This window comes from Solanum dulcamara, chromosome 5 (genome assembly GCF_947179165.1).
Source record: "Solanum dulcamara chromosome 5, daSolDulc1.2, whole genome shotgun sequence".
In the NCBI taxonomy this organism is placed as follows: Eukaryota; Viridiplantae; Streptophyta; class Magnoliopsida; order Solanales; family Solanaceae; genus Solanum; species Solanum dulcamara.
This window is the reverse complement of record NC_077241.1, coordinates 4,135,180-4,196,127: the sequence shown is the minus strand read 5'-3', so window position 1 is coordinate 4,196,127 and position 60,948 is coordinate 4,135,180. Positions and strand designations below refer to the sequence as shown.

General features: G+C 34.3%; 2 protein-coding genes across 3 annotated transcripts; one reads left to right on the top strand and one right to left on the bottom strand.

The window, feature by feature from the left end:
- Positions 1-19,848: 19,848 nt before the first annotated feature.
- On the bottom strand, positions 19,849-21,246 carry LOC129890343 (premnaspirodiene oxygenase-like). Its single transcript, XM_055965907.1, has 2 exons — positions 20,763-21,246; positions 19,849-20,597 (listed from the first exon to the last, which is right to left on the bottom strand). The coding sequence occupies exons 1-2, from the start codon at positions 21,210-21,212 to the stop codon at positions 20,034-20,036; spliced, it is 1,014 nt and encodes a 337-aa protein (XP_055821882.1). The 5' UTR covers positions 21,213-21,246; the 3' UTR covers positions 19,849-20,033.
- Positions 21,247-31,431: 10,185 nt separating this feature from the next.
- LOC129890341 (nerylneryl diphosphate synthase CPT2, chloroplastic-like) lies at positions 31,432-34,437 on the top strand. Of its 2 annotated transcripts, none has more exons than XM_055965905.1 (4): positions 31,432-31,601; positions 31,705-32,057; positions 32,675-32,730; positions 33,841-34,437. In XM_055965905.1, exons 1-4 carry the CDS (start codon positions 31,472-31,474, stop codon positions 34,286-34,288), a joined length of 987 nt encoding a protein of 328 aa, XP_055821880.1. In that variant the 5' UTR covers positions 31,432-31,471; the 3' UTR covers positions 34,289-34,437. The 2 variants fall into 2 exon arrangements, with proteins under 2 accessions (XP_055821880.1, XP_055821881.1); XM_055965906.1 differs by having other exon boundaries at positions 31,433-31,601; positions 31,747-32,057; positions 33,841-34,436.
- Positions 34,438-60,948: the final 26,511 nt, after the last annotated feature.

The window sequence follows — 60,948 nt, the reverse complement described above, 5'->3', positions numbered from 1 at the left end:
AAGATATCTGCAATTTGATGAGATGAGGGAATATATCGAGTTGTCAAGCTCCAATAGCCACCTTCTCACGAACAAAGTGGTAGTCGATCTCTATATGCTTTGTGCGGGCATGAAATACTGGATTTGTGGTCATGTAGAGTGCACTTTTGTTGTCACAAAAGAGTTGTGGTGGTTCATGTAATTTAATTCCAACATCTCGCAGTAAGAAGGTAATCCATACTAGTTCTGCAGTTGTACTTGCCATTGACCTATATTCTGCTTCAGAACTTGATCTTGAAACTGTTGGTTGCTTCTTTGATGGACAGGAAATGCAATTAGCTCCTAGATATATACAATAACCAATAGTGCTTCTTCTAGTGTCTGGACAACCTGCCCATAGTGCATTGTTCCTTTGAGATAGCGGAGTATTCTCTTTACTGCTTTCATGTCTCCTTCTGTTGGCTCATTCAGTTTTTGACATACTTTATTGACTGCATGGACAATTTCAGGACGTGTATACATTAGTTATTGAAGTGCACCCACGAGACTTCAATATTCCTTTGCCTCAACTAACTTTGAGTCTTCTGTTATTGGTTGTGATTTCAATGCCATTGGTGTATTGAAGTGAGAAATTTCTATAAGGTTAGCTCGATTGAGAAGATCTTTCATGTATTTTCCTTGTGATAGAGTAATGCTTCCCAGAAAATATTGTACTTCGAGTCCAAGAAAGTAATGTAATTTTCCCAAGTCCTTCAATGCAAATTCCGAGCTGAGTTGAATTATTAATGTCTGTATAAACTCTTCATTGTTTCCTGTAAGCACAATATCATCGACATAAATTAGCATGAGCACAATAATACCATTTTTTCTTAAAATAAATAAGGAAGAGTCTGCCCTGCTACAACAAAACCAATGTAAATTAAAAAATCAGACAGTCTATTGAACCAAGAACGTGCTTATTTGAGTCCATAGAGTGTGTGTTTAGTTTGCACACGTAATCAGGGAGTTTTGGATACTTAAATTCCGGCGGCTGTTCCATGTACACAGTTTCTTTTAAAATACATGGAGGAAGGCATTTTTGACATCCAATTGGCTTAATTTCCAACTTGACGAGACTGCAATAGCTATCACAAATCTTATGGTAGTAGTTCTTACAACTGGACTGTAGGTTTCTTCATAGTCTATGCCTTCCACTGGTGTGTACCCTTGTGCAACCAAACGGAATTTGTATCGTTCTATAGATCCATCTTCCTTGCATTTGACTCGATAAATCCATTTTGAACCAACTACATTAGTGTTTGTTGGTCTGGGCAGAAGGGTCCAAGTGTGATTTTCATGCAGTGCTTCTATCTCCCTTTCATTGCTTCCTGCCAGTAGGAGTGAGCAAGAGCATCTCTGTATGATTTTGGGGTTGTAACGCTGCTAGTTGCAATGAAGGTGGGGTGATGCAATTTTCCTCGACGTTCATATTTCTTGTCTCGAATCTGTTGAGTTTCATTTGCAAGATTAGGATCTAATTCTGGATCCTTCCTCAGCTTCATTCGAGTAATCATATGAGTGTCTTTTGAGGCTTGCATTGAATCTGCACAGAAATCATTAGAGGTAGAAGTTAGTTTTTCATTCAGATTTGGTAACTCGTGAAGAGATAGATGTTCAGTTGTTCTAGAATCATTGTAGTCAGAGGTTGTATGTCCACTGCTCAAAGATTCTCATTCTTCATTGTCGACTTCAAGTAGCTCATTTTCTGTTGCATTTCCCAAGTCAGTAGTGAGCTCCAGCATTGTGGTATTTTCTGAATCTGAATTGTATAGCTGAGGTGACTTGTCATTTTCGTTTTGAGATTTGGTGACATAGTCTTCGTCACATAGAGTACATGATGCCCCTTTTTGAATCTGTGCATCAACTTCTTTAGTGGATCTCAATTGTTGTGCACTTTTTGAATTGTGAAGTCAATCTCTTTCTTTTTCCACGAGTCAGAGTCTGAAAATGTTGTGAAATTCTAGATTTTTTTGCATAGACATTCCTTTAGAAGGAGAGTATGGAAAACAGCATGTACCTTGCTGCTAGTGCCTAATTATCCTCTGATTTTGCATAGACATTCCCGAGTCTACATACAGATTTGGATCTTTTTCAGCTTTCAAACTCATCGCAGCTAGTGCCTAATTATCCTCTGATTGGAATGAATGATCGAATCGACTCCAGCATTCAAGGGGAGTGTGATTAAACTTTCCATGTATTTGTCATTTCACAATGTACCTTGCTGCTGGATTGAATCTTCTGCCTCTGGAACAGAATCTGCCTCCGCCTCAACCCCGTCCTCGTTCTCTTTGGCTGACAAAGGCTTGGTCATGGCGTGTCATGCTTTCTCTTTCTTCATTGCGCTATTAAGCATTTTTTATATGCTTGCAAGGATAAAACAAATTGATGATAAGTGGAATAAGGTGGTTTGGTTAGCATAGCAGTCCGGAAGTCCTAGTATCTCGGTCCAAGACCTCTAGCCAACTGAAACACCTTTTTTGTTTCATTTACGAGTTTCTTGACTGCTGTAAGACTATCACAAACACCCTTGAACTTCTTAAGATATTCATCTAGTGAGAAACTTCCCTTTTTTAAAGTCATCAAGGTATTATCAAGCATCATTTCTTTTTCTACATTATGAGGAAAAATTTGTTCTTCAATGGATTTCCATACCTTGTGAGCCGAGGTTATATCTTCAAGGGAAATCAGTACCTCTGTTTCAATGTTCCTTAGCAGCCATGCCTTTAATAGACCATCATTCTTTACCCAGAGATAATAATTTGGATTTGGCTCAACTTTTCTATCATCTTTGGTGATCTCCTTTGCTGGTTTGCTGCCTTCGATCAAATGTTGTGCCATATCTAAACTTTGAATCAATGGCTCCGTTTGAGATCGTCATAGCAGGAAATTGAAGCTGTCAAGTTTCAGAGAAATAAGATTGGAACACTGATGAAGAACTTGTAAAGTAAGTTCAGGTTCAGTGGTGATGACACGAGCGGAAGAGGCCTTGTGGTTAATCTCTCGTGTGGCTCTGATACGAAGAAGAACTTTAACAGAATTGCAATTCAAATGTTGAAATGCTTTTCCAGTGTGCTTATACTTACAATGGGAATCTATATATACAAAAGTCCACGAGAGATAAAAAAAAGGCAATAAAAGATTAATTCATCATGCAGATTTGATTCTAACAATTAGGAGAGATTGAGGAACTATTATGGAATGAATCTTGATTGACGCAATCCCTATGATATGGCAGCATATTGAATGAGATTTGATGCCAAGTGATTGGCTCTTTCCTTGTGTGAGTCATGAACCATAGTTGTAGCTCTTTCCTTAGTTGTAGGTTGAATATCATTCTTTTCAACTTCTCCATCGGGAACTTACGAAAGGTTCAATAAAGGTTTAGAAAAAAAATTCACCGAAATTCATATCACAAAAAAATTCATGGGTTAACACACACCAAAAAAATGAAAAAAAAATCCTAATTTCGCTTTAGTGGCCCCTAAATGCTATAAATATGTTGTGGATCGTGTTGAGGCTACATGTACTACTCCACCGGGTACTTACGAAGGGTCCCATACAGGTTTCGCAAAAAAATTGACCGATCAAAAAATTCATGGGCTAACAAAGATGAAAAAAATAAGAAAATTGCTTAATTCCGCTTGAGTGACCCTAAATACTACAATTATATTATGGATCGTGTCGCGGTTACACATTATTCTCCCGGGTATTTATGGAGGGTCCCATAAAGTTTTCGCAATAAAATTGACCAAAATTCTTATCACCAAAAAATTCATGGGCTACAATACGCACGAAAAAATGAGAAAATAGCTTAATTCCGCTTTAGTGGACCCTAAATTCTTTAAATATTTCGTGTGTCGTGCCGAAACTACATGTATTGTGTCACGCCCTAGAAGAGTACCCTAGGCGTGACCGGCACTTGGAGACTATTGATGGCCCCAAGTGAACCACTTGGACCATTCACTCATTCAACTAATCAGCGGAAGACTCGACTTAATTGGAAAATCAACTCAAATGCCAGTTAAACTCAATAATGAAAATATGTTTCAAGAAACACAGATTCCGAAAGGACCATCTAACTCGACTCATACTTTTTCCATGAAACCTCTAACGTTTAATAGAAAGGTGCCAAGACAAGTCCAAGACTACCTCAAATGACCATCAACAAAATAACCAATGAAAGAAATAAAATAAAGTCCTCCGGATGCAAGGAGGTCCCACAAAAATCTAGACGGGATTAAGTCTTCAACGATGCACATGTTGAGGACCTTTATTATCTACATCATAAAACGATGTAGGCCAATTGGTGTTAGTACATGGAATGTATGAGTATGTAAAATGGTTGGAAGAAATATAATCAACAATATTCAACCTTATGCAACTCAACTCAAGGGATTTACTCTGAAATGAATCAATTCGATATAACATGAAGTAAAAAAAACAATACTTTAAATAATACACAATAAGAGACGTAACTCAATATATACATAAAGATGTAATAGTTCACTCTTTGGGAGGTTCTCTAACCGACAACCATCACTTATGAGCTAGTGATGATATAACGCTTAAGAGGTGCCATTGCCGCAGCCGTCTAATACCTTGCTAGGGAAAAGGATGCCCAACTCAGTGGATCCAAAATCAACCAAAGTCCATCGTTTTGGGACTTGAAAGGCATGGCCTCTATCCTATGCTGGTTATACAATTTACGGGATTTGAGTTGTCTCTACTCTTATACAAATAAGTGCTAAATACTACTCCTAAAAAAAATTATTATGCTCATATAAAAAATAAAATACTCAATTAACTCATCTAATCGCATTTAGAACTTAGCTCAAGACTCAACTCATCTCAAATCAGGAATGCATTTAAAACATAGTTTAACTCTTCAACTCAAACTCGTAATAAATAATGTTACGTAATAATGTTTAACTCGATTATTCTCATGCTCCAATTAAAGATCAAGAGACTTCTCAACTCAACTTATACTCAACTCTTTCTAACACAAAGATGATAAATAACCATTCTTTAAAAGTCAAATAAGACAAACATGATTAGTACTCCACATATAAGTCAAATAGGACAAACATGATTAGTACTCCACATTCACAAATCATTTCTTAAAAACTCCATTAATGCATAAAATACGAATGAAAATCTCAATTATGATTCATGGGAATGCAAACATGAATCCACACTTTCAGCAATACATAATTCAAGAAAAACCCATCAAGGCATATTCAAATATATACAAAAATATAATGGAATTCATAAATATTTTAAGAACTCAATTAATGGAACCTCGAAACTCAACTAAACTCAATGAACTGAAGATATGGGCACTTGGATGAACTCAACCCACATTATGAATAGCCTTACATACTTGGAAATCAAAGGAACTATCAAGACTTTGAAAGAATGACTTGAAAACCTTGAATTCTAGCTTTCTTTCTTCTCTCCAGTTCTCTTCTCTCGACGTTCTAAGTTTTTAATGAGAGAAAATACCATTAGGGTATTGATAAGAGATGAATTCTAGTCCCAAAATGGCTTGGGTTAAGTTTGCAAAAGGTGGAAAAAGTCTGGAATGCCCTTTATTAAGAAAACTTTAAAAAACGGGATCGGGCGCACTATTGGCGCGCCGCCCCAGGCCCCAATCTACTGAGGCATGTTTTGGGCACACTGAGGGCACACCTCTCCAAGCCCCAAACTGATGTAGTCAGTTTCGGGCGCACTGCTGGTGCGCTGTGCAGGCCATAAACTACTACAGCACTAGTCTCCATTAAAACGATCATAATTTTTTAATCCAAACTCGGAATGAGGGAAACTTGGTGGCATTGGAAAGAGGACTCAAATACCTTTAATTTTATAGGTCACCTAAATCTTAATATTCTGAAAGTTATGATCATTTGAAGTTGACCCTTATATAATCTTATACGTAAACTCAATTGATAAAGGATTTTTGAACTCGGCTTTGTAATAAAGGTTCCTCATTACCATAATTCACTTATAATACACTTCAAATACTTATTAAGTGATCCAAAAATATATATACAATTACAAATCATGGGGCTCGGGCCTATACGCATAAGAAGAATGGCTCGGGGTCTTAGCTCAAAATTTTTGGGGTATAACATATTTCTCCCTCGGGTACTTACTGAGGGTCCCATAAAGTTTTCACTAAAAAATGACCAAAATTCACCAAAAATTCATTGCTAACACACGCGGGGATAAAATGAGAAAATCATCTAATTTCCGTGAGGCCCCCCTAAATACTATAAATATGTCGTGGATCATATCGAGGCTACATGACCTGCACCTATGGGTGCTTACGGAGGGTCCCATAAATATTTCTCAAAATAATTAACCAAAATCAATATTACCAAAATATTCATAAGCTAACAGACACAAAACAAATGAAAATATTGTCTAATTCTGCTTGAGTGGCCCCTATATTATATAAATATATCGTGGATCATGTCGAGGCTACATGTACTTCTCCTTGATAACTTACGTAGAGTCTCATAGAGGTTTCACAAAAAAAGACCAAAAGTCATATGACTAATACATTCATTTGCTAACACACATGAAAATAATGAGAAAATTGTCTAATTCCGCTTGAGTGGCCCCAAAATGATATAAATATGTTGTGGATCAAGCCGAAACTACACATACTGCTCTTCTGAATACTCAGAAGAGTCCCATAAAAGTTTTGCAAAAACATTGATCAAAAGTCATATCACAAAAATATCATAGGTTGACATACTCTAAAAAATGATAACAAAATATCTAATTCTGCTTGAATGACGTCCAAATGCTATAAACATATCTTGTCTCATGCTGAAACTTCATGTACTAATCCCACGGGTACTTATAAAGGGTTTCATTAAGTTTTTGATAAAATATTAACTGAAATCCATATCACCAAAAAATTCAGAGTATAACACACACGAAAAAGTGAGAAAATCGCTTAATTCCACTTGAATGGCCCCTAAATGCTATGAATCTGTCGTGGATTATGCAGAGGCTACACGTAATGGTCCCCTGGTACATAAGGAGGGTTCTATAAAGGTTTCGCAAAACCTTTAATCGAAAGACATATCACCAAGAAAATAATGGGCTAACTCACACGAATTGTTTTTTTAGAAAATTGTTTAATTTAGCTTGTGTGGACCATTAATGCTATAACTCTATCGTGGATCATGTCAAAGCTACACATACTTCTCCCTTGGGTATTTACGAAGGGTTCCATAAAGATTTCACAGAAAATTGACCAAAAATAATTTCACCAAAAAATTAATGGTGTAATACACACGAAAAAAATCAGAAAATCATTTAGTTTTAATTGACTAGCCTCTAAATGCTATAAATATGTTGCTTATCATGCTAAAACTACACATACTGCTCCATCAGGTACTTACAGAGGATCTCATAAAGGTATTACAAAAAATTCATGGGCTAACACACACGAAATATATGAGAAAACCACATAATTTCATTTGGGTGGCCCCTAAATAGTTTAACTATGCCGTGAATCATGCTGAGGCTACACATAATATCTCCTGGGTACTTACCGAAGGTCCCATAAAGGCTTCAAAAAGATTGACCAAAAGGCATATCACCAAAAAATCTAGGGGCTAACACACGAGAAAATCGCCTAGTTCTGCTTGAGTAACCCTTAAATACTATAAATATATCGTGGATCGTGCCGATACTACACGTACTACTCCTTTTGATACATATGGAGGGTCCTATAAAGGTGTCACGATCTGAGTCTACACCCTAGCCGAGATATGATACTCAAAACCATGAGTGGCCCTGAGCTAACCCTTGGTATAACATATCAAATCATATTGAATGAAACTAATGCGGAAGCTAAAACATATCCTTAATAGTCTTAATCAGAAGTCAATAAATCCATGATAAATGAACAACTAATGTCTGAAATAAGCCTCTAATATTCAAACTGAAGAAAATATATTTACTGAGACATGGCCCCTAATTACCTAAAACCAATAACAAATAAGCTTCTAAAATCTGACTAACAACTAAACTAGGAAGCCCCCAAATGAGGAGGACTTACCAACTACTGGCTGGAACTGCTGCAATCACTTAGCTACGAGTCTGGGAATGGGCACTCGAATCTACATCATAAAAGGATGCAGCATAAAGAATATATGTGTTAGTACTTGAAATGTACTGAGTATGAAAGGAGCACCAACATACTAGTGTAACATAACGTGAAAGGGATAGTGTAACAAGGTTTTCAAAAATCATATACATAGTAAGAGTACTTGAAGATAAAACAATTGGATTTCATGTCCAAATACCATTCAAAATCTTTTTTTCAAAGCATATATATAGATGAGTCTATCTCATTAATATTGCATAAACATATATCATACTTAAAATGACCACAATAAGTGAAGATCATACCCCGATCAAACTAGAAGTTACCAAGGCACCTTCATTCTTACAAAAAATGGTGGATGTACAAATCCACCGCAAAATGTCGTTCCTGCCAAGATTTTATGATGATCCATTAATCCAACTAGTAGAGGATTTAAATTATGGCCAATACCGGGTATATAAGCAGTGATTCTAACAAGCAATAGCTCTTCCTGAAAAGGAGGTGATCCAGTCGCACCGACACAATTGGTATTTTTAAAAAAAATTGAATTAGTCACTTCAATAGCCTTCGATGGTTATATAGCTTTAAAAACCTTTTGGGGCTTTGGATTGATCCTGTCACGACCCAACCCCATGGGCTGTGACTAGTACCCGAACTGAACACTCGTACATACACTTGTCATCTATAATTAATCAACAACTAAACTTGATAGGGGACTTATACGGGCAGAACATCGCCTCAAAATTGTCATATATATATATATATCTATATATGAAAACCACCTGTCTCTTGGAAAGTCACAATCATCAAATGATAATATAGTACATAAGCTGACAAGGCTACCACTGCATATCACATTCCAAAATATACATGTATATATGTAAGTCGATAAGGCTACCACTATGAATAGGAACGTTCCAAAATATAAGCCATACTAGTACAACTGAAAAACATCTATATACCACTCATATATATGTCTACAGACCTTTAAAAATATCAACAGTAACATATAACAGGATAGAACCCCGCCATACCCATGGATAAATAAATATATACATCAAAATATCTGTTGACATCCAATTTTGACCATCCACAATGCAAATTAGCTATCGAGTTTCTTTGAATTCGAACATTTTGAAATAATTAGCTTTTATAAAAAATAAAAATATTTTCATGTTATTCTTAACTATCTTTTACCTTTTTAAAAAAAAATTAGTATAATATACATATTTCTATATTACTATATCTTTGATTAATATTTATTTGGTTGTTCGAAAATCACCTCAAAAGATTTCATATTTTACTAAATACAATGTTGGTTAGGTTAGTTTAATTATAGTTTGCATTTTTGAAAATTTTAGTTTTTTCTAAAAAAAACAAACAAAAAACTCAAATTCCCACATCGAAAATTGTATGAAAATTTGAAGTGTTTGGAGCCTATATAAAGGCTCATATTCTTATAAAGAAGGAGGGAGAAGTGGGAGGTTTTGTTGCCACCCAAAGTTAGAAATTTTCTTAACTTGGTTAGGATTTTTGGACTCTTGTCCCCAGCCTAAAAGTTGTAAAATTTTCTAGCTTTCAATCTATATTTTTCTTCAAGGAAAATAGGAGATTGAAGTCAAAATTTAGGTTAAGAACAGTGTTCTTATAACGTCGAACCCACGAAGGTTCGAGTCTAAATTTTTAATCTTTTATTTTATCTTTTTTTTGTAGATGGGAGTTCCATCAAGCTCTTGGATGGTGGTGAATGTCTTCCGCTCATCGTCTTCCATCTCATGGCCCGGAAAAAGGTAAAATATTTTTTTAGCTTTATTTTATTTAATTATTTCATGTTTTATAGTTAGTTGATTTGTAGTTTTATTTTTCTTAGTTAGCATGTATTAAGAATAGCTAGGTTAGTGATATAAATTCCTTATAGTTAGCATGTGTTAGGATTAATTAGCTAGCATGTGTTAGGATTATCTAATGAAAACACTTAGTTTTATTCATTATTTTTTTCAAGTAGTTTTCCATGACAATATAGGTTTTCATATTTTCAAAATCTTCTTTTAACATAATGTAGTAATAAAATATGCTTAAGTTATATTTAGTTAGAACCTTCATGCGTAATTGATTTGATTCTTTTTTTAAAATTGAGCTAGTTAGCATGTTGTTAGTCACTTCTAGGGTGTCCATCAATTTAATAACTCAAAATACCATGATATATTCCTTGATTTAGTTTAAAATGAGTAAATGCTTCTGTAATTTTATTTTAGTGCATGTGATATCAATTCAAGTCAATCTTTGGACTTCATCCTTGCATATTATTGAGTTTTGAGTCTCCTATCATCTTGATCAAATGACTGAAAATTGATACATGGAAAAAAGGTAATATCTATAATTTGAATATTGATATTGGGTTGTATACACGGAATACAAGCGGAAAACAGTGTCGTATACACTGATATACAGTATGTATACAATTTGATGTAAAGAAATAATATTATATACACTTTATATACACTGTATACAATGTATATACAATTATATACAGTAGATACATGGGGTAAAACACTGTATACAGTGTTATATATATTGTATATACACTATATACAGTATATATGCAGTTATATACAGTAGATACTGGGGGGAAACACTATATATAGTGTATATACAGTAATATGCAGCAGCTACAAGGAATAAAAACTGTATACAATGTATATACAGTCTGATACACAGTGATATAAAATGATATACAGTAATATACAGCATCTACAGGAAACAAATACGTGGTATATGGTGTATATACGATTCAATACAGTATATATACTACTGCAATATATAATGGAATTGGGCTTAAGGCCCAAAATGCAGATGACCCAATAACTTAGTCCAGACGTACAGAAACTAAGTGTTGGACCAAATTTTCATACTTTATTCATTTATATTTAATTCGGGTTGTAATAATTTATTTATTTACGTTTGTTTATACTAACATAGAAGTTGTTAAGTTTTATTAGTTTTTTTTCTAAAAGTAATTTCAAAGTCTTCGTTTCCTTTTAAATTAATCTTTCCCAAAGTTAGTCAAATAATTTTCAAATCGTTGGATAACCGCATGTTAGCGGCTATTTTAAGTGCTAAAACCTTCTTTAAATAGTAATATGAATCTCATACCCTTTTTTCTCTAAATTTTTAAGACTTAAATCTGTTAGACTCTTTTAAATTAAGTTTTTTTAATTTCTTAAAAAAATTAAGTAGCGACTCATCTTTTACTAAAATTGATTTTTTCTTATAAAGATGAAATTAATTTTACACTTTGTCCATTTTTTGACATAACAGTTGGGGAAGGTACATAATTAGAAGACCTCTTCTGAAAGAAGGAGTTGTTACCCTTCCATTGCTTCTGCTCGTTCTCATGCCCAACAGACTTAGCCTTCTTGCTTAGGTGTTCCTCTCGGTCCTTTTTCTTGTCATCCTCAACCTGCTGAGCATACACCATCAATCTAGAAAAATCTATGTCAGAAGTCATTAACATTGCCTTACATTCTTTCTTTACATGTTTGCCTAGGCCAGAGACAAACTTCCTCATCTTAGACCTCATATGAGGAATCATTTCTGGGGCATATTTGGACAACTGAATAAACTTCAAACTATACTCTTTCATAGTCATACTCTCCTGCTTGAGGTTCACAAACTCCTCAATCTTTGCTTCACGTAGCTCTTGGGCAAAGAAGTTATCAAGCAATGCTCTTTCAAACACATCCCAAAGAGCAGGCTCTGCACCCTCACCTCTACTTTCTTCCCACTGGTTATACCAAACATTTGCCACATCCTTGAGCCGATAAGACACCAACTCAACCCCCTCGATCTCTATAGCATGCATCGCTTTTAGTATCTTCCACATCTCATCAATGAAATTTTGGGGGTATTCATCAACCTTGGAACCCGTGAAGACTGGATGATTCATTTTAAGAAAATCTCTAATTCTCGTGGCAGCAGATGACTCTTGATAACTAGAGCTAGGAGTTGGTAAACTATGACTACTATTTCGAGAAGCCACCAACTAGGTGAGCATAGCAATCGCTCCTCAAAAATCTTCCTCAGAAGTAGGAGTGGTCTGAATAGTAGGTACTTGGGTACCTCAGTAGACCTTGCAGGTCGGCCCCTAGTTCTCCGTGGAGGCATCACTGACTATGGAACCTCAGCGCTGGCAGTGTTCCTTTGACTAGCGAAATAGGCCGATTTGGTCATCCTATCCACAATCACCCTGTAACATCCCCTAAAACATTGTATGTCGGTATTTTAATTATCGATGAAAATGATAATGTCTCTATATTTTAGGCATAACTTTTCATAGAATAGTCCAAATTAGGTGATTCAAATTTCTGAGTAACCAAAACTTCATTACCTACAACTTTCATGAAGAACACATCTTAAGATTCGGAGTTTACATAGATCAAATAAATTAATCTTTGCAAGATATAGTGCTGTGACGGAATGGAGTATTTGTAGAATAAAATTCATATATCGATGTAGAATGCTCCAAATTGGATGATTCTTGAACTAACTGAAACTAGACTTCTAGATCTACAATTCTTATGAAGACACCAAATCCTAATAAGGAATTTATCTTATTCAAACGCAGCTTTGAAAATGGATTTTACGTTGAAAGAGATCTCATCTCACCTACCATAGAAAGATCTAGAACCATTTGACATCATCCATGATATCAAAATTTTCCATTGAATTTTCAAGATCATCCTTTATAATTATGTTTATTTATTGTTAGGTCCCTCCTCCGCACCTATAAATACTCACCTTATTTCCTCATTTTATTCATCAAGCTTTCTTAAACAACTCTTCTCTCTATATACTTCTTTACTTTTTCTCAAATATAGTCTTAGTTTTAGTAGTATAAAAATACTACTCCGATAATTCTTATACTTTGGGTAGTACACAAAACGCTCAGGCGAGAAGAAAAGGTTAGGGGTCCAAGAGTGTTCCAAATCGGAGTAAAGCTTCAAATTTAAGGTATGTAAGGCTTTCATAGCATCGGATTGAGTTCGCCCATGCGCCCAATATTTAAATTTATTATAATTGAGTTATAGTTGAGTTTTATCCAAATCTTGAATTCTAAATGAATTAATTCTTCTTCTATTGAGTTAGATATATTTATGCATTATTATTATTATTGTTATCTCTCATATTATTAGAATTATTGTTCATGGCTACTTTCTCATTAATCCTAATTGATTTGATGTTCATGAATATTTTTACATATATTTTGAGTAAAGATGTTGGCTTTTTAATATTTTTATTGATAAAAAGAGTGATATGAGTTAATACTATATATGTATTTTATTGAGTTTTGAAAAAACAAAAGAGTTGAGTTTAAATGAATTTGAGTAAATGATGTTTTGAGAAAGATGTTTTGATGAGATGTAAATGATGTTTTTGAAGTATAATGATTGATGAAGAGGTAATGAGATGGATGTGTCAATGACATCGCTTTGTTGTATCATTGCTAGCTCATAAGTGATGGTTGTCGGTTAGAGAAACTCCCAACAGAGTAAGCATTGCTTATTACTATTATTTTTATTATTATTATTATTATTTTTAAACTTGCATTACATATTGATGTTGAGATAATATTGAGTTCTGAGCTGAGTTTTCTTGAGAGAAGTTTCTTGATATTTGTCTTTACCTTCCTGCCATTTTACATACTCTACATTCCACGCACTGACGTCATTCGACCTGCATCGTTTTATGATGCAGATACAGGTGTTAGAGATCCTCAACAGGTGCATCGTTGAAGATCATTATTTTTTCAGCTATTTGGTAAGTCCTTCTTATATTCGGAGGAACTCTTTATCCTTTAATTATTGTTGAGTATTACATTTCTTTTAAGGTAGCGATGAACATGTCATTGGCACCATCTAAGGGTATTAGAGGCTTCATAGACAGAGTTTAATGATGTAATTGGAGTAGTTCTCCTTTGAAACTACTTTTTCTAAAAAAAACTTCTTCTTTCATTAGATGTTGTTACTGGAGAGCCCATATAAGTATACTTATTAAGTCTTCTGCTGATGAAAAAATGAGTAATGAGACCAAGTGGTTCTCTCGGAAGCCAGAGATGGTTTCTGAGTGCCGGCCACGCCTAGGGTACCCTCTCGGGGCGTGACAGTAATGAACTTGGACTTTAAGATTTTTGAACTTAGAATATTTTTTTGGTTTGTATAAATTGTGAAGTTTAGACTTTAGAACTAATTAGAACTTAGATACTTGAATTTTAGGATACTTGAATATAATGTAGAACTTGACCTTAGAACTTGAATTTTGAACTTGAACTTGAAATTTTATTTACTTTAGAAATCTTGTTGAATTGTAGTACTTATGAAAATATTAAGCTAATTAGAGTTGGACCATATTCAAAGTTATGAACTTAAACTTTAGGAATTTTGGAAGTGGAACTTTGAAATTTTTTGGTTTGTATATATTTGAACTCTTTAAACTTTAGAAGTAACTAGAACTTAGAAGTTCATGTGGTTATTAACTTGAACTTTAGATACTTGAATTTTAGAAATTCGGAACTTTATAATTTATTTTAGTTTGGATAAATTTTGAACTTTTAGACTTTAAAACTAATTAATTAGAACTTTATGCTGTCATGAACTTGAACTTTAATTAGATACTTGAATACTCCTATTTTAGAACTTTAAATTGTATATACTTGAAACTTGTAATTTTGTTCTTATTTAACTTAGAACACCTGACTTGAATTAATTAGACTAAAATTATTTATAATTTGAACTTAATTATAAGTTGAATTAGTTATAATTTGAACTTAATTATTATATGAATTAATTAATTACAACAACAACCCAGTGAAATCCCACAACATGGGGTCTGGGGAGAGTAGAATGTACGCAGACCTTACTCCTACCAAGGTAGGACAGCTGTTTCCCGGAGACTCTCGGCTCAGTAAAAGCATAAATGCATAAAAAAATGTTAGATAAGAAATTATAAGTTGTGTTGACACCCAATTTTGACCCTCCACAAACATATATTGGTTATCGAGCTTCTTCAATTTCAAATAATTTTAAAATAATTTGCTTGCAAAATCCAAAATATTTTAAACCTATTTTGACAATTTTATATTTTTTGAACAAAATATATATAATTACTACCTTTACGATTATTCGAAAATTATCTTAAAAAATATTTCTTTTAAACTAAAAATTATGTTAGTTATGTTAGTTTAATTAATAGATTTATATTTTATCAATTAATTTAAATTTAGGTTAATTATTTTACTTTATCGAAATTAAGAAGTTTGTTAATTAATTGATATTAATTCGTCTTATTAAAGTTTTAGCCGAATTCACCAATTAAATCAATTTGGGTATCTCCTAAACTTAAATAGGTGAAATCTGCAATCTGTTTGGCCCAAGTTTTGAGTCCAAATTTTCAACATAAGTTGGCTCAAATCTAATTAATTGGCCCAAATATCGTTGGCCCAATTCTTACTTCTATTTCCTATACACATAACTCAACTCATTATATGATATTCATCTCATACGTACATCTATACGAAAATACGTATACACAAACAACCTTTCAATTCCCAACATACACATGACAACACCAACTTACTACAATACATATATTATACTTATACAATACCAACCCTACCCCCTTTTCTCTTTTTCCTTTTCCACCGCCCAATCCCACCTAAACCACCTTTTCTTTAAATTCTCAAACATCATTATTCTTCTATCTTCATCTTTTTCCTTTTCTTTTTATCTTTTTCCTTTTTCACCCCACCAAATCCATCATTATTCAAAAACAACATTATTACTCTTACCAACCTCACTTTTTTTTGAAATCCCTTCATCTTCTTTATAAAAAAGAAAAGAGATGAACAAAAAAAGGATTTTTCATCAAAAACACACACACAAAAAAAGAAAACATTCATCTACTAACAATCAACATTCAAGAAGAGAAAGGGAGAAAAGATTTTTCACCAAAAAAAAGAGAACTAATCTACATTCATCAATATTCAAAAAAATATATATACAAGAAGAACAAAAAAAAAGGGAGCAAGAACATAATACTACAAAAAAAATGAATTCACAAAAAAAATTAGTCTCGGATTTTGATTCTTCTTTGTTTTAGTTCTTTCTCTCATTTTTCGGTGGGTTCAAGGAATTTATCGCCCTCAAATTCGTCGTCTCAATCACTGTCTGAAAATAGGTAAAAAATCATTTTTCGGGTTTATTTTATTTGATGCATAATAATTACTTCGCGTCTTGTATTTAGTTTATTTACTATCTTATTTTTTTAATTAGCATGTGTTAGAGTTAATTGGATTAATGATAGAAATTTCTTGTCTTGTTTATAGTTTGGTGATATTTTTATCAAATATGTGAAAACTCTTAGTTTGGTTCATTATTTTTTTCAAGTAGTTTTTTTTGATGATATAGATTTTTACGTTTTCAATTTTTTTCCTTTATCATCATCTAGATAATAAATATATGCTTAAGTTACTTGTTAGTTAGAACTTTCATGGCTTAATTGATTTAAATCTTGTTTTAAAAATTGGTTTAGTGTAATATATAGGTTAATTCCATGTTCTTTTGTTATTTGAATATATTTCTATATATTGTTTTTGTTTTCTACATGTATGCATGTTGTTAGCCATTATGTTATCTTATTATGCTTATATGTGACCCTTTTAAGTGTTATGTATATGTACATATGTGTGTTTTTATATTTTATTCTTATGCCTCAAGTATCCACCATATCAAGATGAATTTAGTAGTAATTGGATCATGAGTTGTGTTGTCTCTATTTTATTTACTGTGAAATTATAATGTATGTATGTTTTTTGTTAATATACAATAGTTCATATTCGTATTATTAAATGTTATGCATGAATGAGTCTTACTATAACACATGATTAATTAGAATTAATGAGATTTTTTGTCCTTAGATGCAAGTTTCATAATGGTTTTCTTTAGATCCTAGTGATTGCATTTAAAATGAGATGTTTAAGTATTTTTTATTCAATTAATAAGAATCATATCACAATTGCTTTCTCTCTATTCATTTACTAATTTTATCCTCTTTGTTTATTGTATGAACCATCATCCGAGTCCAATATGGACTTCCTCTATTATTTGCATTTCGACGTTGAGCCACGGAGGCCCAAATACCCTCTTTTTCGAGTCATCCTCTTCAAAACAAAAAATAGAAAGGAATATTGATTTATAGGTTGCTAGAGCTGAAAATAGGCTGTACACTGTGTATATACAGTCCGATAGACATGAAAATAGTGTTGTATACACTGATATACAATATATATACATCCGTGATATACAGTAAAATTAGGCCTAAAGCCCAAAACGCAGGTGACCCAATAACTTAGCCCAGACGTACAGAAACTAAGTGTTGGGCCAAATTTTTATTCTTTATTCATTTATATTTAATTTGGGTTGTAATAATTTATTTATTTACGTTTATTCATATTTGCATAGAAGTTGATTTAGTTTGGTTTAACTTAATCGAACTCCCCTAAAGAAAAACCATTTTTGTGTTAATTTACTCCAAAAATGACTTTGTCCAAATATTTTCCTTTTAGTTAGACATTTCAACAAAAAAGTGAGATTTTCTTCCAAATTATCTTAAAGTTTTTTTTGTAGTTGATGTTCTTTCAAATCAATTGAGTTTAAAGTGTCTTTTCTCTAAATTAATATTTTACTAAATAGCTCAAGTGATTTTTCTCATTTAATCAAAGTCGTAATCGCCTTTAATTTAGTTAAAATATATTAGATCTACCACTTCTCTTTAAACATATTTAAAATTTATTTACTTAGTCATTTAATATAGTATATTTTCTTGATAAATTATCTCAAATATTTTAAGTTGATTTACTGCTCAAATAAATATATTTATCTTTACTCCTTATAAGTAATTTTGCCAAAGTTAGTCAAATACTTTTCAAATCGTCGGATAACCGCACGTTAGCGGCCATTTTGAGTGCTAACACCTTCTCAAAGTGGAAATTTGAACCCTTACCAATTTTCTCTAATTTTTAAGGCTAAAATCTGTTAAGGTCTTTTAAATTAAGTTTTCTTAATTTCTTTAAAAAATTAAGTGACGACTCTTCTTTTTCTAAAATTAATATTTCTCTATAAAGTTGAAATTAATTTTAAACTTCGTCTATTTTTCGACATAACAGAAATGGCGACTCTGCTGGGGAGTAATTAGGTTCTAACCATTAGATTTGACTAACCTATTTGACTAACTATTCGGGAATGTAATAATTAGTAATTCATTTTCTTTATTTGCGCCTTAAATGTTTAAATTATAATTTTCTTTCTTTATTTGCGCCTTATATGTTTAAAATTACAATTATTGAATTGTCATCACATGCATTAATTCCGCCAAATGGCAAATAGTTTGCATTAGGATTAAGGACGGTTACGTAGTCACCTGCGGCTGTTCCTTCAGAAAATAATCATTACTTCTTGAATTAATAAACGGGTAGTTGGTTCGTGGTCATCCAACACCATTTATTATATTCAACCCGCAGTTTGTCCGACTCGGGTATCCGGTCTCTTTTCAAAGCCCACTCTAGTCCATCTAGCATAGAGCGAAACCAAATCCTAATTTAGTGCATTTGCCTAAGATGACCCAATATCCAAGAAGTATTGGACCCATTAGAAATACCACCTTGAGTCCAAAACGCCCCCGGCCTAAATGGACGATCATACCTATGTGTTTAAATTTGAAGGTTGTATACGCCATTTGACAAACATTGTCCCTCGGGGTTGGAAGTTTGTTTTATTAGCTTCTTAAAAAAAACACTTCATAAAAAAATGAATGTTTTTATAAAAAAAATACAATGAATAATATTTCATTATTAAGAAATAATGAACATTACATTGATTTATTAATTACAATGAATAAATGATGGATATTATAATGAATTAATATAAAATAATATTTTAATAAATCATACATTGTACTTTATGTATATGAATTTATTTATTATATTAATTCAATAAATATAATGCATAAATTAGTAAGATACAATAATTTTAATGTAATCAAAATTAACTTTCATTAAATCCCAAAAATACTCTTTAAATTAATAAATATTAATTTATTAATTAAATAATATTTATATAAATAATAATATTTAATAGTCCCAACAATATTAATTTAGAGAGGTTTACCGTTAACTGTTGGTCATATTGTTGATAAGGATGGACTTTTTATTCTCATATGAACAAAGGTTAGGGTAAATCCCTCTCTTCACAATTAAAAAAATAAGAAATTGATGAAGAACAAAACTTTGTATCTAAATAGCAAAAATTTTATGTTATTCCCATTTAGCAACGGATTAAAGAAAGATTATAAGAAAATTTAATTAGCTAAAAGCTTTTTAGCGTTGAATTAGCTAGGTATTATCGATATATTTGATAGTTAATTCCATATTTTCTTGTAGTTCTCGTAACACCAATTTTTTGCTAATATATGCAAGAATAAAGATCGCACCCACATCCAGGATAATCGTTCTTTTGGCCAAAATAAAATAATTTAAAATTTTGACTCTCAAAAATGACATAGATTGAAAAAGAGAAAATAATAACTATAGACAACAAATTAAACGCAAGTTACATAAAACAAAGAAATTACATGCATACACGATCCTTACTGTAGGATAAAACTATGTACAACTTATTACATATTATCAATTAAAACAATACCTGATAAAAATAATTTGACTCTCAAAATTCGAAAGATGTCACATAGATTGATGGCATTAGGAAATTTGTTAGGGTGTAGCAACCAAGTACAAGGTGTTTTTCCTAGTAGCAGCAGCACCAAAACTTTCAGTCATATCTCAATCTTCTGGATTCATACCATTAGGAAGTTTCCAATCAAAATGGTAGAGAAATCTAGCCAATGTAAGCTCACTACTTGCTGTAGCAAATAACATTCCTGGACAAACTCTTTTTCCAAATCCAAATCCCAAGAACTCCATAGGAACACTTGATGATCCTTTGATCATTTTCACATCATCAACGTCCTTATCGACATAATTGTTGAATCGATCAGGCATGAATTTGTCTGGATCGCGCCAATATTCAGGGTCTCTTCCCATTGCGTACAAATTCATTAAGACTATTGTTTTATTAGGAATAATGTACCCGTTTATCGCGATTTCCTCGGTTGATTCTCTCGGTACGGCTAAGGGACCAGGAGGATGAAGTCTTAGAGTTTCTTTAACAACCAATTTCAAGTATTTCAAATTTTGTACATCATTATGATCAACACTTTTTTTCCCTTTTAAAGTCTCTCTGACTTCAAATTGGGCTTTTTTCATCATTATTGGATTCTTTATTAATTCGGCCATGGCCCATTCCACTAAAAGTGATGTCGTATCCGTTCCACCGATAAACATATCCTGATAAATTTCATAAATGGTCATATAACTATCAGTCGATGATCTTTTTAAAAGAGAATTATTTTAAAAAAAACTTTGTTTTCATTGTAGAAATTCAAACAAAGTCACATAAGTTGAGATGGATGGAGTAACAAATAGGAAGAAAATATGCATATGTATACTTACCAAGACTGTAGCTTTGATGTTATCTCTTGTTATAGGGATTTGAAAATTGTGACTCTCCTTCTCTCTGAGCCTTAGAAGAAGGTGCAAAAGATCTTCCCCATCAACATTATTTTTTCGTATGCTTTCTTCGTGTTCGTGGACAATATCTTCTAGAAGGCAATCAATGAATTCATGATGCATTTTTAGTAACTTTTGATTTGATCCAATAAAGAATTTATCGAGAAACTTGAGGGAAGGGAACAAATCCGACATATTAAAAAGTCCCACGAGCGGTGTTATTTTTCTTAGCGTGGACATCAATGAATCCGAATCGTTACAAGTCGTTCCAACGGTAGCCTTACAAATAATAGCACAAGTGAGGGAGTTAAGACACTCGTACACATTAATTAAGGTACCTTCAATCGATGACTCCTTAATAGATTTCATTAAAAGCAAAATCTCCTCCTCCATAAGGGGATAATTTGAGTGAATTATTTTCGTGCTAAGGAGCTCTGACAAGCAAATTTTACACATTTGTTTCCAATAATCACCGTAGGGAGCAAAAGCAATGTCTCCACCATTGTATGCCACGGTCTTCGAGACAAGGAGCTCCGGCCTATGAGAAAGCGCGGCGTCACTTGTTTTCATCAATTCTTGAAGTATTTTATATGAAGATATGACAATGGTTGAATGTTCACCGAGTTTTAGGTGCATCAACGGTCCATACGGAATTTTAAAAACTAAATAATTTTTTTTTAATATTTAAGTTATATATGTACATATAAAACTTGTAATAGTAATATTATTAAATTAGCTAGTGTTGGTGTATATATTACACCAACAGCTAATATTTATAATACTAAAGTCATAAAATTAATTTTTGTAATAATAACTAAATTATGTATTCATTGCTTAGAAAAATATAAACATATGTTCAATATTCACGAATATTTATAATTTATTTAGTAAATTCAATTAGAATTTTCATAAAACAGTACAATTTATGGTCTAATTACCATTCATAGCAATTGTTCAAAATTTGTTGCTAGTTTGTATTACATGTATTTATTCAGTCTAATATTGTATCAACACATACTATACAGTGTAATAAAATGATCATATATTTACTATAGAAAAGCAAAAATCCAACTAGATTTTAGAGTATTTTGAGATGGCATTTTATTGCCCACTATTTCAAAAATAGATTTTTATTTTTAACTTATCAAGAAAAGAAAATAATTTTTTCCCATATTTTGTCCTTAGCATTAATTAGTTGTTCCCCAAGTTACTTTTCAGGACCTAAATACTAAATATCAATTAATATAGATATTATTATAAATTCTTTTACTAACATTATTTCTTGAAGAGAGTGTAAAGTCTAAAGTAGACCAGTAAAAGCGAACTAATAGAATATTTCTTACATGCAATTTTTCTAGTTCCCCTACAGATTATATCTAATTCACAAAGCATTAGGTGCTTTGAAAGAAAGAAAAGAAAAAAAAATGGTCATTTCAAATTATTTGATATTTTTAACCTTTGGAATAGAGATTTTTGGAGTGGTGTATGACTTATGTGAACAATTATTGAGTAATAAATTGGGCAATAATTGAAAGGTAATAATATAGTGATTATTGGATCACTGGGATTATGTGATGATGATTTGAAGGCTTGACCAATTAATGATAATTATTGGTGATGTTTGCTATTTTTTTCATGTTGATTGATTCTCCTAATGGGTAATGAGATTGTTGGGTGTTTGTCACAGCTACACATTAAGAAATAGCAAAAATTTTAGGCAGTGGATGTTATGTCCATTTTTTCCTTCCACTTTTTTCTTCTACTTTTTCCTTTCACTCATCTTTGTCTCTCAACTTTATTTTTCAATTTGTTTTAACGATTTTCTTCTTTGTACCGACTATAAATAGCCATCAGTATTGTACTATTGAATGGACACTAAAATTCTCTTAGCTCTCTCTCTTTCTCTCACTATTACTATTTCTCTTAATTTGCTAAGTTTAGTTTATTTTATAACGCGTTATCAACACGAGTCTCCATCACTTTGATTTATTTTAAAAAGGTAACAAAAAAATAAGAATTTTATTTTCTTAAAATGTCGAATATCTCTAAACTTGAATTTTTTACTCTTTATATATCTGAAAAAGGCTAGTCATCATGGGCACTAGATGCCGAAATACACCTAGAATCGATGAGTCTGACAGACACCATCAAAGATGACACTATGACATCTAGTCAAGACCCTGTCAAAGCCATGATATTTCTCTGCCATCACCTTGAAGAGGGGTTAAAATTACAGTACCTCACATTAAAAGACCCCATTAAACTGTGAAAGAATCTAAAAGAAAGATATGACCAACTGAAGTTGGTCATCCTTCCACAGGCACGTCGTGATTGGCTCAATCTGAGATTAATGAATTTAAAAAATATAACTGAATATAATTCTTCCTTGTGTAGAATTATAACACAGTTAAATTTATGCGGAGAAGAAATCATTGAGCAAGACAAACCTGAAAAAACATACTCCACATTTTCACCCGCGAATATGCTCCTGCAGCAACAATATCACGAAAAGGGTTTTAAAGAATATTCTGAATTACTTTCTCACCTTCTTATTGATGAACGTCATAACAAACTGTTGATGAAAAATCATGATAGTCGGTCTGGTGGTTCTTTGCCACTCCATGAATTGAATCTGAAAAACTATAACCAACGAGAAAGAGGTCATGGCCCCAGTCGTGGTCGTGGTCGAACAAGAAATTATAATAATGATGCTCGGCTGACACCAAGAAATGATCAACAATATAAAAAGAATAGTGAAAAACAAGAATTTATACTGAAGAAAAATTCAGAAAGTATATGTTATAGATGTGGAGGTATGGGACACTAGTCACGGATCTGCCGGTCATCAAAAGCTCTAGTTTAGCTATATCAGGCATCCTTGAAGAGGGCAAAAAATAATCTAGAGATAAAATTTATCTCTGAAGATAATATTAAGTATATGCATCTTGATGTAGCTGATTTCTTCAATTTGCCAAAAGAAAATATGAATATTGTAACCCTAATAATATTTAGGTAATTTTCTTTTCATTTATATGTAATAAATCGTATGTTTATATTTTCTATTTCATGTAAATAAATAAAATTTGTACAATGAGCCATGTTTTAATTATAATATTTACTTTATTTTTTTTGAAGAAAAATATGGATATGCCTCATATTTTGTTTGGATCAATGATCAATCACGAGGATATTTGTGTAATTAATAGTGGAACGACTCATGCTATTTTTAAAGACAAGAGATATTTTTTCTACTTAATTAGAAGAAAAACAAATGTTAGTACAATTTCTAGTAATTCAAAAATGATTGAAGGCTCCGAAAGAGCTACCATATTTCTTTCGAAGGGGACAAAGATTGTTATAGAAGATGCATTGTTCTCTTCTAAATCCCCAAGAAACTTGTTAAGTTTTAAAATCCGCATAAATGGATATCATGTTGAGACACTAAATGAAGTGAATATTGAATACTTTGGTATAACCAAGAGTGTCTCAGGCCAAAAATATATTTTAAAAAAATTATCAACTTTGTCGTCTAACCTATATTATGCAAAAATTAGTACAATTGAAGCACATTTGATCGTAAACCAGAAGTTTACTGATCTAAATACATTTGTGTTATGGTATGATCAAATAGGTCATCATGTATCAATAATGATGAGACAAATTTTTGAAAATTTAACTGGACATCTATTAAAAAACCTGAAGATTCTTACGAATGATGAATTTTCATGTGCTGCTTATTATCAAAGCAAATTAATTGTCAGACCATCAACCCTGAAGGTTGACATTAAATCTTCTAACTTTTTAGAGTGTATACATGGGGATATATGTGGATCTATTCATCTACCTAATGGATTGTTTAGATATTTTATGGTCCTAATAGATGCATCATCTAGATGGTCTCATGTGTGACTCTTATCATCTCGCAACCTGGCTTTTGCGAAGTTTTTAGCACAAATAATAAGATTAAGGGCGCAATTCCCAGATTATCCAATTAAAGCTATTCGCCTTGGTAATGCTGCAGAATTTACATTCCACGCTTTTGATGATTATTGCTTATCAATTGGGATAAAAATTGAATATTTTGTTGCTCATGTTCATACTCAAAATGGTCTTGCAGAGTAATTTATTAAACGCCTACAATTGATAGCAAAACATCTACTAATGAAAACAAAATTATCAATTACTGTTTGAGGTCATACTATCTTACATACAGTAGCACTTGTACTTCTCAGACTGACAAATTATAATAAATACTTTCCGTCATAATTAGTATTTGTTTATGAGCCAAATATAGCTCATCTACAAATTTTTGGTTGTGCAGTATACGTGCCATTAGCACCACCACAACGTACACAGATTGGCTCTTAACGAAGTTGAGCATATATGTTGGGTTTGACTTACCCTCCATAATTCACTATCTTAAACCATTGATAAGAGATTTATTTACTACTCGATTTACAGATTGTCAGTTTGATGAAACAACTTTTCTGTAATTAGGGAGAGAGAAAAAGGTACCCCAAAGAGAAATTGTGTGAAAAGTTTCATCATTATCTCATTTTGATCTACATACCCGCACATGTAAGCAAGAGGTCCAGAAGATCATCCACTTATAGAAAATAGCAAATCAAATGTCAGATGCATTTATTGATTTGAAACAAATAACTAAGTCACATATACCTGCAGTGAATATGCCTATCCGGATTGATGTCCTAAAAGGACCATCTACTAGTATCATAGCTTCTGAATCCCAAACACGCCTGAAGAAGGTCAAGATTTGAGTAATCCTGATATTCCTGAAGAAATCAGTGAACCTGAGACTCAAGTGAATGAAGAACTTTCAATAAGTTATACTGGTGATGAGATAAATTCAGATCGATCAAAAATTATGATGGATAATGTTTTTGCATATAATGTTGCACTTAACTTCATGCAAGATAGTGAGAGTATTGAGCCTAAATTCATCGAAGAATATCGACGTAAATGTGATTGGCTAGAATGGCAAAAGGCAATTCAATCAGAATTAGACTCACTTGCTAAACGTGAGATTTTTAGACCTGTATTCAAAACCCCTAAAGGTGTAAAACCAATTAGCTATAAATGGATTTTTGTGCGAAAACGAAATGAGAGCAATGTAATTGTAAGATACAAAGCACGCCTTGTTGCACAAAGATTCTCTAAAAGACCCAGAGTCAACTATGAAGAAATATATTCACATGTTATGGATGGAATAACCTTTCGATATCTCATCAGTTTAGTTGTACATAAAAATCTTGAAATACATCTAATGGATGTAGTTACAGCTTACCTTTATGGTTCACTTAATAATGAAATTTACTTGAAAATCCCAAAATGATTAAAATTACCTGAAGCATGTACTAAGTCTTGGGAGATGTACTCAATCAATTCCAAAGATCATTATATGGTCTGAAACAATCAAGGCGTATGTGGTATAATCGTCTTAGTGAGTATTTGATAAATGAAGGTTATATAAATGATGTCATTTTTATGTGATTTTATTAAGAAAATGAAATTAGAGTTTGTTATACTCGTCATTTATATTGATGACATAAATCTTATTGGAACCCCTGAAGAGGTCCAAAAGGCGATTGAATAGCTAAAGAAAGAATTTGAGATGAAAGACCTTGAAAAGACAACTTTGTCTGAGTCTGCAAATTGAACATTTAGCAGATGAGTTTTTTGTCCACCAATCTGCTAAACTGAGAAAATCTTAAAACGATTTTACACGGACAAAGCACATCCATTAAGTACTCCAATGGTTATTCGATCACTTGAAGTGGACAAAAATCGATTTCGACCTCTAGAAGAGAATGAAGAATTTTTTGGTCCTAAAGTACCATATCTCAGTGCTATTGGTGCATTTATGTATCTTGCTAACATAACCAGGCATGATATAACATTTTTTGTTAATTTGTTGGCAAGGTATAGTTCATCCCCAATGCGAACACATTGGAACAATATCAATCATATTTTGCGATACTTAAAGGGTACCATTAATATGAGTTTGTTTTATACTAATAAAGGTTGTGCAGACCTTATTGATTATGCAGATACATGTTATTTATCAGACCCACATAAAGTTCTATCTCAAACAGGCTATGTATTTACACACGGAGGAACTACTATATCATGACGATCTACAAAATAGTCTATTGTTGCTACTTCTTCAAATCATGCTGAAATAATAGCAATTCATGAAGCAAGTAGAGAATGTGTGTGGTTGAGATCGATAATGCAATTCATCAAAGAAAGATACGGCCTGAAAAATGATGTGAAAGTATGCACAGTTATATTCGAAAATAATGCAGCGTGCATAGCTCAATTAAAATGTGGCTTCATAAAAGGAGACAGAACGAAACATATTTCACCAAAATTATTCTTCACATATGATCTCCAGAAGAATGGTGATATTAATGTATAAAGTTCGTTCGAGTGATAATTTTGCAGATTTATTCACAAAGGCATTACCAACATCAACTTTTGAGAAACTAAGGTATACGATTGGAATGCGTCGTCTCCAAAATATCAAATAATTTTTTCATCAAGGGGAGTAACATACACGTTTTACTCTTAATGAGACAACACTCAAGGTGTATTACTAAATGTATGTACTTTTTTTCCTTCACTAGGCTTTTTCTCACTGTTTTTTTTCTAGTAAGGTTTTAACGAGGCACAACATATATGGGTGTTCAGGATAACTATGCATATTGTTTCTTGTAAAGTTTTTAATGAAGCACATTACACTTGGACATCCAAGAGGGAGTGTTGCACAAGTGGATGTCATGTCCACTTTTTTCTTCTACTTTTTCCTTCCACTCATCTTTGTTCCCCAACTTTATTCCCCAATTTTGTTTACGTTTTTCTCCTTTGTACTGGCTATAAATAGCCATAAGTGTTGTGCTATTGAATGCACACTAAAATTCTCTCAACTCTCTCTCTTTCTCTAACTATTGCTATTTCTCTAAATTTGTTAAATTTAGTTTATTTTATAACAATATGTATTATTACCTGAAAGTTATCTAATATTGGCTATTAGTGCAAATAATATATACAGTAGATATCAACTAAATGAGGCAACCAAAATAAGGCATCCCGTGAAATTTTTAGAACAAAAATAATTAGCCAAAAATTATAAACTATAAGCTCGTCTAAACATACTTTAAAACAGACGAGAGTTAAAAAATCGAAACTATTGATTTTGCGGTGTGGAGGGTGTTGGGGTGTTTTGGGGGGGGGGGGGGTGGAGGAGGAAAAGAATCCTTAAGTTTCAAGTATTATAGCTTGTTTTATAGCACAATTTATTTTAAAAAAATTCTTTTCAATGATCACTCAGATATCTATCACATAAATTACTGATAATGTTTTTGGCTGCTTGTAATATGTCATATTGTCCTCCATAGTTTAATAGAATCAAAAAGTGAAATCCTTTGTGGTCTCCTTTAACTTTTAAACATTTTTAATTTGATCATATTTATCATTTTATCCTTAATATATTTTCTAATTCCCAAAATACTTTGTGCAAACCAAATTTTTTTTAACTTCCTCTCAACTTCATATCCGTTATTCATCTTTTTTTCTCACAAAGATACTTTAAAAGTTACAATTTTTTATTTAAAAAAGAATATTTTTGTCATTTCACAAAAAAAATTGTTTATCAACTCTAGTTTATCAAACACATAAACTCCTTACTAATAATTTCGAACTTTTATTCAAAAAATACACAATTGTTTAATTATAAAGCTAATTTCACTACTTAAAAATGCTTATCACTTGTTACGACCCAACCCACCGGGCCGTGCGGACATCCACTATACATCCAAAGTAGAAGAACACTTAACCATTATAGGAAAATATTGCAAAAGTTAAATCAAGGACTTGAACAACCAAACCAAAATTTCTAAAGAAAACTATATTAAATCTAGCTTAAACAAGGTTATACAAAAAAACCCAAGGAGACTGATCTAGACCGGTACAAGAGCTGCTAAGAGTAGAAATAAAATAAAGATCAATTATCCAACTTCCACCAAGAGAAAGGAAAAATAGAAGTTGTTGGAGGATCGCCTTTGTCTTCATCTGGAGACATAATTGACCCTGCAACTAGACTATGTCAAGTGACATAGCAAGAGTAGTATCAGTACAAACAACATATACTGGTAGGCATCATCGTTCAATGTGATACCCACTGCATAATATATAAATAGAAAAGTAAGAGATATAATAATAATTAAACTTTATCATTGTATCCATCCTAACCCAACAAGTACACTCTTTACTCGCACTTTAAGGTGTTTCCCACTCTCAATTTCAGAGTTCCACTAAACTCAAGACTTGGGGGTTATGAACCCACCTTACTTCTGTTCATTCACTATAACAGTCCCCCATCTAACAACCTTATCCACTCAATGTTTTCACCCAACCATCACAACCACACTCAGAAACCTCAACTTCTAAGTATATAAATATAGAATACGATTATACTACATAGATCACATCCAGGCCTAACAAAGCCCATTCTTTTATCCACCAATAGGTTGTTTCAAGATCATCATTCCTTATAACTAACACCCATCAATTCAAGAGTTCACTTATAGGTCTTTAGCCCATGGCTCGCGTGCAACTACTTTATTTGTGCATGAAAATACAAATATCATCAAGCTTAACCCTATTCACCAATATCACACATGTTATAACCTCACATAAGAGTCCTCTCAAAGGACCTACAAAAAATCAATTTTGTGTCAGAACGTGACACCCGATCCACACATACTACAATCACAAATACGCTCAGTATTTACAACATTATATCATCAAGAACAGGCTCATCACAAATAAGCTAGCAAGTAATCAGATTAATTACCAGTAGTTCCATGCCATCCAGCATCTTGCACGAGACGTAGATCGGAAAATATGCTGTTTTATAAGAACTTGGTCCACTGGAAGCTCGTAGCACGCCCTCCCTCTGCAAAAAAGGAAATTTCTTTGGGCAAAAAACCTGAGGTAACATTTCACAATTTAATGAATCTTCCACTTATTTGATGGGCTGGTTAAGGGTAACCTGTTTTCCCTTATCAATTCACATTTAGGCATATCATAAATAACGCAATTACACCCTTGAGACAATTTCGGAAACCTAACCAACACCCACACCACCAAATCCTTAAGATTTATTATCAATCTCTACTTAGTTTTATATTTCTGTACACAATACTATGCCCATTATGATATGAATCAACGGTCTCTTCGTCAAAAAAACATAAAAAGTTGGAGGACAAACAAAAGCAAACTATTTTTTTATTTTTTACTTTTGTTTTGAAAAGAGCATTGGATACGATATGAATCAACGGTCTCTTCGTCAAATTAGACAATATATATATATATATATATATATATATATATATATATATATATTTAGAATTTATTTAATATTATCATTTCAAAAAACGAAGTTAAACGATGTATTTGATTAAATATTAATTAAACAATTCCCACATAATACTTTACTTTTTCACTTTTTAATTTGTGGTAACTCTATATTTTAGAATTTTAAATCCGCCTACTCATGAAGGAAGACTTTACGTATTAACTCTATTTTAAAAGATGTAGTAAACTCAAATAATAATTTTCTTATAGTTTAGCTACCATTCATCCTGTGAAATACTTATGCTTCTTATTTGGTACCTTCTTTCATTACTTTAAACAAAGGTTTTTTCATCAAGAATCAGTGAAAACTTATGCTATAAAATATGATTTTTCACTGAACTAGCTCACTAAAAGAATGTATGGTAGGAAATAGATTCTCGCTGAAATTTTACATAATTTTTTCGTATAAAAATATTACTATGTTTTCTTTTCGCATTGACCAATCAAAATACATCTGTGAAATAGCCACTAAATATTTTTAATAGAAAATTTCAATAGAAAATTTAAATAGTGATTTTTTAGTAATGTTTTAGTTGAATTTGATATTTTGATTTAAGTGAACCTTTCAATGGCCGATCAGCCCACATCTATGTTCAATTAAAATGGCTTTCCATTATTATTTCAATGCCAATTTTAATAATAAAGCAAAAAAAAAAGTTTTAAAAAATAATTAGCCCGATTAAATTTCTTAACGGGTAAGGGGTTGGGCTGAATCCCCTATTTTAACCCCAAACGGGCGTTGTAAGGGCAGCCAGCACAGAGCCGGTATCACTCTTAGGAGGTCCGTTGGAATTGACAGGTTTAGTTTTCAAATTTCAAATTTCAAATTATATTTATGTGCAATATTATTTTGGAGGTGCATTTGATAAGTTGACATTTTGTTCAACTTGTGCTAGATTATAATGATAAATCCAAGCCTCATTTTTATGATTAATGGACTACCATCATGATTGCTTTGAAAAATTGGACATGAAGTGTTTCGATCTCTTTTTGATATCATTTAAAGAGTTACCTAGACTATCTCGTCTAAAAATTTAAACATATAGATAGAATATACTTTTATTTGCTTAATTAAGTCCTTATCAATATTACAAGTTATTCATATTAATCTAGACTCGAACTTGAAACCTTTGATCAAGAGTCATACCATACCACTATTTAAACACTACCTCCCTTGTTTCACTTCACCATAAACTAAAGCTAAGAAGTAAATCATGAGCTCTTCATTAGTTTCCCAGCTCCTCATCCCATCGAAGATTTCTTTGGGTCTTCAATGCTGGAAATCATCATCACCATCTCTGATTTTACGGCTAAATACATCAATGTCCATGGGTGAATTCAAAGGTTAATATACTTACGAGAATTAATCTAGTAATTTTTGTTCATATCTTGTATACATACATACAAAAAATTTCAGTAATTGTCAATTAATTTACTACTACGGTAGGAACTCATGATAAAGTTCAAATCCTGAATCCGTCTCTAACAGTGTTTGCTCGTGAACTCAACAAGATTTCAAGCTCACTCAGCTTACAAACTGAAAAGCTTAGTTATGATGATGATAATGATATTGATATTGATAATGATGATCGCGAACTTCATGAAGAGCTTATACCTAAACACATTGCTTTGATAATGGATGGTAATAGAAGATGGGCAAAGGATAAGGGCTTAGAAGTATATGAAGGTCACAAACTTATTATTCCAAAATTAAAGGAGATTTGTAGCGTTTCTTCTAAATTGGGAATACAAGTTATCACTGCTTTTGCTTTCTCTACTGAAAATTGGAAACGATCCAAGGTACTTCGATTTTACGCTCTTCGTTTAATTTATGTGGTACATGTACTTAGATTTTTGAGGGAGTCAGATGAGTTATTCCTTGACTGCAACTTTTTCATTTTTTTTTTAAAAAAATATTTTGAAATTGTTAGTATTATGACTTATGGTACTTTGTTGTTTTCATTTGTGTAATTTTTATTTCAAAATATTTAAAAATTTTACATTCTAATTCGGGGGAAAGTCCAAAATAGTCCCTTATGTTTGAGTTTAGATTACAAATCATTCTTATTCTTATGTTTGACAAGAAAAAGGACAGGAAAAAATCAGTTTGGTCAACATGACATGTTTAAAATCAAAAGATTAAAAATGATTTTTTTTTATTTTTGAATTTTGTGGGATCTTAAATTAAACATATGTCAAATGTATAAAAGTGTCATTTAATCTTGTGGTCTTAAATATGTCAGGATCAAACTTGAAATTAAAGAATTGCTAAAAAGAAAAACAGACATTCTTTTTTAAATGAATTTTAAAAAATAGGACAAATAAATTAAAATGGAGAGAGAATAATTTATAGATTTTCTATTTTATTTTATTATATTTTTTTGTTCAAGCACATATAACCATTTGTTTTGGAGCAGGAGGAGGTTGATTTCTTGATGCAACTGTTCGAAGAGTTCTTTAACGAATTTTCGAGGTACTTAATTTTTTCAATTAAAATAAAGGAATGTTTTTAAAGGAAAATGATATTTGTGTGCCTATATTTTGTGATTTGGCAAATGACACATGAAAAATGTCCAAATAGTGGAAAGGGTATTTTAAAGTCAAAATGATTTTCCACTCATTTGAAAACTCTGTTTTTTTGTTTTTGAAAAAATGCAAAAATTATCTCTCACCATTAAAAAGCTCCCACGAACCGACCTCATTAATTTATTTATTTATTAACAAAATCAACCTCTTGAGGTTGATTTCTTAAAATTCTTTTTGCAAGAATCAACTTGCGTAGATTTATTTTTTTTTAAAAACGAATTATTTAAAGAGTATAATTTTTTTTTAAAAATGCAGTCTTAAGCTAATAAGCTTCAATGTTCTACTGGTAGAAATGTTTATACCATAGTAAAGATGGGGTTTCAGCCCAAATGGTGCATTTTATTATGAAGAAACCACTTTATTAGATATACATTTATATCATATATATCAATTCTATAGGTACCTTATTACTAATTAAGAATTTCTTATCATATATTGAAGAAGATACACCTAGATACATGTATTTTTCCTATCAAATACATCAAAATAGGGAGAGAGGCGAGTGAGATGGGGAGGGAGGCAAGCGTGATAGTCATGTATCCCAGATACATGCGAATCATATTAGATATATACTAGATACATGTATCTGTATATATCTGATGTGATTCACATGTATTTGAGATACCAGATAGATAAGAGAGTGGCGAGCAAGATGTGTATCCTAGATACATGCAAATCAACTTGGATATAGTGTATCTAGAACAAATTATACCTATTTTGACCCCATTTATTTCGAGATATATGTATATAGATGTATCTGGACACATCAAAATATTATAAGATTCGTAATATTGCAAACTAAAGTGTATATAAGTAATTAACTTCTAAACTAGTGAAATTTCTGCATGTTTTCCTTTTATTATTGTGTAATTAAAAAAATCGACCTCCACCTCATGAAGTCAGTATTTTCAATTTTAAAAAAATTAAAAGAGAAAACAACTAAATAAATGTGTACTACTTTTTTCTAACTTTGTTTTGATTTTTCCATTGCCTATAGATTTGGAGTAAGAGTGTCTGTGATTGGTTGTAAATCCAACCTTCCAATGACTTTACAAAAATGCATAGCATTAACAGAAGAGACCACAAAGGGCAACAAAGGACTTCACCTTGTGATTGCACTAAACTATGGAGGATATTATGACATATTACAGGCAACTAAAAGCATTGCCAATAAAGTAATGAATGGTATTTTACATGTAGAGGACATCAACAAGAATTTGTTTGAACGAGAACTTGAAAGCAAGCATCTAAATATTCCCAATCCTGATTTACTTATAAGAACAGGAGGTGAACAAAGATTAAGTAACTTCATGTTGTGGGAATTGGCTTATTGTGAATTCTACTTCACCAAGACATTGTTTCCTGATTTTGGAGAAAAAGATCTTAAAGAGGCAATACTTAACTTTCAACAAAGGCATAGACGTTTTGGTGGACACACATATTGAGGAAGAAAAAAAGGTTTATATAGGTTCTAGTATCTCTTGTTTTTATGTATGTTTTATAGTTTTTCTTAAAGTCGATTTGTTAAATTTATTATTCACTCTGTCCCAATTTATATTTCTCATTTTTCTTTTTGTCGATTCTAATAAGAATGAAACGTTTCTATATTTAGTAACAATTTAACTTTAAAATATCCATTTATATAGCAGTTCAGGTATATGTAAGACATTTTTGTAACGATGGTATATCAAATCTAAATAACAAAGTTGAGGGGTATATCAGACCCTTTCTCCTTTAAAAAAATCAAAATCCTGATTTTTGGCGAATATATGGAATATGAAATCATGATTTCAATTCTCATGTCCAAACCCTGATTTGAATCACAATTTCAAATTATGATATGAAACTGCAAGTCCACACTTAGAGTGTGTTTGGTATGAAGGAAAACATTTTCCGAAAAATGTTTTTGCAATTTTCTTGTGTTTGATAGGCTTAAATGTTTTGGAAAATATTTTCCAAATCAGCTTATTTTCTTCAAAACTAAGGAAAATGACTTCCTTCCAAAAACTAAGTAAAACATTTTCCAAAACTTTCCCCCAACCTCAAATTACAATATTTTCTTCTTATCCCACCCCTACCATGACCCCCTCCCCCACAAAAAAAATTAAAATTTATTTTTTTAGATAAAAATTTATTTTTGAAAAATATTTCACATTTTGAATATTTTTTTTACTCCATCCCCCCGGACCACCCTCCACCTCCCAAAAAAAACTTTATTTCTTTGAAAAAATATTTCAAAATTTTACTTTTTTACCCCACTTCCACCCCTCCACCCTACCATACCCTGCCCCGATGCTTACCTCCCTCCCCCACACCAACACGCACTCCCAAAAAAATTTAAAAAATATTTTTTAAAAAATCAAATTATCTGAAAGTTAGGTTGCAGTCGGGTGTGGTCAGATTTCAGTTTGAAGTTCGAGATCGAGTCTAAATTTGAAAGTTGAATCTTGGATTGAAAGTCGAGTTGGATCCATATTAGGTGTTGGAGTTGGATCCCGAATCAATTATTAGGGTTGATTTTCATATCAGAAACTATTTTTCTAAACAATATTTTCTACTCTTTAGCAAAAAATAAAAGATATTTTCTAAAAAATATTTTCATTCACTAACCAAACAATAAAAAATACTTTTCGGAAAATATTTGTCACTCACCAACCAAACATGAGAAAATAAGTTAGAAACCAACTTGTTATCCAAGAAAACATTTTCTAGGAAAATATTTTTCTTCCTACCAAACACACCCTTAGACTGTTGCTCACCTTGAATTGAACAAGCATTAACCAATCCCAATAAATCAAATCTAGGAATGTCACCACTTTGATAGATGTTGACATCCAATTTTGACTCTCCATGATGTTGATTAATTTTTGAGCTTCTTCAATTTCAAATAATTTAAAATAATCGTTTTTGAGAAATTCAACAATATTTTAAATCATTTTCTAAGTATTTTGTTAATTTTCAGAAGAGAATTATACACTTCTACATTTATATATAAGTTTATATACGACATTCAATTTTTATATAAATATTTTTTAAACTTCGTCTTAATAAATAGTGTTTAACTTAGTAAATATTTTATTTTCCTTAAATTGATCATTACAATTGATATTATAATTAGTGTTTATTTCAAATATTAGAGGATTATTTTAGTTTGTTAATGTGAAGAAGCTCGTAATTAATTTTAATTCATCTTGTGTTGGTGTCATCGAATTTAATTTCTCGATAAAGATACACCAAAGGAACTGGTCCCTCGAGGTTTGTCACTTATTCTTTTCCCAAAACTTTCGCTTTAATTTACTGATTCTCATGTGTTGATTTGCTTAAATTTTCAGTATATAAATAGATCAAATTCTCGTTTAAGTGTAAAACTCTCCTGTGTTAACTGCTTTCTGCTAAGTCATTTATGTCCTAAGCTAATTATAGACAAGTTATCGTCTGTAGTTGGATATTTGTTAGTGATTTATGATCTTCTATTGTCCTGAGAGATATTTACCGATTTGAGTGATTGTGTTGATTATTCGACTCAAAAACATGACTTCAATAAGATTATTAAGTTAGAATTATTTTTGAGACTTTATCATTTGAATTATTTTATTATTTGGAATAATATGAATGTACAAGTATCAAAAGAATTTTTTTCAATTTTAAATAAAGATTTTTCAAAAACTAGTCAAGCTTTTTAATCCGCCAGTCAAACACGTGTTAGCAGATCCCTTACCCGACCCTAGTTTAATGAAAAAGTTTCTTTCAAAATTCCTTTTCAAACTATTTTACTTAATTTTCCAAAAATTATGTGGCGAGTCTGTTTATTATTTTCAAAGTAAATGATAATATCAATTTTCACCAAGTTATGAAACAGGTTTTGAAACTTAGTTTTCGAAATCAAATCGTAACAATAGATACTTGTCCGCCTCGAAAGGTTACCCTAGATGTAACCGGCACTCAGAGACCATTGGTGGACCCCAAGCGAACTACTTCATCCGATCACACATTCAATCACTCAGCGGAAGACACAACATGAATTTAAAAGACAGTCAAGTGGGCTAAACAAATCAACATATACCATAATAGAGTCAAAATCACGATTACAGTCAGTCCGAAAAAAAGGTTCGAGAAGAATAATGTATTTAAAACAAAATCTCAAATCAACTCCATATCATAAGGACAGTCTTGAAAATCAAAACATCTACTCGACACTATCATCTATCTGTCTATAAAGTCTCTATCACTATCAAGAAGGTGCGCATGACAAGCTCATGGCTACCCAAAAGAAAATACTCAAACTAGCAGATAATAACTCAAGAGTGCCTCCGGAAACAAGGAGGACTCCCCAAAAGCTGAGAGTAGAAATGATCTTCAACGATGCGCCTGTTGAGGATCTCTAATACCTGTATATGCATCATAAAATGATGTAGGCCAAATGACGTCAGTACATGGAATGTACGAGTATGTAATATAGCTGAAAGGAAATCTACTCAAAGATACCCAACTCAAATCAAGGGACTCAACTCTGAAAATAACTCAACTCAATAAAGATGAAAGCTCAAAAATATGCAATGTTTTTCAATCGACTCCATCATAGTTTTTCAAATCGACTCAATGGTATGCAATCACAATTACAATCAAATCAAATCATTCATTTTGTATTATTATTAGGGAGTTTCTCTGACCAACAACCATCATCATATGAGCGAGTGATGAACAATGAAGTGGTGTCATTTCCACACTCGTCCAATACTTTGCCTGGGTACGGGACGAATCACTATCATTGGATCCAAAATCAATCAAAGTCTATCGTTTTGAGATTTAAAAGGTTTAAACCACCATCCTACATTGGCTACGTAGTTTATGGGGTTCAAGTTATATATACTCTTATCCAAATCGATATTCAATACTACTCCCAAAATATATGATGCTCATATCTATCAGGTAAAATATTCAAATTATCTCATCTAGTCTCATTGGACCCTTTTCAAAACTCAATCTCATTTGAAATCATCATGCTTTTTCATTTAAAAACATGCTTTCAAACTCAATCAGATCTCCTCAAAACTCTCTCTCAAATAATCATTTATACTCAAAATACTCATGTTTAAATAATAATAATTTTAGAGACTTGTCAGACTCAACTCATATAAAAACTCAAACTCCTATAAAATCAATGCTCATTCTCAAATCATCAAGTTCTTTTAGTAAAATATGCTTTCAAGATCATTCACATGCTCGACTCTCATACTCATTTAGACTCAATAAAATATATGTATATATAATATTAGTTCAATAATATATATATATATATATATATATATATATATATATATATATATATATATATATATATAATATTAGTTCAAGTGAGAGATAGAAAATAACAATAATCTCAATACATAATTATGCGGAACTCAATAGAAGAAGAATTAATTTATTCGGAATTCAAGAAACTAGGTTAGAGTCAACTCATTCCCAATAATCGATAGAATTAGATGTAGAGCGCTTGGACGAACTCAATCCAATGCTATGAATAGCCTTACATACCTGGAAGATTGATATTACAATCGAAATCCAAAAAAAATAATAGCTTTCTTGGAGGAAACCTTTGATCTTGGAACATCGATGCTTGATATCGAGAAAAGAAACTCTTTTATGAAGTTATTAGAGTGGAAGAGCTTGGGAAACCTTTGCATGAAAAGTTTCTCTTCGTACTTGAATTTTTTGACTTGAAAGCCTTAGGGTTCTTGATGAAGAAAAGGAACCCTAGGTTTATTTTGAGAGAGTTTCTTGAGACTAGATGGTTTAGATTGATGATTATGAGAGGAAAAGATGCTAGTTGGATGATATACTCAATTAAAATACTCAAAAATGACTTACAATAGGACTAAAAAGTTTGGAAAAGGACCAAAATAAACCTAGAAGACGTGCAGGAATTTTCTAAGAAAAGTACTTCTACGGTTCGTCATTTTTTCTACGGGTCGTAAGACCCATTCTACGAGTCGTAACTACTTATGATCTGACAGCCTATAGTAAAGCGGTCATAACATTTTACTCCAAACTCGAAATGAGACAAATGTGATGGCGTTGCAAAGAAGACACAAAGGCATTTAATTTGATAGGTCATGGGTCACCTAATTTGTTGTATTCTAGAAGATATGATCGTTTGAAGTTTATCCAAGTAAAATATTTTACCAAAACTCAACCGGTAAGGAAGCTTTCAACTCAACCTTGTGCTAGAGGATCCTTATGACTTTAATTCATCTCCAAATATATTCTCACACTAAAGAATGAAACTTCACACATACACACAATTATGAATTATTCAGTATAACCCCATACCCCTATGAAGGATGGCTCGGTCTTAGCTAAAAAAATCAGGATGTTACAATATCTCCCCTTGGTATCATTCATCCTCGAACGATGACCAAGCTAAGAAATTGCACAAGGCACGAGTGAAATCAAGAACTCAGATACTCAAACAATTAATCCCTCATTACTCGGACTCAAGAATACTCGTCATATACTTATGTTCGGAATGAACATCAACTCTAAGATAGGAAAAAAGAATATTACCATCAATATCATCATTCGAAGGCAAATGCAATGCAAGAACTCAAAGACTCAAGCTCGTGAATAACTCACTCAATTACTCAAACTCAAGAAGGTACTATCTCAGAGATAGAAATAGGAACATTACCTTTAACATCGACACTAAAGCAAAATTGAGAGGAGGGCTATAATCTCCAACGCTTTCATCGAAATTTCTCAAATTCGAGAAAGAGGCTTATGAGCATGATAACTCCCAAAAGGATACATATGACTACCTTCACCAAGGTCTAACTACATGCTTTTATTATGTTCAAGCCTAATGCTAAATCACAGGGTATTACACATAATATAATTATGCTAATTTAGACAACAAGCTTCATATTCTATACCTCTATAGAGAACCTCATCTCAAGAGAACTACTCATTTTCATTACATTCAACCAACCTTGAGTCCAAATCAAGAAGCACCTAATGCATCATACATTCATCTACATTCCATCAATACCATATTCAAGCTTAGTTCTATAACCATCCCAATATACTTACTTGTTACAAAAGGACATTACTAGCCTACTGCAATCACTCACATAATGACAACCATTCATTCAAGCCTATTATTCTAATCACTTTATAGATTCTTTGAAGTCAACATCCTTTAAGCATTCTCATGTCAATCTTAGCATATATACACCGTCAATTTTATTAACTTCAACCAAGGGGTACACCAATATACTCTTACCTATTTATTACACACAACAAGATCCCATCTCGCTCTTCCTCCAGTCTATAATATTATATGAAATAAGCATACCATAACTATCATAATAAGGAACACCCACTCTCTCCCATATGCCATAACTCATCTACTATCATTAACATCACTATCAAAAACGATCACTGGAAGTCTTAAAGAGAAAGATCGTAAGCACAATTCGTTCAGGAAATCTAATAAGAGAACATTCATGGTGGAACATGATTTCTATAGCCCTTTAGGGCCTATCATGAGTCCATGGAACTGAACATGAACATGAATCAACATGAAGTACATGAGTCTGGGACATGGTATGGCTCTCATAAATAGGGCAGGTATAGGGTATCACCTCGACTGCAGTATAAGGAACATAAGAGATGAAAACACACTGATGTCTCATACTGGTTAACTCAACTCATCACTTCTTAAAACTCAAGACCCATTTTGGTTCATTACCTCATAATCTCTCCCTTATCTCGAAAGTCACTACTCTGATCCTTTGAACTGATTCTCTACATTTAGCTATAAGCACACTGCTCCAAAAGGCAAAGTATCACTATTCACAAGAAAACTTAAACTCTCTGATTATACTATACTCAAAGATACTGAACTTCTACTGGGCCTCATTCTAAGATACTTCCCTTAACTTCCTTCTATTTTTTAGGCATCTTTCTATACTTACTACTCTTATTGGCATACATATCTACTTTCTCTAACTCTTATGATCTAACCTCTTCTCTTTAGCCTGCTAACACTCATCTTCTAGGTTCATATGTTCCTAACTTAGTTGAAGGAAATTTGAACTATAACAGGAGATTTATCATTATCTATATACAACTCCCTTTGACCTAATTCTTAGGGATACTAAATAAAAAAGATAAACTCATATACAGCCTTCTACACATTAGTAGCTAAAGGATACTAACTAGTCACCCAAAGCAACTCATAAAATTAAAGCCTCATACAACTTTATACTATCTTGGATACATATCTTAAGTCTCTTCTTACCAAATGATTTAGCCTCAATTCACTATTTACATCTAAGGGTCACATACCCCCCCATTTGTAACACACACTCCTCATAGTTAAATCTTAATCTCTTGCATATACCATGTTAACCCTACTAAATCAAATCTTAAAACTAGCACTATCACACTCATAATGCTATCATCTGTTTCTTTACACCACCCATTTCAAATTCAAGCTTGGGGTCTAGTACTAACACGCACATCACACTTTTCACATACTATACTCACTTACGACTAATAGATAAGATTATGAAACATTAAACTACTTAAAACCTCATGACAAGTAAACGATTATCATCTCACTATCTGTCTAATTATAATTTATCACCACATCTCCTTTCATATTTGAAGTACTATTTACCTATTAATTACACCTCATTGCCTAGTTATATTCATATCCCTCTAAATAACATAGTCTCTCTCTACAAAATCATAAGCCTAGCTTAACTCTATCATCTCATGACTACTCCTCCCTTCCATTCAACACCTATACTAGGTATTTACTAATATAAAGATGCCTCAAACATAAAATCATCTCTTAGTTCAACTGTACTCTAACTCTTCCTAACTAACAACTCTTCATCTACCTCATATTATGAAAGACGATACTTCCTACTCTTTAGTCAAAACCAAAACGGACTTGACTTATGACCCCATCACCTACCTTATACATACATAACTCTAGTTACATGCCTCAACCAACCACCCTTCTCACTGTTTGGTTTTTACTCCTCTAATTCCATCTTTCTAACTCTAGGATAATTCTACCAATTATAGCTTACAATACCTCAAATCATATTCTCTCGGGCGGTAATGTCACGCCCCGGGAGGGTACCCTAGACATAACCGGCATCCGAAGGCTATTTCTAACCTCCGAGCGAACCACCTGGTCCAGTCACACATTTATTCAATCACATTCTCCTAGTAGAAACTCAATTAATGAAATACTATTCATATATGAGGCCGAAGGCCAAACATTTACAACCTAATAAGACAATAAAATAAGACTCCTCAAAATAACTGTTTGACCCCCCCACACTCCAGTCTATGAAGCCTCTATCAAAGTCTAAGAGATGCCAATGACAAGTCCATGGCTACCAATAATAAAAATAAAGGAAATGACAATAAAACTGTACAAGAAGACTCAACATCCTCCGAGAACTAGGAGGACTCACCAACTAGCTGGGAGCGTATGTGGATCTTCAATGGAGCACCAGTTGATGACCTCTAGTACCTGTCTCTGCATCATGAAATGATGCAGGCCAAATGGCATTAGTACATGGAATATACGAGTATGTAAAATGGCCGAATACAACGAACATCAAGGAAGAATTAATCAACTCGGAAGTTCAACTCAAGAGAAATAACAACTCAATCAAATGTCCTAAGTCTAAACAAGAATATAATTTAGATGGGTCCAATCACATACAATTCAACTCAATCTGACTCAGAGTACTATCAAGACCTATTTGGGAGTTTCTCTTAACCGACAACCATCACTTATGAGCTAGTGAAAGTACAACAAACTGACGTTGTTGCCGCATCCACTCATACTTTGCCAGGGTATGAACGAATCAACAAATCATGGATCTAATCCAACCAGGTCCTATAATGTCAGGACAAATCTCTCGGGGAAGCATCCGACTTTAATGGTTCCATCCCCCCTACGTTTGGCGATGCAGTTATTGGGTTCGAGTATGGACTATACTCTTGCCCAATTCGGTGCTCGATACTCCTCCCAAGACTTAATGCTCATAAAACTCCATCCAATCAACTCAATCAAATCGCATTGACAAGTTTCATTATAACCTTGTCAACTCATCAACTCTATTCCAATCAAATCTCTTCAAATCATACTATCCGATCAATCTCAATCATATCTTCAAAAAATTTAAATGCACATATATAGCGACATCTAGATAGAATTAATCATTTCCTCCATCCATATGAGAAATCTTTGAGACTCATCACAATTTCAAGACTTTAAATTTACATTGTTTATAATAAGCAACATTTTAAAGAAAATAACATCCTTTATCAAAATATACATAGTTAAGAAGATCAATAGAACATATTTAACAACTCATTTTCATCAACTCGTACTCACATAGAGGCTCATTTTGGGAACTTCTTAACTCAATAACATCAATACATATAGAATCAAATAAATAGGGGACAAAACTCATTTAAACTTAGACCATACCAAGGAACTCCATTTTCATGAACATCTAACCTCAAAGCAAGAATAGGGCGCATGGGTGGACTCAACCCATGTTTTGGATAGCCTTACATACCTTAGTGAAGACTTGAAGAAAACCTTGTGGTTGGGTCTTCAATGGAAAACTCAAACCTTGAAGCTCTTGGAACTCTTCTTGTTGGAGAAGGATTTGGAGAGGAAGAAGAAGAGAGATAGAGAGAGAAGAGGTTTCTAGGGCTTTTAGAGAGAGAGTGGGGGCTAAACAAATGATCCCAAAATAGTCTAGGGTGATACATATATAATTTGGGGAAATTCCCAAATTGCCCCTTCTCAAAAGTTCTGAAAAATAGGCAAAAATGCACCTGGTGCGATAGTGACGCGTCGTGCCATTGCAGCGCCAGAAAAATTACGCCTAAAACCTGCACATCTCGCAGTGGCGCGCCGTGCCAAAGACCAAACTACTGAGGCATGTTTCTAGTGTGATAGTGGCGCGTCGCGCCCTTACAACGCTAAGGCCAAAGTTTCTGGATTCTAGAAAATTAGCCTAAAAAACCCTACACAATTTTTAGTGGCGCGTCGTGCCAAGGACCAAACTACTGAGGCATGTTTCTAGCGCGATAGTGGCGCATCGCGCCCTTACAGCGCCAAGGCCATTTCCCCAGCAGTTGTAACCCAGGCTAAAAATAAAATTCCTGCAGTGCTAGTTCGTCTTAGGATCGTCATATCTTTTGACTCCAAACTCCAAAATGTACGTTCTTGGTGGCGTTGGAAAGAAGACTCAACGACCTTTAATTTGATAGGTCATGGGCTACCCAGATTGACGTCCTTCAAAAGATAGGGTCATTAAAAGTCAACCCTTATACGAACTCATCCTAAACTTAGCCACAATGGATCTTTTGGACTTAGCTCGGTCCTAGGGTCCTCTATGACCTCACATCACCTCCAATGCTCTTTAGTTTCTCAGGGACTCATCTTAACTCAAGAACATACTTTGAACTAAATATGACGGGGCCCACACTTGTACAAGGAATGCCCAAATCTTAGGGGAAAGTTTTTGAGGGGTGTTACATTATCTCCCCCTTAGGATCATTCATCCTTGAATGACGAGCAACCAGGAATGGACTCGGGGTACAAATCACAATCGAAATTTCAGTCATTCAACCAATCACATTCTTAAACAAATATCAATCAAAACTCAAAAAGGCACAAATGAATTCAAGTCAAGGAAATGATCATTACCTTCAACATTCTCCTCGGTAGGCATGAATAGATGTGGATATTTAGATTTCATGGCTTCCTCCGCTTCCCATGTGGCTTCCTCAACAAGTTGATTCCTCCACAGGAATTTGACCGAGGCGATCTCTTTGTTCCTTAGTCTGCGAATTTGGCGATCAAGAATTTGGACCGGGACCTCTTCATAAGACAAGCTATCCTTGATTCCAACTTTGTAAATGGGGACTACCAATGAGGGATCGCCCAAGCACTTTTTCAACATTGAAACATAGAACACCGGATGAATAGAAGCTAGCTCTGAGGGTAACTCCAACTCATAAGCAACACTTCCAATCCGCCTCAAAATATGGTAAGGACCAATATATCTAGGACTGAACTTCCCTTTCCTTCCAAACCTCATGACACCCTTCATGGGTGATACTTTCAAGTACACCCAATCACCCACCTAAAACTCCAAGTCTCTTCTCCTCACATCGGTGTAAGATTTAGGGCGGATTTAGGCTGTATTTAGCCTATCTTGGACAACTCTCACCTTCTCCATGGCTTGGTGAACAAGGTCAGGCCCAATCAGCTTGGCTTCACCAACTTCAAACCACCCAATGGGCGATCTACACCTCCTTCCATACAAAGCTTCATAAGGAGCCATTTGAATGCTTGCATGATAGCTATTGTTGTATGCAACTCTATGAGAGGTAAGTGATCATCCCAATTTCCCTTGAAGTCGAGCACACATGCCCTCAACATATCTTCCAATGTCTGGATGGTGCGCTCTGCTTGGACATCTGTCTGGGGATGGAAGGCTGTACTCAAGTTCACCCTCGAACCTAATCCCTTCTGAAAGGATTTCCAAAATTGAGAAGTGAATTGAGCTCCTCTGTCTAAGATGATAGACAAAAGGACCCCATGCAATCTGATGATCTCCTGTATATACAACTTTGCATAATCTTCTACAGTATCAGTAGTCTTAACCGCCAAGAAGTGAGCTGATTTCGTCATTTTATCCACAATCACCCAAATGGAATCATGTTGCTTTCGGGACTTCGACAAGCCTGTAATAAAGTCCATGTTGATCATCTCCCACTTCTATTCTGGAATTTCTATGGTTTGGGCTAAACCACATGGCCTTTGATGCTCAACCTTCACCTATTGGCAATTCGGGCACTTGGAAACAAATTCTGCAATATCCCTCTTCATCCCACTCCACCAATAGATTTCCCTCAAGTCATGATACATTTTCATGGAGCCTGGATGAATAGAGTATATGGAACTATGCGCTTCGGCCATAATCCTCCCTCGAACATCATCGACATCAGGTACACACAATCTACCTTGGTACCTTAACACACCATCTCCCCCCTTTGGTGAAAACCATCACCCCTTGTTTGTGAACCACTTCCTTCAACCTAAGGAGGATGGGGTCCTGATCTTGTTTCTCCTTTACCTCTACTACAAGTGAGGACGTAGCCCCATCTCGAACATTTACTCCACCTTCATTATTCTCTTCGAGTCGAACTCCTAATCGGGCTAATCTATGTACTTTCTTTGCCAATTCCCTCCTCCACATGGACAGTGCTATCCATAGACAACCTGCTAAGAGCATCAGCAACAATATTAGCTTTACTTGGATGGTAGAGGATGCTCATATCGTAGTCCTTGAGTAGCTCAAGCCATCTTCTTTGCCTCAGGTTGAGTTCCCTCTGGCTGAAGACATATTGCAAGCTCTTGTGATCGATGAATACATCGACATGCACTCCATACAAGTAGTGGCGCCAGATTTTAAGCACGAATACCACAGTTGCCAGCTCAAGGTCATGAGTTGGGTAATTCTTCTCATGAACCTGAAGTTGTCTTGAAGCATAGGCTATCACCTTTCCCTTCTGCATCAGTACACAGCCCAACCCGATTCTATATGCATCACAATAGACCACAAAGCCCTTTGTCCCATCGGGCAGAGTCAAGACAGGAGTAGTGGTTAGCTTGGCCTTCAGTTTCTGGAAACTCTTCTCACAAGCATCGGACCATTGGAACTTAGCCTTCTTTTGGGTCAGCTTAGTCAATGGTGATGATATGGATGAGAATCCCTCTATAAACCTTCGATAATACCCGGCCAAACCCAGAAAGCTCCTTATCTTTGTCAGGGACGTAGGTCTAGGCCAATTCTTCACAGCTTCAATTTTCTGAGCATCAACCTGAATAACATCTCCAGATACAATGTGGCCTAGGAAGGCCACTGATGCAAGCCAAAATTCACATTTGGAGAACTTTGCATATAGTACCTGGTCTCTCAAAGTTTGTAAAACAACTCTAAGATAATAGGCGTGCTTCTCTTCATTCTTGGAGTAGACCAGAATATCATCTATGAATACAATCAAAAACATATCGAGATATGGTTTAAACACTCGGTTCATGAGATCCATGAAAGCTGCGGGGGCATTAGTCAACCCGAAGGACATGACTAAAAATTTGAAGTGGCCATAATGAGTCTGGAAAGCAGTCTTCGGAATATCACATTCTCTCACCTTCAACTGGTTGTAGCCGGATCTCAAGTCTATCTTTGAGAAATAAGTGGCACCCTGAAGTTGATTGAATAAGTCATCTATTCTGGGGAGAGGGTATTTGTTCTTTACGGTGACCTTGTTTAGCTGCCTGTAATCGATACACATTCTAAGGGACCCATCTTTCTTTCGCACAAATAGGATGGGAGCACCCCATGGTGAGACGCTCGGCCTAATAAATCCCTTATCCAACAAGTCCTTCAACTGCTCCTTCAACTATTTCAACTCGGCTGGAGCTATTCTATATGGAGGGATTGAGATAGGCTGGGTATCAAGAAGAACATCAATCCCGAAGTCGATCTCTCTATCAAGAGGGACTCCAGGCAGGTCCTCGGGAAAGACATCGGGAAACTCCTTAACAATTAGAACCGACTCAAGGGATGAAGACTCAACATTGCCACCTTTCACTCGGACAATGTGATAGATACACCCTTTTGAGATTAGCTTCTTGGCCCTAAAGTAAGAAATAAACTTACCCTTAGGCATAACAGGACTACCCCTCTACTCTATTACAGCTTCATTTGGGAATTTGAATGTGACAATCTGAGTTCTACAATCAATAGAGGCATAACAGACATAAAGCCAGTCCATGCCAAGGATTACGTCGAAATCAACCATGTCTAACTCAACCAAGTCAGACAAGGTATCCTTGTGATGAATTGACACAGTGCAATCTCTATAGACTCTCTCAGCTAATATAAAATCACCGACAGGAGTAGCTACACTGAAAAGCTCGAAAAGACATTCGGGAATTTTATTGAATTTACTAGCCACGTAAGGAGTCACAAAAGATAGGGTGGCACCCGGATCCATCAACACATAACAATCAAGAGAAGAGACTCGAATCATACCCATCACGACATTTGGAGAGTTCTCTTGATCTTGGCGACTACCCATAGCATATAAACGGTTTGTACCTCCGCCGGTGCCTGAAGTAGTGCCCCTTGGATTACCTCTAGTAGGTGGTGCGGTGGTAAAAGGTTGGGCCCTATTCCCCCATGCTGGACACTCTTTCTGAAAATGGTCTATTTGGCCGCATTTATAACAACCCATCCTTCCCGCTCTGTACTCTCCCAAGTGAAGCTTACCACACTTGACGCATGGTGGCTTCTCTTGCACCTTGACCCATGCTAGCTTAGGATTGAGAACCCTGGGGTCTGAAATTCTGGCGGCCTTATCTCTGCCAATCATATATGTTCTGCGGCATCGGTGCACTGGCGATAGATGAGGCATAGTTGGAAGGCCTCTTCTGGAAGAAGGACCTGTTGCCCTTGCCTTGCCTCTGCTCATTCTCATAGCCCGCTGATTTTGCCTTCTTGCTCAGGTGCTCTTCTCTATCCTTTCTTTTCTCATCCTCCACCTGTTGAGCATACACCATTAGTCTCGAAATATCCATGTCTGAGATCAACAATGTTGCTCTGTACTCCTTTATATGCCTCCCTAATCTGGAGACGAACTTCCTCATCTTTGACCTCACATCAGGAATCATTTCTGGAGCATACCTGGACATCTGGATGAACTTCAGGCCATTCTCCTTAACTGTCATTCCCTTCTGTTTCAGATTAACAAATTCCTCCACCTTCGCTTCCCTCAATTCTTGAGGAAAGAAGTGGTCAAGAAAAGCTCCCTCAAATTCATCCCAAAAAGCAGGTTCGGCATCCTCGCCCCTACCTTGTTCCCATTGGTTATACCAAATATTTGCCACATCTTTGAGTTGATAAGACACCAACTCAACCCCCTCAATTTCTGTAGCATGCATAGCTTTCAGAATCTTCCACATCTCATCAATAAAGTTTTGGGGATCTTCATCGACCTTAGAACCCGTGAATGCCGGTGGATTCATCCTCAGAAAGTCTCTAATTCTAGTGGCAGCAGATGGCTCTTGGGAGCTAGAGCTAAGAGTTGGTGAACTCTGATTACCACTTCGGGCAGCCATTAGTTGTGTGAGCATTGCGATTGCCCCTCGAAATTCTGCCTCTGATGTGGGTGCAGGTGGAGTAGATGGCACTTGGGGTGCCTCTGAGTATCTCGCAGGTCGGCCTCTAGCCCTTGCCAGGTGTGCCTCGAACTGGGGCATCTCAGCGTTATCAATATTCCTCTGGCTAGCAGTACGTTTTGGAGGCATTATCTGTAACGTACAAACTCACAAATTAGAAAAGAGTCTTATAGAGTTTTAACTCTATCGCACGAAGTCAGAGTATGAAAGAAGTGAAACAATTCCTAATGTCTTATAGCCTCCTGATTATAAGGGTGGTGCACAACACACCCATAAGAAAGACTCTACTAGACAAGGCTCCATAGACTCCCTAGGACACTTGAACTCTGTGCTCTGATACCATGTTTGTCACGCCCTAAGAGGGTACCCTAGACGTAACCGGCACCCGAAGGCCATTTCTGACCTCCGAGCGAACCACCTGGTCCAGTCACACATTCATTCAATCACATTCTCCTAGCAGAAACTCAATTAATGAAATACTATTCATATATGAGGCCAAAGGCCAAATATTTACAACCTAACAAGATAATAAAATAAGATTCCTCAAAATAACAGTTTGACCTCCCCACACTCTAGTCTATGAAGCCTCTATCAAAGTCTAAGAGATGCCAATGATAATTCCATGGCTACCAATAATCAAAATAAAGGAAATGACAATAAAACTGTACAAGAAGACTCAACATCCTCCGAAAACTAGGAGGACTCACCAACTAGCTGGGAGCGTATGTGGATCTTCAATGGAGCGCCGATTGATGACCTATAGTACCTATCTCTGCATCATTAAACGATGAAGGCCAAATGACATCAGTACATGGAATGTACGAGTATGTAAAATGGCCGAATATAATGAACATCAAGGAAGAATTAATCAACTCGGAAGTTCAACTCAAGAGGAATAACAACTCAATCAAATGTCCTATGTCTAAATAGGAATATGATTTAGACGGGTCCAATCACATACAATTCAACTCAATCTGACTCAGAGTACTATCAAGACCTATTTGGGAGTTTCTCTTAACCGACAACTATCACTTATGAGCCAGTAAAAGTACAACAAACCGACGCTATTTCCGCATCCGCTCATACTTTGCCAGGGTATGAACAAATCAACAAATCATGGATCCAATCCAACCAGGTCCTATAATGTCAGGATAAATCTCTCAGGGAAGCATCCGACTTTAACGGTTTTATCCCCCCTATGTTTGGCGACACAGTTATTGGGTTTGAGTATGGACTATACTCTTGCCCAATTCGGTGCTCGATACTCCTCCCAAGACTCAATGCTCATAAAACTCCATCCAATCAACTCAATCAAATCGCATTGACAAGTCTCATTATAACCTTCTCAACTCATCAACTCTATTCCAATCAAATCTCTTCAAATCATCCATATGAGAAATCTTTGAGACTCATCACAATTTCAAGACTTTAAATTTACATTGTTTATAATAAGCAACATTTTTCAGAAAATAGCATCCTTTATCAAAATCTATATAGTCAAGAAGATCAATAGAACATATTTAACAACTCATTTTCATCAACTCGTACTCACATAGAGGCTCATTTTGGGAACTTCTTAACTAAACAACATCAATACATATAGAATCAAATAAATAGGGAATAAAACTCATTTAAACTTAGACCGTACCAAGGAACTCTATTTTCATGAACATCTAACCTCAAAGCAAGAATAGGGCACATAGGTGGACTCAACCCATGTTTTGGATAGCCTTACATAACTTAGTGAAGACTTGAAGAAAACCTTGTGGTTGGGTCTTCAATGGAAAACTCAACCCTTGAAGCTCTTGGAACTCTTCTTGTTGGAGAAGGATTTGGAGAGGAAGAAAAAGAGAGAGAGAAAGAGAGAAGAGGTTTCTAGGGCTTTTAGAGAGAGAGTGGGGCTGAAGAAATGATCCCAAAATAGTCTAGGGTGATACATATATAATTTGGGGAAATTCCCAAATTGCCCCTTCTCAAAAGTTCTGAAAAATAGGCAAAAATGCACCTGGCGCGATAGTGGCGTGTCGCGCCATTGCAGCGCCAAACCAATTACGCCTAAAACCTACACACCTCGCAGTGGCGCGCCGCGCCAAAGACCAAACTACTGAGGCATGTTTCTGGCGCGATAGTGGCGCGTCGCGCCCTTATAATGCCAAGGCCAAAGTTTCTGGATTCTGAAAAATTGGCCTGAAAAACCCTGCACAACTTTTAGTGGCGCGTCGCGCCAAGGACCAAACTACTGAGGCATGTTTCTGGCGCAATAGTGGCGTGTCGCACCCTTACAGCGCCAAGGCCATTTCCTCAGCAGTTGCAACCCAGGCCAAAAATGAAATTCCTGCCGTGCTAGTTCGTCTTAGGATCGTCATATCTTTTGACTCCAAACTCCAAAATATACGTTCTTGGTGGCGTTGGAAAGAAGACTCAACGACCTTTAATTTGATAGGTCGTGGGCCACCCAGATTGAGGTCCTTCAAAAGATAGGGTCATTAAAAGTCGACCCTTATATGAATTCATCCTAAACTTAGCCACGACGGATCTTTTGGACTTAGCTTGGTCCTAGGGTCCTCTATGACCCCACATCACCTCCAACGCTCTTTAGTTTCTCAGGGACTCATCTTAACTCGAGCATATACTTCAAACTAAATACGACGGGCCCCACATATATACAAGGAAGGCCCAAATCTTAGGGGAAAGTTTTTGAGGGGTGTTACAGGTAACCCTAAGTAATTTAGGACATAACTTCCCTCTCAAAGATAACATCTGAAGTAAGGTTTAGAAATGTGAGTGTGGGATACATCTTGCTCTGGCTCAACGCACGATTCATATGAATAAGAGTTGATTCTTTTGAATCAATAAACTTAAGCACACTAATCGACTCTTCACAAGCCTTGCGTAGTCTCTTTACTTTCTCAAGACTTTATCTTAGTCAAACGGATTTGAGAAATGTACGAATTAGAGGGAAACTTTAATAGAGTTAAACTCTATCGCACGAACTCAGAATATGAAAGAAGTGAAATAATTCCTAATTTTCTATAGCCTCCTGATTATAATTGTGGTGCATGACACACCCATAAGAAAGAATCTACTAGACACGACTTCATATATATCCTAGGACTCTTGAACTCTATGCTCTGATACTAAGTTTTTCATGATCCAAGAGCGTACCCTAGACATAACCGATACTCAAAGACCATTGCTGGACCCCAAGTAAACCACTTGGTCCAATTATACATTCAATCACTCAGCAAAAGACGCAATATGAATTTAAAAGGCATTCAAATAGGCTAACCAAATCAACATTTCGATAAGAATAATATATTTAAAATAAATCTCAAATCAACACCATATCATAAGAATAGTTTTGAAAACCAAAACATCTACTTGACACTATCATCTATCTATTTATAATGACTTTATCACTATCAAGAAGGTGCACATGATAAGCTCATGGCTACCCAACAGAAAATACTCAAAAAATAGATAATAACTCAAGAGTGCCTCCGAACACAAGAAGGACTCCCCAAAAGCTGAGAGTTGAAATGATCTTCAACATATGCTTATTGAGGATCTCTAATACTTGTATATGCATCATGAAACAATGCAGGCCAAATGACGTCAGTACATTAAAATGTACGAGTATGTAATATAGTTAAAAGGAAACGTACTCAAAGATACTCAACTCAACTCAAGGGACTCAACTCAACTCAAGGGACTCAACTCTAAAAATAGCTCAACTCAATAAAGATGCAAGTTCAAAAATATGCAATGTCTTTCAATCTACTCCATCATAGTTTTTCAAATCAACACAATTGCATGAAATCATAATTAAATCAAATCATTCATTTTGTATTGTTATTAGGGAGTTTCTCTAACCGAGAACCATTACCATATGAGCGAGTGATGTACAATGAAGCAATGTCATCGCCACATCCATCCAATACTTTGTCAGGATAAGGGATAAATCATTATTATTGGATCCAAAATCAATCAAAGTCTATCATTTTGGGACTTAAGAGGTTTATCCCTCTAATATACCGACATTTGAAGGCACATCTAATTCTTTAACAAGGCATAAATGCAGTTCTTAAGCAACTATAGGATATTTTAATAGTTTTGTATTAAGGAAATCAATACAAATGGATAAGAAGGCAAAACAAAGAAAATAACTGCAAAAATAAAGACCTGACGGCACGTATGACAAACCGTCATACTCATAACAGGCCGTTAACCTAATCGTCAAGCTAAACTAGAAGAGGGGAACAATTTGATAGTTATGATGGTATCTCTCTGATGAGCCATCGCATTACTGAAGGACCATCAATTACGTCGTCGAACTTAAATAGAAGTGAATCCAAGAGAAGGAGTAATGACGGAATATCTATTGGACAGTCACACATCTGATGCCTCGTCATCTCCGTCATCAAAATAAGCATTCCAACCTATTAGCACTGTTAGAACTGATGGTGCAAGTGAGGGATCGTTGATTCTATGACGGGCCATCATCTCCATCGTCAGGCAGACGTCGGAGAGTCGCATTTTGACTTTTGAATTTGTATTTCATGAGAGTATAAATACAAACTTTTAGGTTTTATTTCAGTATCTTATTTTTGGAGAACACATAGAACGCAATATTGCTTGAAGTGTGATTTATTGAACGAAAACTGTGAATAACGAAATCAAAGTGTTGATTATTTCATCTTTTGTAAGTTTCTTTCCTTTAGAGAATACAATAATATCTCTTGTTTTCATAATCATGAGTGGCTAAATCAAGTTGTGGAATCCATGATGATTTGACCTAAATCTAGAATTTTGTATGGAATAGCCTAAGTAGTGCATTGTGCATCTTGTTAATTCTTTCATATTAATTATTTTCTAATGGTTGCAAACATTAGATGTTTCCCTAAGTTTCACTTGCTTGAGTAAAAGAGTAAAATCATAAGAAAAGAGTTGACAACAATAATTCAAATTGTAAATTTGCCTAATAGTTAATGATGTAGCAAGATTAACTACTTTGAGTGATTATTACTGATTGACTTGAGATATTTTTAGTTCGAAAGAATAAAAATGTCATATGCTTATGAAGGTGAAAAACATTTAAGTGTGATAAATGTGTGATAAACTGATGCAATCTGGAGCGTGTAAAATCATTCTGTACTAACCTGAAGATCGGTCAAATTGTCTTGGTGAATACAAACTTGGGTAGTTTCCCTCATAAACATCAATCTCCAGCTACTGTAAATCACTATTTGGTTACCACTAACCTTTAAGAACTATATTCTAAAATCCTCCCATATTTTCACTTTGTGTCAGAAATAAGTAACTAAAAGTAAAATAACCGCATACGGATTAGTCGTTACCTTATTCCTTGTGGGATTTGCCCTAACCTAGTTGGATTCTATATTTGACAACGATCGCTTTATATCTCTTTATCGAGGTGTAATTTGGGTGTATTACCCTCCATCCTACTCTGGTGTTCGAGTTATATATACTATTACCCAAATTGGTTCTCAATACTACCCCCAAAATATATGATGCTCATATCTTTTAGGTAGACTATTTAAATTATCTCATCTGATCTCATTTGACCCTTTTGAAAACTCAATCTCATCTAAAATCATTATGCCTTTTCATTTAAAAACATGCTTTCAAACTCAATTAGGTCTCCTCAAAACTCAATCTCAAACAATCATTTATACTCAAAATACTCATGTTTAAGTAATAATAATTTTAGAGACTTGTTAGACTCAACTCATATGAAAACTCAAACTCATGTAAAATTAATACTCATGCTCAAATCATTAAGTTCTTTTAGTAAAATATGCTTTCAAGATCACTCACATCTCATCAAAACTCTTTCTCAATTTCAATCAATCATGCTCGACTCTCATACTCATTTAGACTTAATAAAATATATGTATATATAATATTAGTTCAATTGACTCTCTTCATCAATGCATAAAAGCCATCATCTTTACTCTAAAATATATATGTAAAAATTATGATTATCAAATCAATTAGGGTTCACAGAAAAGTAGCCATTAACAACAATTCTAATCAAGTAAAAGATAGAAAATAATAATAATCTCAATACATAATTATGCGGAACTCAATAGAAGAAGAATTAACTCATTCGAAATTCAAGAAACTAGGTTAGACTCAACTCATTCTCAATAATCGATAGAATGTAGAGCGCATGGACGAATTCAATCCAATACTATGAATAACATTACATACCTGGAAAATTGATATTACAATCAAAACCCCCAAAAAATAATAGCTTTCTTAGAGGAAACCTTTGATCTTTCTCACGACCCAAGCCTAGGGCCTAGTCGTGACATGGCAAATGAGGAATCCGAAAGTACCTCAAACAAGCCTCTTAGCATTCTTTTAGCCTTTCATAGGTAATGATGATAAATAAACAAGCGCAAATCATAATAAATCTTCAACTTACATATGTCCAACAATACCTCTAACTATTTGATTTAACGGGGCTAAGATAAGTCCCTAGCTCACCCTCAATCATAATAGAAGAAATTTCATAGTAAAACATCTTAACATATCATAAGTTAGAAATATAAAGGAGTATTGTTCCCAGAACATGGGAACTCACCAAAAGTAGTCTTCAAACGAAGTCTCAACTAGCCACGTGGAGGAGAATGAGGAGGAGCACTGATCCCTACATGGTGATATCATGTAGGCAAAAGAGTATGCGTTAGTACTTTGAATGTACTAAGTATGTAAGGATGCATGAACATTGAGAAAACATTAAAACATTTATGTAATATGGAACATAATTTAATGTATGCATAATAAATCATATATATATCTTTTAAAACATTTATTTTGTGGGAAATTAACCATAACCGACATTTAAGACCATGCGAGCTATTACATGGAATCCAACATAACCCCCTATGTTGGCCGGGGAGACTACTTGCCAGGTAGAACTCCGTCAACTTCATTCATTTCTTTAACTTTAACTTTAAAGGCTATTTATGGATCCATTAGCCTAAGCCTACAAGGGCTCCTATGTTGGCACATAGTTAATGAGACAAGGGGTTGCTACTAGGATTCCCTTACCGAATCCCACTTCAATGCCTTATTCGGTGCTAACTCAATCCACGGAATAGTTTAATACTTCAAAATATTCATAGCATATAACTTGAGAATTCAAACATCATATTCGGTAGAATAGCTCATTAAAACATTTGATAATTCAAATATGCAAGAATTATCCTTATTGCATAAAGAATCCATGATTCATATCATTTCATCATTCTTTCATTTCATAAGACTCCCTTTTTTATCATAGATATTGCTTTCATAAATATTTATTCGGAGTCAAAGCTTTCAAGTCAAACTTTATTAAAAATATAGTAAAACTAGGTGGGTTCAAATCACTTCAACCTGCAAATATGTATGTAAATAAATATACATAAATACTTTGAAATTCATTAATTAAAAATCATGCTTTAAATAACCCACCATGAATTTCAAGAACCTTTAAATAGATAAATAGAGGAATTACTTGTAAACCATCAATTCATACGTATAAAATTATGTTGCATCAAAATAGACCAATAATCATTAGTTTAACCATGATTCATACTATTAAGTAAAAATAAGAATTAACATAAGAAAATATTACTTGAAATCAAGATATTTAATTGAAAGAGTTTTTGGACTACATGGGTGGAAGAACCCATGGATAAACACCCACATAACTTAAAGTAAAGCTTAAAGAAAATAAATATAATTTATCATATAATCAAAATAATTTAGACATGAGAGTGGAAGGAATACTCTCATTAAATCCTTACATACCTGGAAACCGAAGCTTTAGTTGGTACCGAAAGACTTAATGAACACTCTTGAGTCCTAGCTACTCTCCTCGTCGAAACGTTTTGTGTACTACCCGGAGTATATAAATCACCGGATTAGTATTTCTTCACTACTAAGAACTAAAACTATATTTGAGAATGTGTAAAGAAGTGTATAGAGAGAAGATTTGCTTGAGAAAGCTTGATAAATAAAATGAGGAAATAAGGTGGGTATTTATAGGTGGGAAAGATGACCTAACAATAAATAAAATAATTATAAATAAAAATCTGAAACTTTAGTGGAATATATTGATGTCATGGATGATGTTAAATGGAGGACAATTTATGTCACGAGTGATGTCAAATGTATCTAGATCTTTCTATGGTAGGTGAAATGAGTTATCTTTGACAAAATACTCTTTTTGGGAGCTGCGTTTGAATAAGATAAATTCCTTATTAGGATTTGGTATCTTAATAAGAATTGTAGATATAGAAGACTAGTTTCATATCGTTCAAGAATCAACCAATTTGGATAAACCTACAGTGAGATATGATTTTTCTTCTATAAACACTCATTTCCGTAACAACATCCTACCTTACAAAGATTAATTTATTTGACCTACTTAACCTCCGAATCTTAAAATATGGTCTTCATAAAAGTTATAGGTAATGATATTGTGGTTACGCATAAATTTGAATCACTCAATTTGGATATTTCTATGAAAAGTTATGACCAAAATACAGAGGCTGTATCATGTTTAGGCAAAAATTAAAACATCATATACAACGTTTTTAGGGAATATTACATTATCTCCCCCTTGGGAACATTCGTTCTCGAATGAGAAAAGACTTAGCTTGAGTAGAGTAGAGTATTAACAAACAACCTATCATTAATGCAACAGTGTAATTTAAAATATCGTTTAAAAAATATTTCATAATTTTGCAAGCATATGACAAGAAAAGTTGAGATGTAAGGATTTCAAGTAATTGAGCAAGGACAACTTAATACCTTAGGTTTGGGTAGAGGGGAAAAGATGAGGGTATCTCTTCATCATATCCGCTTTCGCTTCCCATGTTGCACTTTCTATTTGTTGATTCCTCCAAAGGACTTTAACAGATGCAATTTCTTTGTTCCTCAATCTCTTAACTTGCCGGTCCAAAATTTCCACAAGAACTTCTTCATAGGTCAAGATTTCTTCAATATTCACTACTGCCATAGGTACAATGGAACTAGAATCACCCACATGTTTTTTCAACATAGACACGTGAAACACCGGATGAACCATGGCCATTTCCAATGGTAATTCCAACTCATATGCAACCTTACCAACACGTCTCACGATTCTATAAGGCCCTACATATCTAGGGCTCAATTTCCCTTTCTTACCAAATCGAACCACACCTTTCATGGGTGAAACCTTTAGATACACCCAATCGTCCACATTAAACTCAAGATCCCTTCTTCTAGTGTCAGAATAGGACTTTTGACGACTTTAAGCCGTCTTCAACCTTTCTCTAATGATCTTCACCTTCTCTAAAGTATCAAGTACCAAATTAGGGCCCAACAAGGTCATCTCACCTACTTCGAACCAACCAACCGGTGATCTACATCATCTCCCATACAAAGCCTCAAACGGCGCCATCTCAATACTTGAGTGGTAACTATTATTATAGGCAAACTCGATGAGAGGTAGATGATCATCCCAATTCCCTTTAAACTCCAACACACAAGCCCTTAACATATCCTCTAGTGTTTGAATCGTCCTTTCGGCTTGCCCATCCGTTTGAGGATGGAATGCTGTGCTCAACTTTACCTTAGTACCGAGGCCTTTTTTAAATGATCTCCAGAAGTGAGAATTGGATTGGGTACCACGATCCTAAATAATGAATAATGGCACACCATGCAACCTCACCAACTCCCGAATATACAACTTGGCATAGTCTTCGGCACTATAGGAAGTTTTAACCGGTAGAAAGTGAGCTGACTTAGTCATTCTATCAACAATTATCCAAATCGAGTCATGACGCTTCCGGGTATGAGGCAAACCCACTACAAAATCCATATTCACATCTTCCCACTTCCAAGTTGGGATATCAATGTCTTGGGCTAGGCCACCCAGCCTTTGATGTTCGGCCTTCACTTGTTGGCAATTCGTACATTCGGACACAAACCTTGCTATGTCCTTCTTCATGCCACCCACCAATACAACTCCTTTAAGTCTCGGTACATTTTCGTTGAACCGGGATGAATAGAGTATGAAGAATTATGAGCCTCCATCATGATCAAACTCCTTAAGCCATCAACATTTGGAACACATATCCGACCTTGATAGTACAATACCCCATCTCCCCCTTGGGAAAAGACCTCTATCTTCTTTTCCTTTACCAACTTATTTAACTCGATAAACTTTGGGTCAAGATCTTGCTTGGATTTAACATCCACCACCAAAGAGGATTCAGACCTATTTTGAACAACCATACCCCCATCATTAGTACCACACAACTTCACCCTTAATCTAGCCAATCGGTGAACATCTTTCACCAACTCCCTCTTACTTTCATCCACATGGGCCATACTCCCCATAGACACTCTACTAAGTGCATCAACAACCATATTAGCTATACCCGGATTATAGTGCACACTCATGTCATAGTTCTTAAGGAATTCTAGCCACCTCTTTTGCTTTAGGTTAAGGTCCTTTGGGGTGAACACATACTGAAGACTCTTATGATCAGTATACACATCCACATGCACCCCATAGAAGTAATGCCTCCAAATCTTCAGAGCAAAAACAACGGCCGCCAATTCAAAGTCATGGGTAGGGTAGTTACGCTCATGCACCTTTAATTGCCTAGAAGCATAAGCTATGACCTTGCCGTTTTGCATTAAGACACAACCTAAACCAATCTTTGAAGCATCACAATAAACTACAAACCCTTCTAATCCTTCTAGGAGAGTCAAAATAGGAGCAGAGGTAAGTCGATCTTTTAAGGTCTAGAAACTCTTCTCACACTCATCTGTCCATATGAATTTGGATTTCTTTTGGGTCAATTTTGTCATAGGAGATGAGATAGAATAAAAGCCTTTGACGAACCTTCTATAGTACCCGGCTAGACCTAAGAAGCTCCTAATGTCTGAAGGAGATAATGGTCTAGGCCAATTTTTGACTGCCTCTATTTTCTTAGGATAAACCTTGATTCCATCACCGGACACTACGTGACCAAGAAATACTATCTCCTTTAACCAAAATTCACACTTACTAAATTTTGCAAATAATTGTCTATCTCTCAATGTTTGAAGCACAACTCTCAAGTGATTTTTATGTTCTTCCTCACCCCGAGAGTAAATTAAAATATCATCAATGAAAACTACTATAAAGGTATCAAGGTAAGGTTTGAACACTCTATTCATTAAGTCCATAAACACCGCCGGTGCATTCGTCAACCCAAAACTCATCACCACAAACTCATAGTGACCATACCTTGTTCGGAAGGCTGTTTTGGGAATGTCACACTTCCTTACCCGTAGTTGGTGATAGCTATACCAAAGGTCGATCTTGGAGAAGTGACTTGCCTCTTGCAATTGATCAAACAAGTCATCTATTCTAGGGAGTGGGTACTTGTTCTTAATAGTCATCTTATTTAATTGCCGGTAGTCTATGCACATTCGAAGTGACCCATCCTTCTTTCTTACAAATAGAACGGGAGCACCCCATGGAGAAATACTTGGTCTTATGAACCCTTTCTCTAACAAGTCTTTTAACTGTTCCTTCAACTCTTTTAATTCTGCCGGGGCCATACGGTAAACCAATTTAGTGGTTAAAAGACTTGTTAGAGAAAGGGTTCATAAGACCAAGTATTTCTCCATGGGGTGCTCCCGTTCTATTTGTAAGAAAGAAGGATGGGTCACTTCGAATGTGCATAGACTACCGGCAATTAAATAAGATGACCATTAAGAACAAGTACCCACTCCCTAGAATAGATG

Coding starts and splice junctions, on each gene's coding strand:
- LOC129890341 (XM_055965905.1), top strand. CDS start 31,472: ATGAGCTCTTCATTAGTTTCCCAGCTCCTCATCCCATCGAAGATTTCT. Junction 32,058..32,674: donor AAAATTGGAAACGATCCAAG/GTACTTCGATTT, acceptor GTTTTGGAGCAG/GAGGAGGTTGATTTCTTGAT. Junction 32,731..33,840: donor TTCTTTAACGAATTTTCGAG/GTACTTAATTTT, acceptor CATTGCCTATAG/ATTTGGAGTAAGAGTGTCTG.
- LOC129890343 (XM_055965907.1), bottom strand. CDS start 21,212: ATGGAGGAGGAGATTTTGCTTTTAATGAAATCTATTAAGGAGTCATCG. Junction 20,598..20,762: donor ACATCAAAGCTACAGTCTTG/GTAAGTATACAT, acceptor GAAATTTATCAG/GATATGTTTATCGGTGGAAC.